The 69,837-nt window shown below is 35.6% G+C and overlaps 8 protein-coding genes across 30 annotated transcripts in view; 4 read left to right on the top strand and 4 right to left on the bottom strand.

The window, feature by feature from the left end:
* The window catches only part of LOC123898704 (translation initiation factor IF-2, chloroplastic), a 7,068-nt gene extending 1,564 nt beyond the window's left edge, over nt 1–5,504 (bottom strand). Inside the window, exons 1-11 of the mRNA XM_045949719.1 lie at nt 3,527–5,504; nt 3,398–3,430; nt 3,193–3,306; nt 2,685–2,834; nt 2,330–2,428; nt 2,169–2,231; nt 1,721–1,876; nt 1,574–1,639; nt 1,131–1,367; nt 321–596; nt 1–165 (exon numbers count right to left, since the gene is read on the bottom strand). The exon at nt 1–165 is cut by the window's left edge and continues 24 nt beyond it. Coding sequence (XP_045805675.1) covers nt 1–165; nt 321–596; nt 1,131–1,367; nt 1,574–1,639; nt 1,721–1,876; nt 2,169–2,231; nt 2,330–2,428; nt 2,685–2,834; nt 3,193–3,306; nt 3,398–3,430; nt 3,527–5,077 — 2,910 coding nt within the window. The 5' untranslated portion in view covers nt 5,078–5,504. The remainder of the gene's footprint in view (nt 166–320; nt 597–1,130; nt 1,368–1,573; nt 1,640–1,720; nt 1,877–2,168; nt 2,232–2,329; nt 2,429–2,684; nt 2,835–3,192; nt 3,307–3,397; nt 3,431–3,526) is intronic.
* A 4,696-nt stretch (nt 5,505–10,200) lies between these two features.
* Nucleotides 10,201–20,411, top strand: LOC123899940. 2 transcript variants are annotated; one of them, XM_045951210.1, is made up of 7 exons: nt 10,201–10,369; nt 10,487–10,679; nt 11,548–11,668; nt 13,302–13,636; nt 13,752–15,477; nt 16,875–17,125; nt 20,027–20,411. In XM_045951210.1, exons 1-7 carry the CDS (start codon nt 10,284–10,286, stop codon nt 20,096–20,098), a joined length of 2,784 nt encoding a protein of 927 aa, XP_045807166.1. In that variant the 5' UTR covers nt 10,201–10,283; the 3' UTR covers nt 20,099–20,411. The 2 variants fall into 2 exon arrangements, with proteins under 2 accessions (XP_045807166.1, XP_045807165.1); XM_045951209.1 differs by having other exon boundaries at nt 10,216–10,369; nt 13,299–13,636.
* A 1,416-nt stretch (nt 20,412–21,827) lies between these two features.
* On the top strand, nt 21,828–27,256 carry LOC123898693 (GDP-mannose transporter GONST3-like). 2 transcript variants are annotated; one of them, XM_045949707.1, is made up of 4 exons: nt 23,569–23,946; nt 24,338–24,423; nt 25,445–25,557; nt 25,688–27,256. In XM_045949707.1, exons 3-4 carry the CDS (start codon nt 25,504–25,506, stop codon nt 26,795–26,797), a joined length of 1,164 nt encoding a protein of 387 aa, XP_045805663.1. In that variant the 5' UTR covers nt 23,569–23,946; nt 24,338–24,423; nt 25,445–25,503; the 3' UTR covers nt 26,798–27,256. The 2 variants fall into 2 exon arrangements, with proteins under 2 accessions (XP_045805662.1, XP_045805663.1); XM_045949706.1 differs by lacking the exon at nt 24,338–24,423 and having other exon boundaries at nt 21,828–23,946.
* A 2,096-nt stretch (nt 27,257–29,352) lies between these two features.
* Nucleotides 29,353–33,403, bottom strand: LOC123898753. 5 transcript variants are annotated; one of them, XR_006805414.1, is made up of 8 exons: nt 33,246–33,403; nt 31,860–31,972; nt 31,668–31,730; nt 31,256–31,303; nt 31,121–31,174; nt 30,315–30,369; nt 30,114–30,211; nt 29,353–29,689 (listed from the first exon to the last, which is right to left on the bottom strand). XR_006805414.1 is itself a non-coding variant. In XM_045949768.1 (7 exons), exons 2-7 carry the CDS (start codon nt 31,947–31,949, stop codon nt 30,171–30,173), a joined length of 354 nt encoding a protein of 117 aa, XP_045805724.1. In that variant the 5' UTR covers nt 31,950–31,972; nt 33,246–33,403; the 3' UTR covers nt 30,002–30,170. The 5 variants fall into 5 exon arrangements, 3 of the variants coding, with proteins under 3 accessions (XP_045805724.1, XP_045805725.1, XP_045805723.1); XR_006805413.1 differs by having other exon boundaries at nt 29,363–29,689; nt 30,114–30,214; XM_045949768.1 differs by lacking the exon at nt 29,353–29,689 and having other exon boundaries at nt 30,002–30,214.
* A 2,922-nt stretch (nt 33,404–36,325) lies between these two features.
* On the bottom strand, nt 36,326–37,708 carry LOC123896408 (protein EDS1B-like; the record flags this gene model as incomplete). Its single annotated transcript, XM_045946798.1, has 2 exons — nt 36,326–37,211; nt 37,670–37,708. Coding segments are annotated over 2 exons (774 nt in total), but the record flags the coding sequence as incomplete, so codon positions are not given.
* A 17-nt stretch (nt 37,709–37,725) lies between these two features.
* Nucleotides 37,726–39,319, top strand: LOC123898989 (protein EDS1L-like). Its single transcript, XM_045950044.1, has 2 exons — nt 37,726–37,975; nt 38,434–39,319. Exons 1-2 carry the CDS (start codon nt 37,727–37,729, stop codon nt 39,166–39,168), a joined length of 984 nt encoding a protein of 327 aa, XP_045806000.1. The 5' UTR covers nt 37,726; the 3' UTR covers nt 39,169–39,319.
* A 5,400-nt stretch (nt 39,320–44,719) lies between these two features.
* LOC123897411 (putative transferase At4g12130, mitochondrial) lies at nt 44,720–50,114 on the top strand. Of its 17 annotated transcripts, none has more exons than XM_045948024.1 (9): nt 44,720–45,019; nt 45,112–45,190; nt 45,637–45,763; nt 46,238–46,348; nt 46,427–47,252; nt 48,667–48,920; nt 49,011–49,109; nt 49,199–49,357; nt 49,460–50,114. In XM_045948024.1, the coding sequence occupies exons 5-9, from the start codon at nt 46,792–46,794 to the stop codon at nt 49,699–49,701; spliced, it is 1,215 nt and encodes a 404-aa protein (XP_045803980.1). In that variant the 5' UTR covers nt 44,720–45,019; nt 45,112–45,190; nt 45,637–45,763; nt 46,238–46,348; nt 46,427–46,791; the 3' UTR covers nt 49,702–50,114. The 17 variants fall into 17 exon arrangements, with proteins under 17 accessions (XP_045803980.1, XP_045803973.1, XP_045803984.1 ...); XM_045948017.1 differs by having other exon boundaries at nt 49,457–50,114; XM_045948033.1 differs by having other exon boundaries at nt 44,735–45,019; nt 48,667–48,839.
* Nucleotides 50,115–51,721: 1,607 nt separating this feature from the next.
* Nucleotides 51,722–57,678, bottom strand: LOC123897441. Its single transcript, XM_045948088.1, has 9 exons — nt 56,393–57,678; nt 55,759–55,888; nt 54,367–54,860; nt 53,898–53,978; nt 53,662–53,766; nt 53,278–53,391; nt 53,099–53,182; nt 52,944–53,015; nt 51,722–52,395 (listed from the first exon to the last, which is right to left on the bottom strand). The coding sequence occupies exons 1-9, from the start codon at nt 56,717–56,719 to the stop codon at nt 52,123–52,125; spliced, it is 1,680 nt and encodes a 559-aa protein (XP_045804044.1). The 5' UTR covers nt 56,720–57,678; the 3' UTR covers nt 51,722–52,122.
* Between the last annotated feature and the right edge of the window lie 12,159 nt (nt 57,679–69,837).

Here is a 69,837-nt window from a genome sequence, read left to right as displayed (position 1 = left end):
TTTCAAAGAATCAAGAATACCAACATGAACTACTTTTCCCTTCCGAACGACTCGAATACCACAGCCTTTTGTAACCTTTCCCTCTGTAACCATACATCCAGCAACACGACTACTACGACTGCTGAATACGGCCCGTATTTCTGCTGCACCAATTGGTACTTGTTCCTGCCAAAATATAGCATTAAGAAGTCCAGCATAACCATGAGTAACTTATATAAGTTCATAGATAATACAAAAGTATTCATCAAGTGCACCTACACAAGTCTAAATATGCATAATCTATGCTAATAAGTTACGAATTAAAAGATGTGTTGGTTTACCTCAACAGAATCTAGGAGCCCTTCCATTGCTTGTCGTACATCATCAATTAATTCATAAATAACTCTATATAATCTTATCTCAACGGCTTTATTATCTGCATAGCTTTTCACAGAGCCTGGTGCTTTGACATTAAATCCAAAAATGATCGCTTTGCTTGCATACGCAAGGTCAACGTCACTTGTGCTTATATCACCTGTTGTTTCCATCAAAAACTTCAGTGTGACGTTATCTTGTGGTAGCACCTGCAGGGCTTGTTTGACGGCTTCAATGGATCCCTAGTCATGACCAAGAATAATGAAATTTAATACCAGGTGAAGTAATAACTACAGTGATGATTTATGAAACATATTGAAGTAGTAGATATTTAGCAAAATATAGAATACAAATATACAATACAGAAAATGCCAACTCATAGTTACCTAGTTTTGTGGTACTATTTGCTATAAATGTGGTAGGAAATACTACCAATATTTATTTTGGAAAAACTAAAAAAAGTACTTTTTTCATTTGATTAATAATGTAATGATTATGTGTATCATTTTGTTTTTTTTACTTAATTATGTGTATCATTTATTTAGTTTATTATTTATATACTCATTTACTAACTATTTTTTCCTTCCATATAACTTGATAAGTTTAAAAGGGTCTTTTCCCTATGCTAAATTCATTATGATCTTATCTCGGCGATCAAATATATATCAAATCACCACCACAATATCACCGGCAAAGTCATCAATAAGTTAAACCAGGTATTTAATATCAACAAAATGATGTACAAATTAAAGTAACGCTAGTAGCAGCAAACATACCTGAAGATCAACCTTCAAAATAATATTCAATTGGTGCAAGTCTAATCCGGAAAGCTTTCCTGACGAAACTGCAGAAGCTAGTGAAGAAAGGGTGACCTTGCCATCTCCTGCCTTTGCTGAAATACGCTCATCTCGCAATGACATAACACGGGACTCTGCCTTTTCACGTGCAGTATCAAGGGAATCAACAACCTCAAATACATCACCAGCAACTGGAACATTATTCAATCCAATAACCTGCATTAATGCAAAGAACAATAAGAAAATTTTGTATGAGGACAACTTTTAGCATCTATTCATAACCTCAAAACGTGCAGCGCTTCTAAATGACAGAAGATGGTAACTATGAAAATTCAAAGTCTATAGATGTTTTACTTTTCACCATTGCAAAATGCTCAGGGAAACAAAGAAGTAGTAATGTTTTATGCTGGAAATTTACAAACCTGTACAGGTATCGAAGGTGTAGCTTCATCAACACGCTTTCCACCATCATCGAATAAAGCTCGCACCTGAAGGAAGTAATAAAAAGATGTTAATCAAAAGCTAAGATCATTAAATTTTGAACTTTAAGTTTATGTATATACACCAACCTTTCCAAAAGATCCTCCACAAACTACTACATCACCCCTTTTAAGTGATCCATTCTGCACAATAAATGTAGCAAATGGTCCTTTTGATTTATCCAAGCCTGCCTCAATGACTGTTCCCTTTGCACTTCTATCAGGATTAGCTTTCAGTTCTTGCATCTAAACAATAAATTATTAGGTCATAATCCATAAAAGTGGAATTTAAACCAAGGTCAGAATCCGTAGCAGGAAGATAAAGAAATCCAAAAAGTGGAATTTAAACCAAGTACTGCCAAATAATCAATAATATTCTCTCATCACCACAGAAGAACCGAAAATTAATGGTGTTTGTCTGCTATATGTTAATTTGATGATGATTTATTTCTAGCTATCCATCACATGTTTTCATCAATATACTACTATAACATAAGAACATTAGAAATTTTATAATCAGATGAAGCAAATAAATTACCTCGGCAACAAGCATAACTGTTTCCAAAAGATCATCTACATTCTGCCCTTGAAGAGCACTTATCTGTTGATGAGAGAGAAAGAAAGAGAAATATAACTTCCTATAAGTTACAGAAGCATAAACAAAATATGACCATGAACAAGAAAATGAGAAATATAAACCTGAACCATCGGGACGTCACCACCCCAGTCTTCTGGCATCAGACCAATTGAAGAAAGCTCTTGCATAACACGATCTGGATTTGCTCCATCTTTATCTATCTATTTCAAATAAATAAATAATTGTGTCAACAATTCCTCATTCCATCACTAAGTAAATCATTAACAGTGTTGTGAAATAGAGGCTACAGTGGCAGCATAATGGAATTTAAGTAAATGACTATTGTTGTTTAGTACAATGTGTTGTCAAATAGTCACTATTGTGGCCTTATAGCATAACGGAAGTCAAACAACCATTATTTGATAACACTGAATCATAAGCATTGAAAATTGATGTTGGAGACATATGTTGGCCTACCTTGTTTATAGCAATTATAAGGGGTACTCCTGCTGCTTTGGCATGAGCTATAGCTTCACTTGTTTGTGGACGAATACCATCATCAGCAGCCACAACAATAATAGCAATGTCTGTTACGCTTGCTCCACGGGCTCTCATTGCCCCAAATGCCTTGCAGGAACATATATATGTTAGATATGGAAAATTATTATTAATAAAGTGACAATAATTATCATTTTACAACCGTCCCCGAGGGGATTTGAACTCCATTCCTTGAGGTTCAAGGTCAAACTCTTACCACTACCTCATAGACAATATGAGATATTGGAAAGAAAAATGCAAAGTTGGGTTACGGTTATGTGGTTAATAGTTTAGCTAAAAACTATACACTAGCATAAATAAGAAATTCATCACCCTCATGGATTAAGGTCTCAATAGGGTTCGGCAGAGTGAAATGTACAAGCAGTTTTGCATATTTATAAGGAAATAAGTTAGAAATGAGTTTTTTTTTTATCAAAACCAAGCATACCTCGTGCCCAGGAGTGTCGAGAAAAACACACGGCAACGTTTTTCCATCAACAGGTACTTGCACTTTATAAGCCCCAATTCCTTGTGTGATCCCACCAGCTTCAGAAGCAGCTACCTGTTAACAATTGGTGCATCGGGTGTAAATTGAATGCGAGTGCCATATGAGCTTAGATGAAGCCTAAAATATAACATAATTCACCATATACCTTGGTCTTCCTTATATGATCCAACAGAGTTGTCTGGCAAATGATAACACCAACAAATATCAGAAAATGGAAGAATGTAAAAGAAAAATATACAGAAACAAAGGAAGAATACATAGTGATATCACTTACTTTGCCGTGATCTACATGGCCCATGATAGTAATAACAGGAGGTCTGTCTTTGAGTTTGTCGAGGTCATCTTCCTCGAGAATTTCCCGTCTATTCACTAATCCTTCAACTTTGAAAGGATCGGCATCGATGACTTCCACATCATATTCTTTACAAATCATCTTTACCATATCCTTGTCTAGAGTTTGCACCCCATCTGGTTTAATTCCTTTGGAGTACAGAGAACCGAGGATTTCACCTTCAGTGGTCGCCAAATTGTATGCCAACTCCTCCACCAGCATACCTTTGTCACTGACCTCTAGAATTTCAACTTTTACAGGAGCAGCTTCCCTGGCAGCTTGAAGTCGTACCGCCTTACGACTTGCTTTACTCCATTTCCTTCCTTTTCTTGTAGCACCGCCACTATCATCGTCATTCACCGCCACTCGTCTTCTTGGTCCTGCTCCTGACGAAGCACCTTTCTTCCGGTAATCATCTCTAAACCTTCCTTGGGGAGGGGCCTTCCCTGGTTTCGGAGGAGCCATCCCTGGTTTCGGAGGAGCCATAACAGATCCAGCAATCACAGGGTCAACTTCCGGTTTCTTTGTAGCAAACTTATCAATCAAGATAGGTCCCTTCCTTTCTTTAGACGTAACAGGTGTTTCAATTTCCCCTTTTACAACTTCTCCTTTATCATCCTTCAAGATAACAGACTTTTTAACAGGTGTTTCACCTTGCCCTCTATCATCCTTCAAGATAACAGGCTTTTTAACCAATGGCGGGGGTGGTGGGCGCGGCGGCGCTATAGAAGGCCTAGACAGTAATGTCGGTTGAGGTCTCGAAGGAGGTTGGGGATTACTAGACTGAGGTGTTACCTTCTCCTCTCCCACTATCTGTGATTCCCTCACTTCACTTCTCTTGAAACTAGGCTTAGGTACTTCCTTTATAACTCTCTGCACACTTGCAACCGAGTCCCCTTTACGCCATATACTCTTCAATGTCTTAGACTTATGTTTTTGTAACGAATTTACCGGATTATCATCCTTAGGTTTAACATTTATCTCCGCTTTAACATCCGTCTCGGGTCTTTCCGGTATACTTACCGAACCGTTACTTCTTTCACCATCCAACTTAGAATTTTCAAGCTTTTCAGCCTTCTCCAAAACCTCTCCAAGTGATTCAATCACCTTAGTCCTCTCATCCACATCATTACTAGAGGACTTTAAAACAGGCTTAGGAGAAGGTTTAAGAACAAAACCACCACCACCACCAACACTACCACCACTATCACCACCTTTATTATCACCATCAATGTTAGTAGAATCAAGAGAAACTGAATTTCCTTGGTTAGCAACAAAATCAGTTGTAGTAACTGAATATCTACAAACAGATAAAGAAACACAATGCCATCTTTTTTTCCCTTTATTATTACAATTCCCTCTAGAAACAGAAATTCTTCTAACAACAGAATGTGACCTTATACAAGAACTACTCACACCATTGAAACTACCTAAACTCACTGGTGCAGCAAGATAACTCATTGTTCCTTGCAAATTTCCAACTAAAATCAGCATATTTAGACCAACCCCACAACACAAAAACAATAAAAACACTATCTTTCTAGTTAACTTCAACAATTCCTCATTGCACAAGGTATCTAAGTTAAGAATTGAACCTACCCAGAAACCAAATTGTGATGAAAATGAAAAAACAATGGTACCTTTGGTTTAAAGACAGGAACTTTATGTTTGAGATTGAAGTAGGACATGCATAAGAGTTTCTGGGTATTGAAATTCAATGAAGATAAAGGTTAGTTTTTTTGTTTTTTGTTGTGATGATAGAGTGTAGAAGAGATGAAAAAGAAGAAGAGAAGAAGAAGAAAGAGTGGAAGAAGTGATTTTGTGGATATGAAAAATGGTTGAGATAACCTTATGGCATTTTTCGATTGAATTGTGTGGATGGTTATGTGCCTGTCAAATTTTTGTGTTTCTTTCCGATAATGCTTTTTTTCTATTTTTTGTGGTTTTTCATGTTTTTTTTTTTTGTCTGTTCTTTCTTTTTCCTATCATTTTTGGTATTTTTTTTTGTTACCAAAAATATTTTTGTTCTTAATTCTTCGATTTTCGATTTTATGATAAGTAAAGTTTATTAACCACTTGAATACAATGTATTAGCTTCTTTTTTTTTCCTCAACATTGTTTTTGTTATAAGAAAAATTTATTTTATTTTTTATGGTTATAGATAAGAAGTTTTTATTTTATTTAACCGTCATTTTTTTGTGAGGTGTATAAAATGATTTTTTTTAATTGAATTTTTTTATGCAAAATTTAGATGGTAGTATAACTATTTATTTAAGTTATTCTAGTCCCTTGGTATTTGATAAATTTTTGTTGAGAGATTACTTTTTATAATGAGGAAAATAAATTGTTCATTGACAAAGTAAATACCACCAAACGTATACACACGGCAAGTTTTTGAGTTTAAATTTGGTAAAATAATTCAACCTAATAATATTGATACTATCATTTGAGTCGTACATTATAAATACTGAAAAGTCTATTTTTGTATTATAGGAAAACAAAAATAGAATATATGTGAGTAAATTTATTATTATTATTATTATTATAAATTATAATGGTTAGTCAAAAAAAATTATAATGGTTTGGGTAAGAACACGTTAGCAATTCATGGCCTTAATTATACCAAATATATTTAGAGGTGTGAATATTCCAATTTTATTTTTGAGGTCAACATTTCAATATTGTTGTGACTTATTGAGTAGATTTTTTTTTTTATAAGTTGATATTAAGTAGATTAATGAAAGAAAAATGCAACCAAATGATGTAATTAACAAATCTGAACATATTGCGAAATCTCATAATATCAGGAAAAGTTCTTTTAATTTAAGGTAAATGGTTATTTAACCTTAGCGAAATTAGATTTACTCCCTGCGTAATTTTTTTTTTCTAAATCCATCCTTGTAATAGGGTGCATGCCACTAAAAGTTCTTTTACTTTAAGGTAAATGGTTGTTTCCACGTGTGTATGCCAAGTCATCAAAAATGCACAGTCAGATGTTTAGTTGTCCACTTAAGGGATAAAATGAGATAATCTTCATATTGCAAAGATGGATTTAGAAAAAACAGATGGAGCCTCTAGAGGTTCCCCAGGTATATCTTCTTGTGGTGGCATCTTTAGAGACCATCTTGGTACTTTTTTAGGTGCATTTTCAGCTAACATTGGTGTTGCAACCTCTCTTTATGCTGAAATTTGCGCTGCAATTTATGCTATTGAATTTGCTTCTGCTAAAGGATGGACCCATCTTTGGCTTGAATGTGACACTATGCTCTTAGTTCAAGCTTTTACTAATGTGAATGTGGTCCCTTGGAAGCTGAAGGTTGAATGGAAAAATTGTCTTCATATCGTTAGAAATTTTCGTTTTAGATTTTCTCATATTTATAGAGAAGGAAATATTTGTGCAGACAGATTAGCTAATGCGGGATTTTTTGTTGATGGGTTAGTCTGGTGGGACCAATTACCAAGTTGCTCTAGAGAAAGTTTCTTTAGAGATAGAGTTGGTTTGTCTAATTATCGCTTTAGTTAATCTTGTTTTGGTGGGTTTGGTTTATGCCCCCCACCCTTTCTTTTGTTTTTCATTTTAATAATACTTTTGGTGAGATGGTAGAGGAGTGGTAGTGAATTGAGGTGCCAACATAGTTGGGATGTCGATGACTTACTATGATGACATATTCTCCATTTTTTTGCTTAAAAAAAAATTTAGAAAAAACAATTTACGCAGAGGTAAATAAAATTTCGCTAACTTTGCAGGGGTAAACAGTCATTTACCCTTCAATTTATATAAAGAATCGACTTAAGTGATTAATAAGTTTCTTTTAATTAAGACGGACCGTTCGGAAAAAAAAATTAAGTTTAATTTTTTAGATGAACAATTTTTAGTTGGATTTAATTTTTCTTGTTGTTGAACTCTAAATTGTCATAGAGTCCCTTCGCCGTGCATTTTCGATGACGTGGCATGCACACGTGAAAAAATTTAATTTATATTTATTTTTAATTCCACGTCAGCTAATTTTAATGTTTTTCAAAAAATAATAATTGTTTACTGTAAAAAAATAATAAAGTCTTAAAATATATTATTAGCTGACGTGGAATTAAAATTTGTTTAGCTATGAGTCTGATTTATATTTCAATTTGTTGAGCTATGAATTTCGGTTGGGAATTTTGGAAGGAAAAATGTTCTTGATGCAATGAATTTGGATCTTGGAGGACTTGTTGTGCTTGTTGTGGATGCGACAAGATTAGATTCTTCTGCAACACGATTCGAAAGTATTTTTGTTGTTGCTTTGGTCGTGATGACTTTGATGGCGTCCAAAACGGAGTTTCAATTCCTCGCGGTGCTTAGAGGATGTCTTGTTGCACTTGTTGTGGATGGATTAAAGCATATTTTTGTTGTTGTTGTGGTCCTTTTGATGTTGAAAACCCTGATCCTAATCGAGACAACCACAAAACTAACGGAACTGCTCGAGAAGCGATAAACGATACTAGAGATTCTGAAATCACACTTGATCGGGACGCGACCGTATATGCTCCGACTGGAGGCAGTTTTTATCAGATGATGTTTGGATTCTGTTTCCATCGACTCTGAGTTTATGTTACTAGGTATGAGTCTGATTTAGATTTCAATTAGTTTAGCTATGAATCTGCTTTAGATTTCAATTTATTTAGCTTGTGATAATGGTTTTTTGTTTAACTTTACAAAAGATGCAGATATTGATTCCATTTATGGTAATTTCAAGTTAATAGTTATGGGAAGTATCTTTCCCCTTCAAACAAATGGTTTCGCTTGTCATACAAGAATCTAAGTTATCTAAATGCCTCCCTCCGTTCTGATTGCCCCTATTTATCGAACTAATCTCCTCTAACTAACTGACTAATTGTTCTAGTTATCCTTAACTACTTTTCACTTATCTTGTTTGTCTCCTAACATTGCCTCAGTGTGCAAAATGGAAGTCTGTATATTGGTTGGAAGGGAGCATAAGTTATGCTTTCCATTAGAATTAGATCGCTTTGTCAGAACTCAGAAGTGAAAGTACGAATATTGTTCGAGCAACTAGCTTAGTTTCTATATCTTTTTGTGATATTCTTGTCTTTGAATTTACTGCTTTGTTTTTGCATTACGTCCTTCAATATCAGAGATGGAATTTGTATGACAACATATGACAATATACATGTCTTAAAAAAAATGATAATACATGGACATGTGGAGTAAGTTAATTAATGATGTTGTCGACTGTGGTTGTCATATTACCACTTCTCAATAAATACATATGGGAGACCCTCATATTCCGTCATGTAATTGTACTCTTGAGAGATGTCAACCCAAATCTCATAATGATATCTCACAAATATTTAAAGTGGGAATATGTTGGGCCGGACAAGGATTTGTTTAAACAGGTTTGACATGTTGGCGAACAAATTAAAGGTCCAAGTTCTACCATTTTTAGTTGTGATTGATGGACATTCCATTCATCTTGTGGTCATGGTTGACCACCTTTCGACTGTCTTAAAGATGTTCTGCAAAGTAATAAAAGTGATTATAATCATACTTTAATTATATGCACTCAATGTTATGGAAAACAAAATAGGAGAGACATATATTTCGACCTTTAATAAATAGTGCTGACAACTAATCTTCTTGAGGAGGTAGATATTGGTGTAAACTATTTTGGTAGCCACACCTCTCTAGTGGGGGTGGTACTATTACTTGCGATGCTAATACCTTTGATGTCATGAAAGGTTGAGCCCAAACTTGGCTTGACGACTGGTCAATGTCAGCGGACAAATGTCGTGGACTTTCGATGTACATATACATATAGACAAAGAATGACTGGATTTGACACAAGAGAAGAAATGAAAAACATAACAACTAATAGGTCAACCACGTGATTAGTAGAATAAGATGAATTCGATGACTAAAACGTCCGTGATCAACCCACAATGACAACTTACATGAAACACTCATCCACTGTTGAAGTCGTAGTAAAATGTTGCGAGAAACTTGATTGTTAAAATCAAGTTACTCAACTTTTCATAGCACAAATTACTCAAGTCTTTAACATAAATCAACTTAGTTAATTCAAAATGAATTTAAGAATTAAAACACACATAATTCACCACTACAATCACAACCTACCCTAACCTTCTACAATTACACCCAACCATCACTCTAACCACCGTCGATCACCACGTCACCACCAATCACCTCTAAATCAATATCAACCATCACTTCAAACTAACCAACTTTCTTCGATTTTGTCCAACCATCACTCTAACCACCATCGATCACCACTTCAACCACCGTGAATCACCTATAACTATCTAATCTTCTCCAATTTCATCCAACCATCACTCTAACCACCGCTGATCACCACTTCAACCACTATCAATCACCACTAATCACTATCAACCATCACTCCAAACCATCTAACATTCTCTAATTATCCCAAACCACCACTCTAACCACCATCAATCAACACTTCAATTACAACCGATCATTCGCCACTTGTCAAAACTCAACTCAACAGAGAACCAACATTCAAAATTAATAAAACTCAAAATTCATAACATAAAAAAAAATAAAAAAATATATATACCTTTTTATTTTAATTTTAATAAAAATTAAATAAAAATTAAAAAGGTAGATCCGCAACACAACACTATAGCATAGAAGTAGAAGAAGAAGCTTTCGAAATTAAAGCTCTGAATGAAAGAAATGAAGGAAGATGGTGGAGTAACATCCGCGAATCCCAAACCACATTCCGCTTCATCTCCTCCAACCGCTGCCGCTAGGTACCTCTCTCTCTCTCTCGCTAGGGTTTATCTCTCTACCTTTTTTCACAATTCAATTTCGAATTCATCAATTTCTCATTTCTCTCTAATTAATTTCCCCAATTTTTATTCTCTCAGTTCTGCCGGAGCTTCGTCGCCGGCGTGCGATGCCGCCGGAGAAGGTAGCCGACGAGATAAATCCAGCGCGGATTCGTATATGGTAATCGGTTCGGCACTGCGAGGTGTTTCAAATCCTTCATGTAGACCCTGGGAGCGATGTGATTTGCTTCGTCGTCTTTCTACTTTCAAGCTCGCCGGAAAATTGCCTAAGGTTTGCTTCGTTTTGGTTCCTCATTTTTGTGTTATGTGCATGTAATGAACAAATTAAGATTGTGCTCTAAGAAATTAGGTTAAGTCAATTGTAGTTTGGAAAGCTCGATACTCCAAAATTAACAAGTATTGAGTCAGATACCGTATCTGATACAGCCGATACATATTGGGTGCTTGGGATACGACTAGGATGGGATATGTTAAAAATAGGATAAACCATCAATTTGGTCCTAAACTATCAATCTCTCTTCAATTTAGTCTCTGAACTAGTAAAATATACTAAATAGTCCCTATGAAGCACGGACACCTCTATGATTAGGCATGTTGTGGTGTCCGACACTTGTACGACACATGTCATATAGTTCAGACAGGTGCCCAATAAAAATAAGCTTTTCTTTTTCCCCGACATTCCTTGGATCGGTATCCAACACCTATAAGATACTCGTACAACACATGTTAGACAAGTGCCCCAAATTTTTTTTTTTTTTTTCTTTGCTTCTACTCTCCTTAGACACATATTAGACATATTTACATGGATTAAAGATGTGTCGAAACAATAATGTTGATTAATGAGGATTAAAGAGATTACATTTTGATTACAATATTTTTAGCTTTTCGATAGTAGATGGATAAATAAAGGTCAAATATTATCGTATATTGTTTTAAAACTTTTTTTAATGAAATAACTTGCTAAATATTATCCTATGTTTTTTATATTAGCAGCGTCGCCGTGTTTGTGTCGTATCTTAAATTTTAAAATTTTCTTCTATCTCCGTATCTGTATATGTATCGTATCAAGTATCTGGGCTTCATAGATTGTAGTGAAATTGGGGGAAATTGTATTGAGATTTGTTTGGTCGATTTTGCAGGTTGCTGGTCCTTTGGCTTGTGCTAAAAGAGGGTGGGTGAATGTTGATGTTGCTAAGATTGAGTGTGAGTTATGTGGTGCTAAGTTAGATTTTGCGTTTCCCTCAGATTCCTCTGCTGAAGGTGAGGATATTATTATTGTAATGTTTTTTTTTTACTTGTGTGATTTGCTGGTTCTGCTAGGTTTCGAATTTTGATCAACTCTGTCAAATATATGTGATATAACTTTTTATACTTGTTTCATGTTTGGGCTGTGGGAAAGGGTGCTTTCCTTAACTACGTGCAGTTTATATTGTTTTTAGTTTTTAGCTCAAATCAATGTAGTCCTACCTTATCCAAAACTTATCCCTTCTTGGGGATTCAAATTTGACACTTATCTAAAATGCTTAATTTACGTAAGCGCATGGATAAGCTAAATTAATAAACCTGCTGGATTTGGGATTTGCCTTGGGAGGTATTGGGAGGGAGTTGAAATGGAAGAATATTGCTTTGTATAGGAGGAATTAAGGGTTAACTATTGATTCAAAACCTGCCCGGGTGCGGGTACGGTACCGGTATCCGATACCGGTACCGGTACAGGGTACGTCATTTTTATAAAAACTAAGGTACGGGTACGTCCCTATAATTTTTTTAAAAAATATAATTATATATATCAAATAATATAGTTATATTGTTAAAACAAATAATTAAACATAAAAAATATCACAACACACTTTAAATGTAATTTAAATTGTTCGAAACATCAAAATATGAAATTAAAACCAATTAGCTCAAAAAGAGTCAATTATTTCCCTCTTCATCATCACTAAAAAGAGTGACCTCTAGTTAGGTTCACCGCGAGAAAGACTAGCAATTTCAAGAATATCAACTATATATTAAATAAATCTCATTCATCTCTACGAATATCCCACATTTTTGTTGCACTTTCATTATAAGTATTAATATTTCTCTTTCTTGAGAGAAGACGAAGATTGGTATGAATAAAAACTAGATCTTCATCTCTCTTTGAATTTAGTCTATTCCTTTTCAACGAATGAGTGAATAATTCCGGCGGCTACTTTGTTATTGTTTTTTAGCAATAATTGCTACTTTATATTATAAACAAATAAAAAACGTAAATCTTCCTATAAAAAAACTAATAATAAAAGAAAAAGGAGAAAAAAAATCATGTTTTTTTGAATTGGTGTACCACGCGAGTACGACAGGTGTACCACGCGTGTACCCGTTGCAAAAAACAAAAACAAAAAAATTAGGTACGGCGTCGGTGCGTACCGGGGGAGTACCATACGCGTACCGGTACCCGGTACGTATCCGGTACCGGTACTCGGTCTAAAATGGAGTACCCATGCAACATATATAACTAAGAGACCGGGAAAGGGATAGAGGAAGAGGAAAAACCAAACATATCACAGTACTTTTGATCAATCTGATTCTAGCGCATTGCTTTTCTAGTTTTCTACAACTTTTACTAGGAAGCCTGTTTAACATTAGAATGACAACTGGACTGAATTTATTAGATGTTTTTGGTTTAACAGATTGTTGCTACATTATACTTTTCATGATGGGTATTGTAAATCTATTGATCCAGTTAGTATTCAATAAAAAATATTTTATCATCCTTTGCTCTTTTCTGTGAACCATTTCTTTTCTTATGTTTTGGTTCTAGATCACTATTCCTCTTATCTTGACTTTTATATCACTTGATTTGTTGCTGCTGTCTGTGCCTTGATTGTTTTTTCTCATCTATTTGGAGAAGCTGATGCTTCCAGTGAAGAGCTTTCTAAACAGCTTGATAGAGGACACAAAATCAACTGTCCTTGGAGAGGTAATAGCTGTCCAGAAAGCTTGGTGCAGTTCCCTCCTACGTCACCTTCAGCTCTTATTGGAGGATTTAAGGACCGCAGTGATGGACTCTTGCAGTTCTACTCTCTTCCCATTGTATCAACGTCTGCAGTTGAGCAGATGCGGGTTACACATGGCCCTCAAATTGATAGTTTTCTTGCTCAATTGCAAATTCAGACCGCTGGAGAATTGGGGTACAGAGCAGAAACCAGTTTTGCTGCAGAACAGGCTCCTCATTCATACTCATATGTAAGGTTTTCTCAGATGCATTATTTATCTTAATTATTTATTTAAGTGCAGTTTATTCTAATTTTATTTTTGTTGTTATTATCTCCATCCTTACATTGACGTACCACTTCAATAGGCTCAAAGACTTATAAGTCTCTGTGGATGGGAGCCACGGTGGCTTCCTAATGTGCTTGACCGTGAAGAACAGTCGGCTGAATCTGCTAAAAATGATTACAACTCTGATCCAGCCAAAGAATCTGCACCAGATCCGGCTTCAAGTAAGAAGGAGTTTTCAACTTCGTCCAGGAAAGATACTGGGGATAATGATGTACTGTGTTCAGAATTTAATTGTGAATCTAGGTCACCTTTGTTAGATTGTAGCTTATGTGGAGCCACAGTCAGAGTATGGGATTTCTTGACTGCCCCCCGTCCAGTTCACTTGGCTCCCTGTGGGGTTGATACCCCTCAAACGAGCAAGAAAATAGCGTCAACACGAGGAATAAGTGCAGCTAGTGGTATCAATGAATGGGCTGCTGCTGATGGTGCTGAGAAAGAGAGGACCGGAGACCATGATGAGGCGACAACATCCGATAGAAGGAAATTAGCACCCTATAAAGGTTTGGATTTAAATCTTAAAATGGCTAGTGGGCCATGCCGTTCACTAACAAATGTGGCTTCGACCAGTAATTTAAGAAACAAAAGGCCTTCTGGAAGTGATGTTGGTGATCTGGAAGCTTCTTATGAATCACAAGGCCCCAATGTACGCAAGCGCAGGTTGGATGATTGTGCAACCAGAGCTGACAGGCCACCTCTAAGCATGCAACAGGCTGATAGTGCTGAAAGAACTGTAGTTAACCATGATAATAATGAAATCAGTGGTAGTCAGCAGTTTTCAGCTGGCCCGTCAAAGCGTGCCCGTGATACTAATCATTTGGAAACACCTCAGTTTTCATTACGAAATCCTTCTGGTGCTGTACCCAGCTATTCAATGGATATTCAAACAGAAGCAGAGGAAAAGGCAGTTAACCAGTTGAACACAGAAAAGGATCATGTTATCAGCATGCCATCTACTAGAGACTCTGCTCATGAATCTTCTGTAATTGCAATGAATATGGCTTATCACAGTTCAGATGATGAATCAATGGAAAGTGTTGAAAACTCTCCCGCAGATGTTAATGATGTCAATTTCCCTTCTGTTGATTTGAATGAAACATCAGAGATGAATAGCAGCTATCAAGCACAACAGAGTGCTTGTCTACCACCTTTAGAAAGAACAGGAGGGGAAACAGGTCGTAGCAGTTCAAATGCTTGTGGGGAAGTTTTGAACACAGAGATTTTGACTGTGAATGCTAGGGATGGTCCTAGTTTTGGTATTAGTGGCGGAAGTGTTGGCATGGGTGCAAGTCACGAGGCTGAAATCCATGGGACTGATGTCTCAGTTCATCGAGGTGATATTTTGGGTGATGCTGAGCCAATTGCTGAAGTGATTGAAAATCAGGGCCAAGTTAGTGAATTTGCACCATATCATGGACATATTGGTGATTTTGTGCCAGCGGAAATTAGTCGAGAAGATCCTCAAGGGGATAGTCAGGCTGTGGTAACTCAGTCTACAGCAAGGGCTGATAGTGACTCAAAAACTATAGCTTCAACCAAGGTTGAGTCTGTTGAAAGTGGTGAAAAGACCAGTTGTAGCATAGAGATGCTAGGTCTTGAAAATGGTGCTCATCCATCACTTTCTTGCAATGCTGTTGTATGTTCTGCCTATGAAGTGTCCAAGGAAGAAGTTACTCAGACTGGGAAGGCATCTTATATTGAAGATAGTGCACATCATGAATCAGGCAATTTAGATGCCGATGCTTTGGGTACGCCTGCTGATATATATATATATATATATATATATATATATATATTTCATACAGTTCTTTCTTTCTGAATTAACTTTTGACATGCTCTTCCAGTCTTCCCCCCTCATCCTATCACTCACCCTGATACGTGACTAGTATAAGCTGTTTTGACTTATGAATAATTTCTTCGTAAATGCCAATCTCTATCCTAACAATATGATTATATGTAGTGCTCAGTTATACAAAGTAATTTAGTGATTGAAATATGTAAATGCCAATGACAAACATGTTTAGTAATATCAGAAGGTGTTATGAAGATGGCTTGATTATTATGGGAGTAGAGGGAACAGTTTATTGATAGAGGGAAGAGAAATATAGCTTCTTGTTTGAATGGTTAGTGAGGAAGGGGAAAACATGTATCCATTCCTTGTTTGGGAATCAAATCATTTGTCAGCATTTCCTGTCCCCCTCGTCTTCACAATTTAATGCTTACAATTCAATTGAAATAAAACCATGTAGAGAGAGAAGATTATGCCAAACGAATTGAGTTTTTGGTTTTTGTCAATTGTCAAAACTAAATTAGGAGCAGGGACATGGAATGGAAAAATAAAAGATGCAAGTCTTGCAAAATCTTTTTGTCATTATGAAAATATTTCTTAGGTTTTGTAAAAAACAATTATACTATTTTGAAAGAAATGAGTTAAAATTAATTTACTATTATTCTGCTTTGGTTTAAATACTTTGTTTTTGGGTAAATTGTTTAGAGAAAGTGAAAGTAGCACATTAGAAAGCAAAGAAAACAATAAGGGTAATGTTGCAGATTGTTATTCCCAAAATTGCAATTAGTGGTAAAATATTTAAATTTTATGAATATCCTTCTCCTTTACCTGTCCTTGCCTCCAATTTGAAGTGTGAGTATTCCTGTCTCTCCCTCTCCCCCTTTTAGAGCATCTCTTTTTTGCCATCCAAACACTCCCATTTGATCACACATATAGTAACGATGTTTACCTAACTGTTATTATGAGTATATTATGCGTATAGATATTGATTGTATATGTGTAATCATAGTTCAATGGTCCAATAGTTGTCACGTTCTTATGTTATTATATATATGAATATGAATTATGAAACTTATACCAGATAATGTTTTCAACTTTATGACTTAAACCAGTATCATGGTGGCTACATCAATCAGTCACATAAAAATCTCTAATCTTATGCTGAATGCAATAACTGCTGATGAATTTTACCCAAAATCTTCTGCCCATTATGTAGAAATTTTCATTCGTGATAAATGTTTCATATTATGCTAATTAATTTATTTAGTTTAAGAAAATGTGTGCACCATTGTCTGCTACCTTATTCTCACATCTGTTTATCGTGCATTAACTATTGGGCTTGGTTCTACTGATCAGGGACTCCTTACAGAGACAACATTAGTGGACGCGTTGAATTTGATCCAATCAAATTACATAATGACTACTGTCCTTGGGTGAATGGAGATGTTGCAGCTGCTGGCTGTGATAGTCCTTGTTCCACTTCAGATGTGAGTACTGCAGCTCGTTGTGGCTGGCAGCTGACTTTAGAAGCCCTGGATTCTTTCCACTCACTTGGGCATCTTCCAGTGCAAACTCTGGAATCTGAGTCGGCAGCATCCATGTGCAAGGTTTGTTCTGGTTTTCCCAGTCATGTTTTATCTCTGATAAAAGTTGACACTTTATTTTCATGTTGACATTTTTCAGCGTTCCTCGTTTTCAAAAAAATTTCTTTGAACTGTGATAAAAATGGATTAAAAAGCCATAGACTATTCTATTTTTAAAGCTAAGGAGTTAGCACTGACAACATATGTAAGAACTCACAACAGATGTAATAAGGAACGACAAAATGTGTAACAAGTTATTGTATTAAAAGTTAGGAATTAGCACAGACAACCTATGAAGTCCTGATATGATACGGATATGGTTATACGGGAAAATTTGAAAATTCATGATGCAATACGGCCAAGATACTTTAATAAAAAATTAAATTTAAAATAAAATATATAAAGGCACAATATATGAACATAATTGAAAATGATAATAAGGAAAAGGTTACTGAAAATGATCAAAATAAGTGAACATATCTTTTCCACACCAATTAAGAATATAGCTGATGGAACTCTAGATCTCAAATAATGAAAATAAGATTGAAATGGAGAAATATGTAATTGTATTGATTGAAACAGATGAACAATTACACAGTTTATGAAAATGGAGAATGAAAATAACAAAGGTAACAAACTAGTAGAGAGATTCTACTAGCCCCAAAGCACTAAGTGCCCCAAATCACTAAAAGTGATCCCATTAATTCTAACTGAAATTCTAGCTAGCTTATTCCTTGTGTTCACTATTCTTTATATAGTAGAATAAGTCCTCATGCATTTCACGCTCTCACGCCACCTCATCATTCCTTTCTCACTTCCTTTCCACACCTTAGTCTTGGGCCAAAGTCAAGGCCCACTTTCACATTCAAGTCTCTATCAATTCCCACCCCTTCAAACAACCTTGTCCTCAAGGTTGAATTTTGCATCCATCCAACTTTGCCTCTATCAAATACAAAGATGAACAGTCCATAAAAAATAAGCAAACCATTCCAGCAATAGTCACACATTGTAGCTGCCATAGGAAAATAGAGACCTGGGTTCCATTGACGGATCGGCACCTCTTGACTTGCCACATTTCTTGGACTCACTTCAACACTTATAATCATACCACCATTCATGGTATGTCCTATTAGAGCATGCATCTCCACACATGGAAACTCTTGATGGATTATTCTGGTGACAACACTAAAACAGGTATCATATATTGCATTCACCCCTTTTTTGAATGACATAGTTTCCAAGTCTAGTGACCCACCCCACTTCATTGCTGCATTGATAAATGGTTTTTGGCACCAGGTAATGGATGACAACCGCAGACCTTGTACTTGTTACTAATTGATCCTGCTCTTTTATTTCCATTACAAGCCTATGAATACACCTAACATAACATACTGCAATTGTTATATTTCCAAACACGTGGTGTCTTGATGGCTTTATCACAGCACAATCAGTAGGAAAATTGAATTCTATTAAGTATTGTTGCTTCACCAAAAATGACGAATGCCAAGACATCATGTTGAAAGGAAGTACAAAGTTTCTTTCACTTACATACCCCCATATAACTGTATTCCTCAAAGCAAGGTCATATGGTTCTACAACAATATGGATACAAGCCCCATGAGAAATGAAGACAATTCTCCAACAAAATTCATAAGCAGCCTTTGACAAAAAAACATTGAATTTTCCCGGATCCCATGCTATTCTCAAAACAGATGAATATAAAAACATCATTTTCACTTTGGCTAAGGCATAATAAGGATCATAATTCTTTCACACCTGGAACCCATAATTTCTCTTCATCACAATTAACCATTTCAAAGCACAAATAAATTCCCTTTGCAGCCCTTGTTGTGCAAACTCATCAATCCATGAGTTCGAAATTGTTGATTTTGGTGGCATCTTTTCCCTTTCCATCCATTGACGCGCATCAGAAGTTTGGGTTCCACAAAATTGTCTAATATTCACTACTTAATTGTTAACACTAATTGTGTCAATCTCTTCTCCCCCATTCCTATCATCAAAGAACAATGCAGCTTCCGACTTTGGGTTCACTTTCACTTTTTATTCTAAAAAATATAATAAAAAAAACCTCGAATCCTGGTTTTTGATAAAAAAATAAATAAAAAAGTCCTGGTTTTTGGAGTTTGCAGTATCCCGTGACGTATTTGTGTCATTCAGCTGTATCTTGTGCAGTATCTGTGTCATTTAGCTGTATCTTGTTACGTATATGTTCCATTCAGCTATATCCCAAACACACAGCCATTTTTTTTAATAAAAAGTAAAGTTTAATTGCCAGATACTTCCGTGGTATGTATCGGGCCGTATTGGACTTGTATCGGTGTTGGATACATGTCAGACATTGATACTTTGGCCGTTTTAGAGTATTTGAGGCTTCAGAGAAGACAACAAATGTAAGAAGTGAGGAACAGCAAAAACATGTAAGGAAGGATGCAACACTTTGAAAATATAAACGAGTTCATACATTTTTCAGTTGTTAAATACTCCCTCCGGTCTCTCACATATAAGAAAAAATAACTAACTTCACACCCCTTAAAAAAAGTAGCGTGTCATTTAATTTTCTCAAAGTAATGAAAAGAGTAATTGTATTTTTCAAATTTCCTCTCGGATTAAATTTCCTCTAAGATTAAAAGGTTTATTGGAAAATAAAATATAAATTAATGATAGGGTAATTTAGAAATAATAGCATTAAATATGATAGAAGTAGTTGAAAGGGTACTTAGGAGTATTAGTTGTTTGTTGGCTTGAAATTTGTTTTTTTTCTCTATTATTTAAGGCATATGCAGTTTCTTCTGTTATCTAGTAGTAGAAAGGGCTATCAATGTCATCTTAAAGAAAACCTATTAGACTTGCACATGTATTGCTGTTGGATGTGAATATTCTTGCTTCTTAACATGTATCTTGCAGGGTGACTGGTTGGCTTCCAGCCAGAAATTGTTAGCGCGCAGCTCCTATGTAAGAAACCGAGGAAGAAAATAAGACCTTCAGAAAGTTGTCACAAGTTTCATTTCAGTCAAACTGTTCTCCAGAATGAGTAATATTCCCAGATCCCAATTGAGGTTATGTTTTTTTAATTGAATCTCTGTCCAATTTTAAAAGTTATTTTTCTTGCCGTAATATTTTTTATGATTCTATTGGATTTTCGTGTTGTATTTACAGTTTAATAAAAGTATCATTGGATCAAAAATCTTATTGACATGTACAAATTGTTATCGGATGATAGAAAATGACAGTGAGTGATTAAGTAACTTCATTATTGCAACCTCAATATATAAGTCTTGCCTGAAAAGGATATATTGTGTTTTATTTTGAAGCCTGATGTCTTTAATTCCAAATAGAAGAAATCGTCAATTAAGACTATTCATGTCAGAAATACGAGATTTATAATTGTTCTCGCATCATATAATATAGTTCATGGAGTTTTGCATGATCCTGTGATCTTGGTTACCAATCCTCAGTTTGGATATTGGGTATCAATGTATATTTACTTGATGTATTTGTTTCTATATTAGGTATCGATGTATATTCACTTGAATTTGCAAATTGTTGCCTCCGTAAATTCACAGATAAGGATAATTGGGACGTGAGAAAGATATTCAGGATTTGATTTTTTTTCCCATGTATTATATATTATGGATATGTTTACACTATCGACTATAGGTATGATATAAGAGATTGGTAAAATTTCCAAATTATGAAGTCCATAAGCATGAAATATAGCAAGAAAGTATATTATATTCGACACGAAAACAAACTTATATCAATGAATATCACACTTTAATAGTGTCAAATCTCATCATTTTATTGTAAAGAATAATGCTAGGAACACACTCTTTAATAAACACACTCCAACACACTCTCTTTTATTGGTTGAAATTCACATGGGTCCCATAAAAAAATGTGGACCCATATAACTTTTATGAGACCCATATAAATTTTAACCAATAGAAGAGAGTGTGTTAGAGTGTGTTTGTTAAAGAGTGTGTTACTAGCACTCCTCTTATTGTAAATCATGTTGTAGAGAACCTCTAAATTCGGTATATATATTAGGAGAAAGAGTAACAACTTCAAAAATGTCAGCTCATTAAAGAGGATTTCATTTGTCCATCAGAGCTAACACTTTTGAGTCTCACCCTTATGAGAGTTTCTTTGCGCACCCCGAAGCTTCTCAAACATTCCATGAGCTTATAATTTTATGAGTGTGTAAAATAGCTAAAATTGAAAGGAAAAAAAAAAGTTCCACACACAAGGGTTGATAGATCCCTAGGCTCAATCGAGGGTTGTTTTTTTGATTCACTTAAAATAGTTTATAAACAACACTCATTCTCTCTTCTATCCATCTAAATACTTTTAACTAAATACAAAATTGTGATAGTTTATACACAAGATCCAAATTAAACAAATACTTCCGAAAAAATAGTGTGACAGACTTGAGATTACAAGATGTTTTGAATATATGTGCAAAGTAAAATAAAAGATCCAAAGTTGAATATGTTTGATGAATGGGCGGGAAGTTGATGACTAATGGTGAATGCAAATTCAGCAACCCTAAAATATTGTAAGCATTTTATTGAAAATAAGATTTTGACGTGTATTTTAACATAGGACAAAACTTAGAAACAGTACCATAGATACTGTTGGTACTTTTCTTCAATTATAACAAAACACGTATACTATTTTTTCACATCAGCTACTAAGAAAGTAACACGCGCGTGAACATTGTGCAAACTTTCCCAAACCCAAATTGAACATTCTGCGCTGTGTTCTCAAACACAAATTCAAGGTCACTGTGATTAGTTCAGCAACTTTACAATTGATATCAAAATTAACTTCAATATACCTGATTCTAGATTATTGTTTCATTCAAAATCCCTGCTCCTCGTGTCTATCTAGTAACTCGTAAGTACTCGTTGCTTTTATTAGCCTTCTTTTTGAGATCCAACTGACGTTTTCATTGCAAATTCTTTATTCATGATCTATTTTATTTAATCAAATTAAATTAAACATACTATGAATTTTCATTTGTGGGGTTTTAATTTGGTTTCCTTTTTATCAATTGGGATTTGGGAGTGTTCTGGTTCATAGTTGGAACTGTTAGTTATCGGTAACGAAGGATATACGTGTTCTATTATTATTGGAGAACAGTACCAACAGGATGTATGGTACTGTTTTTAAGACTTTGTTCTATTATAAGGTCCACTTTGTCTTTAGATGGGAATAATTTATCTTTTTGTTTATTATAAGACTTTGTTTTTACCAAAAAAAATGTGAATTTTTATAATAAATAATTTTTTTGACACAATATAATAAACAATTATAAGGTCCAGTTTTTCTAAAAATATAGTTTCTCATATTTCATTAGTTAGTCTTTTCCACATCATATTTCATGTAATATTCTATTTGTCAAAAAAAAAATGTCATGTAATATTCTGATATATCAATTAAAATTAATATATAAAACAAATAATGGAATTGACTCCAATTAAAAGTTTATTTAACACTTTTGTTTTTGTCCTTTTCCATGGGTGATGGAGATCATATTGATGGAAAATTGATCTGAAGTTTGTTCCATGGACAGAGGAAGAAAGAAGGAATGGAGTGAGGGAAGTATTAATGGGACAGGGTGATCCAGCCGATAATTTAGTGTTGCCTAATGCCTATGTGGTCCACGAGTTTAATACATGTTAAATTTCACCGATTAATGCAAACATAGTTTAGTTGGATTAATATAAATATATTTTTTCCGTCCCAAAATAAGTAAGAAATTTTGAATATATGCATTATTCACATATTTGATCATATTTTTTTACTAATAAATAAATAAAAATTAGCATATAAGATGTTAGATTCATCTCAATGAGTATTTTTAAAGGATTTAATTGATATGCACCGACGGTGTAAAATAATTTTACACTATCAACCAATACCAACTATGTTTTCCGCCACATCACCCAACTTCACCCCACTTTCCTGATATGACATGACAAAATAATGGTTGTTTATTGGACGATGGTGTAAAACTATTTTACACCGTCGGTGCATATCAATTAAACTGATTTTTAAAATATCATATTTTTATGATATTTACTAGTATTATACAATTAAAAATATTAATCGTCAAAATTTTGCATTGGTATGCATGACGCAATCAATTGACTCGCTCTTTGTAGTACGGAGGAAGTAGTATATTTTTTAGGAAAATGCTAAGCAATGCCCCGGGCACTGTTTAAGGATGTAAATGTAGTACTCCATCCGTCCCATTTTATAAGACCCTATTTGACTAAATACACTATTCATATGTCTTGTTTTAACTGTATTTTTCTACAAGTATATAAGTGTAAATATTATCATATAAGATCTTGTTTAATTTATTTCGACGAATATTTTTAAAATATCAAATTTCTATAATTTTTATTATTGCACAATTAAATATATTCGTAATCAAAATTTGTTGTGCGTGTAGTGATCAAATAGTTATCATATTTTGGGACGGATGAAGTAATATGATATTGAAGTTTGACGTTTGTGCAAGTAATTCCTCAAAATTATAAAAATATTATTTTCAATTTAGAATTTTCCTTTTTTAATTTACTTAACCATTATTCGGGCACCGGTTATGATGACCCTATTTTTTATCACATGTGATGAAAAAAACTATAATAATTGAATGAATTGATTTGTCAAAAAAATTTAATTGAATGAATTGAGCACGGGATCCGAGACTGACACAACACGCAAAAAGCAGACACAGATAGAAACAGAGGTGAACACCGACCCACCCGACGTTCGGTGCTCCGCTCATCACCGTTGTGGCCCCCATCCCTCCGGTCAGTTCTTACTTCATTCTTCTTCGTCTCTTTTCCTTCAACTTCATCTTCATATTTCTTTTTAATTTCTTCTAAATTTTCAATTTTTTTGGGTTTTGCTAAATACCCATATGCCAATTTAGCGATTAAGATTCATTTTTTTAGTTGTTTTTGGATTGAGCTTAAAAAAATATCTGTTTTTTTCAATGCTTAGATATGTGTGAGTGTGTGTGTATGCATAGAATTCTTAACTTGGTTGATTTGATTAGTGTGGTAGTGATTTTGCATATCAATTTTGCTACTTTATTCTATAGTAAATGTAATGAATCTTATGTTTTTTTACTTTTTTTGCTTGTGCCCAATTAGTTATTGTAACTTGGAAAAAAATTTAATCATGTTCTTCTTTTGTCAGTGATTATCAATCAATATTTGTACTATTTACTACTCGCTCCGGTCTTTAATATCAGAAACAAACTACTACTCCCTACGTTCTAAAATGTAAGTCGTTTTGAACATATTACACAAATTAAGAAATGTGATTAATATTGTATGAAAAAAATAAATTATGAGTTAGTTTACAAAATTGTCCTTCATTAATGGTATGGGAAAAATAAATTGAAGAATTGAAAGAAGAAAGATAAATAAATAGTTAAGGGTATAATAGGAAAAAAAGCATTAAATACTTCATTGGTAATGTAAAGTGACTTATAATTTGGTACAATTATTTTTTTCAAAGTGACTTACATTTTGGAACGAAGGGAGTACTTTTTAGGTTCATCGGAAAACTAATATATCTGGTCTATGTTTAGACCGGATACATTAGTTTTCCACAGAACCTAAAAAGTAGTTTGTTTATGTAGAATATAGCTTGACAGAAAAAACCAGTTCTTATAGTTTCCACCATAAACCGAACATTGTTGTAGTAGATCACTTGTAAGATAGACAATGTTTCTTTGAGGTAGCATTGTTCATTGGAAAGTCATTTACTTTTGGTTAGGATAGTTGTCTGCATTTTCCGCTCCAATACTTGACACGGGAAACCAAAGTTTGGTAAAATGAAATGATAGGAAAATTATTAGCAAGTACGTTTAAACTTCCATTCGACAAAATTTCATATTCAGAGGTACTTTTGCTTGAAGATAGAATTATCTGAAAGAATGTTATTTTCATATTCGCAATGTTATTTTCTGAAAGAATTATCTCCAATTGATCTCCATGTAAGCAGTACAATATTTTTGTCGAATCAATAAAATTTTCAGCTGAAGTTTCTGTTGTACAGTATCTCTTTTACCCTGCGAACCAAAACTCTGATCAGATTTTGAAGGGCATTAATTGATTTACAGAATTTCTGCTGAAGTGTTGTCTGTCTTTCAGTGCTAGACTTTGATGTTTTCTTCACTTTGAATTCTAAAGAGCTTTCTAAATTCTAATTATTGCTAGAGTCTATTATTTATTCACGTACATTGTAGTTTGTGTAGTTAGAATTTTCTGCTAACATGGGATGTTGTTGCATCTGCAGTATTTTAAATTCTAAAGGACCACATGTCAAACATATAGGATAACAAAGAACTTCGACAGATGGACGTGGATGCATCTGAGGGGTCAGTTAACAGCCCATCGTCCCAGCAGCAGGTTGTGTTCAATCTCGCCCTCTTGCATACTTAAATTTGACTTCGAATAAGATATTATGTTTATAATAGATCTGATTTTATTTATTTTTTGTATAGATTTTATATTGATATTAACATTGAATAATTTTCAGAAAGGGGTTACTGTGAATGTGAAGAATTTGAATATGAATGCGGTGAATGAGAATGGTATTGTTGGAAATTGGTACACTTCAGTTGTTCATCAAATTTCAATTTATGGTGTTGCTGCTGGTTACTGTTTATCTGCATCATTACTGTCAATTATCAACAAATGGGCTGTCATGAAATTCCCTTATCCGGGTGCGCTTACCGCCTTGCAGTACTTTACTAGTGCCGCCGGAGTTTTACTCTGTGGAAGGCTCAAGGTTGTCGAACACGACAAGCTTGATTTGATCACAATGTGGCGGTTTTTACCGGCTGCTATTATTTTTTATCTGTCACTATTTACCAATAGTGAGTTGCTGTTACATGCCAATGTGGATACTTTCATTGTGTTCCGATCGGCTGTTCCAATTTTTGTTGCTGTAGGGGAGTCGGTGTTTTTGCATCGGCCATGGCCGTCTTTGAAGACGTGGGCTTCATTGGGTACTATATTCGCTGGTAGTGTGCTTTATGTTGCAACTGATTATCAGTTTACATTTGCGGCTTATATGTGGGCGGTGGCGTATTTGGTTAGTATGACGATAGATTTTGTTTACATTAAGCATGTGGTTACGACGATTGAATTGAATACTTGGGGTCTCGTGTTGTATAATAATATTGAGGCTCTTCTGTTGTTTCCGGTGGAATTGTTGATAATGGGTGAGTTGAAGAAGATAAAGCATGAGATCACGGATGAGTCTGATTGGTATTCTTTTCCCGTGGTTTTGCCTGTGGCGTTGTCGTGCTTGTTTGGTCTTGCGATTTCTTTCTTTGGATTTTCGTGTCGCAGGGCTATTTCTGCAACTGGGTTTACTGTTCTTGGTATAGTGAACAAGTTGTTGACAGTTATGATTAATTTGGTGATATGGGATAAGCACTCGACGTGGGTGGGTACAGTGGGACTTTTGATTTGTATGCTAGGTGGGGTTATGTATCAGCAATCAACAAGTAAACCGAAAGATGTAAAACAGGTCACTGTAGAAGAAACGGAGGAGGAACAGCTGAAATTGCTTGAAATGCAAGCCAGTTCCGAGACCGACATTAGTGATATTGAAGTTAATAAATCAAGGGAAGGAAATTGAAATTATGTTCATGTACAAGATTTCCATACTCCTTTAAAGTGTATTTTTCACTGGTATCCGATTTAAAATATGTTATCATTTTTTCAGAACCTTCAATCCATTATTTGATTACCGATGATATCTCAGTGAATATCAAGCTCATCGGATTTCAGTATGTAGCATTTTGTTTACATTATAGTGGCTGTTATGGATCTCAGTGAATATCAAGCTCATCGATGTTTATTAGTTAAAATTCCTTCTTCTCTACAATGCCAAGATTTTCCCTTCGTAGAGATGTAGTGAGTTCTCTACCGAATTTCATTGTAGAGTATCTCATTGTCATCGATCAACCATTCTCTTTTCTTAGGATTCTTTTCAACCCTCTATCGATCTTTACAACAATAGCTAACTTTTCCTAACTTTTTTCCGTGTATATACCATGTTTTATTTGAAATTTCATTTAACTTTATTTATTTTGTACTTTGAGTTGTATATACTAGTCCCACACCCGTGCGATGCACGGGTATTATACGGTATTTTATATTATAATAATGTTGAATTCATTTCTTTCAATTACATGCCCAATAACATTTAAAACAATTAAAATAGAGACATATTATTTAGATTAAAATATCAATCAATATATGAGATTTAAATTAAAACGAAAGCTAATAATCATTAGCAACTATTTTTTCTTCTTCAGTTGAATTCAAAATATCTTGGAATGGCATAAAGTCAAAATGGTTCAATGGAATGTGTGGAGCATCGATCTTGGTAAATGTAGTAGTGTGCGATGCACGGACATTATGCGTTGTTTTATAATTAAGCGTCAAAACATTATTTGTATATAAATATAGTAAATTAATAATCGAAACAATAGATGTTATCAAAATAATATTAGCAATAAAACTTAATTAAAAATATTAACAATATGAATTATATTTGTAATTACATTTCAAACAATTTATTTGTAGTGTTTCGTAAATATCATGCAAAGTCCCACTACAGAAATATCACAAATTAGACAATAAGAATGCTAAGAAAAAAATAAATATTGAATATTAAAAGGAAAGAAATGAAGAAATAAGGATGAGAAAGAGGGTTGGGTAGAAGGGTTATACAATGACTATGATAAAGTGTTAAAATTAAAATAGAATAAAGAGCATCAAAATCTATATATACTTGCAAAATCAACAATATAGTCTCACTCGTTAAATACAAAGAAAAAGAAAGATACAATAAAATCATAAGATTTTAGAAACATATCATTCTTCTACAACACTAATAACCCTTCCAAATAGAAATTTCACATGCCCATATATGTATGAAGAGGAATATAAGACATATATATTATAAAATAATTAATTCACAAAACCATTTTTATTATAGTGGGAATGTCAATCAAAAGGTTTGGCACTAAAAAAACATTAAAAGATGTGATTGTTTCACTTATTATTTAACTCTTGATTTATCCACAAAAAGAAATGATCTAAAGGCTATGATTGATTGATACAATTAGGGTTAGGATTAGTGGTAGGAGAACTATCTAGGATTTATATATATATATATAATGTATAATACAATATTAGTTCTACTAGTAAACTGAGAGGTTGAATACTTGAATTGCACAGATGTTGCCTTAAGGAAGATATTATTTGTCTTCTTAAAATGTTTGGTATTACGACAGACAATGTGGTGATCACGAATCATGGAATTGTTTATTTTAAACTACTCTAAATTCTATGGATTGTGTCGATCACATTGCCTGCGTGATTCTCTAAAATTTAGGAAGATAAATAGTGTGTATGCGACAACCCGGGGAAATTAGGTTTGTGGCTGCGAGTTGTGACAAAGATTACAGATTGAGGTGAATCCAAGGAAACAAGAATAGTTTGTTGATGGTAAGAAAGACTGGATCCAACAGTGCATAGACTGATCAAATTTTTCTGTGTTAAATCCTTGTTTGTTTTGTGTTCTTAGTTCTTACTATGCTCTAGTAAGCTAAACCCTTCTTTCTTATTCTTCTTTTCAATCAATATATGTTAAGAAAAATTGATATATTTCATTTTAAAAAGCTGTAATTTTCTTTAGGATTAAATTATAGCAGTCCGTTTATTATGTTTCTCCAACCCAGGCAGGCATTTTAGGTCATATTTTGGATCAGGAAAATAGCTTTCTAGATCATGCTTGGTTGGTGCGTTGTACTCTCTCCGGTCTTATATTGTAAAAATAAATATGTACTCTTCAACCTTGTATTGTACTTAACCTCAACCTTGTATTGTACTTAAGTCTAATAAATTTTTGCAGTTTTGAAAAAAAAAAATTGTTGTGTTCGCTCATATCGACTATAGATGACATGAGAGAATGCCTTACTCAGAATATGGTACCAACAAAGGGTTAATCTCAAACATTTTATTAAACACTGTATAATCTTAAAATAACACCAAAAAAACCAACAAAGAAACATAACAGCAAAACCATAAAACTCCAAGAACATTAAATCTCAAATCGGTCATTCATGGAACACCAAAACACGGATGTTGAGGTGGCTTTGAAGTTGATTATGCTAGTGAGGTTGCAACCGTGAGGTTGCAACCATAGGGGCGAGATTAAGAGGTGGTGAATGAGGCGTGATATGATAAACAGGAGAGAGGCTTGTAACAGGGAGGATTGAAAGTTGATAGACTGTTAGTGATTTGCTAGCATAATAGGAAGCCGAAAAGAAAGAACTCGTCTCTAGTGTCAAATGGCATAGCCTCAACAATAGAAACAAAGCACAACATATACAACAATAATGAGACGCAACATAAACAGCGAAGAAACACATCATAATGGACAGAAACAAGGATCGCACTGTACGCCATTTTTCACAAAACAACGTTGATCTCAAACCTTTACAGAACCTAGGCCAGGCTGCAAGAAAGAAACCGCGTAAGGATTCTGATTTTGTTTAAGTGATTTGTTGTATCGTATACATTCAATCCATCAAGAATCAAAGCGAAAACAACATGACATTTTTGTAATTAAAGGTGAATACAAAAATTATGATCCAAAACCAAGCAGATCAACAGCATTTGTGTTTTAATCTTGTCCAATAGTTGCATACTCTATTTTTACATCATGGCCACTTTCAATCATTAATTTCGTATTGCATTGTTTCTTTTCAAAACTATGAAACAAATAGACATGAAGGGGAGGGGGAAAAAGAGTAAAACACAAAAATCATAATCACAGGAAGTGTCTACAGCATAGCTGCAGGTCAAATAATTCGTCTTCTGCTAATATGAATACATAATAATGAACTTCTTTTATTGTTGAAAACAAAAAAAAGTTATACCTACTGAGGTATACCAGAACAATAATCAGCACATCGTCGAAAGACTTATTGTTGCTTTTACTCATTGGAAGGTGCATCCTCAGATGGAACACTTCCACCTTCTATAAAAAGATGAATTTAGTTAGTTTATTGTGAAGATGCTGAGAGAGAGTAGTAATGAGAAGGGGGAGAATCTAATTTAACCATCAAAATAAAGCATACCTTCACCCGAAGGAGCATAAGGAGATTTCCGGTAACGTGTTTGTTGCTGTGTTGGCTGTAAAACAGAAAAACCAAGCAGATCTTTGTCAAGCACATTATATTAATAATGAAGGTATGAGTATGATTATATTAAATGCGCATAAGAAGGAAAATGTAAGATATAGCTTTCTTTTTAAGTTCCTCTTTCTAGTCTTTAAGAAATGCAAAACCTTTTTTCGCTGCTTTTGAAACATAATAATCAACTCATCATAAAAAATTTACTTTTAATTAAAGTACTTTTTCTAAGTAACCTTTAAACAAACAAGCCCTTAATTCTACGAATGTAGGATGGAATGATTAAAGATTTGAAGCTTTCACTTTGCAGAAACTGCGAGGAAGGGAAAGGCAGGAGGCTATGAAAAGCGGTTAACAAAGCCGATATATAACCAAGTGCTAGTACCAGTTCCATGACCAAATGGCTTAATCAAAATTTTAATTCACCCGTGTGCATAACCATTATCCTACTTAAATTTGTAATAAATACTTGATCCGTGGAAGCTTTCACCAACCAGTTTATCAAGCAGACGCACAAATTATTTTGCTAAGCACTGCTATAATTACGAACTTTTTGTATAAGCTTTTTCCCACCGTTAATCTAACACTAGCTATGAGATACTAACTATTCAAAAAAAAAAAAAAAAAGTTGAAGACCATCAGCCATCAGGTTAACAAGCAATTCACCGAGAACAATTATTATCGAGCCATAGAAAAGAAAGCAACACAACCATATCTAAATCAGATGTTGGAATATTGGTTTAATTAAATACCTGTAGTTTAGGCCGAAGAGCCTCAAGTGGTCCCTTGGGCTTCTGACCGCCTTGCTGTTTCACACGACGAAACAGAAGAGTGTGAGATAGTTCAATGTAAGCAACTATTACAAAGGTGTGTTTTTCTAGAAGTACCTTTCCCAATGCCCAATCAGCGGAATCAAAGTAAGCACGCTCATGGTCCTGGCACAAAAGTTAAATGTCAAATTAAATGAGAAACAATTGAAAACTTTTATCCAATCTTTTAAAACCAGGAACCGACCAGTTCGCCAGTTGGTTTCAACCCGATTGTACCATAGTAAGGTTGAGCTAGATTGTACCGCAGTTGGTTCAACTAGTTTTTTTTTTTTTTTTACTTATGGTTTTATTTATCTGTCTTTAACCGCACATATTAAAACATGACCTAGAGGTCTCACTGGTTCGATCTCCAATCTGGTTTTAAAACAGTGATTCTATCACCTAATATCCATGGACATTGCATTGCTTATCTTGATTTCATAAACACCATTAGAAACAAACGCACAAACAGAAATCTGCATGCATGTACCTTAGAAATAAGTGGTGGTTTTTTTGGCACAATTCCTCCATATTTTTTCTTCAGAGTTGCCTCCTACACGGTTTATAAACACATGAGTTACAGAATAAAGAAACTCATTCGGCAGTAACAACTCCACAGTAAACATAATATCTCATTCAAAGTCAAATTTAAGCATGTAAGAAAGCAAGATCTGAACACAACCTGCTGCTGGGACGATGGCATATTAACTGACCCCTCAGATGCATCCACGTCCATCTGTCCAAGTTCTTTGTTATCCTCTATGTTTGACATGAGGTCCTTTAGAGCGTAAAATACTGCAGATGCAACAACAGTTCATGTTAGCAGAAAATTCTCAACTACACAAACTACAGCATCGGTGAATAAGTAATAGACTCTAGCAATAATTAGATCGGTGAATAAGTAATAGACTCTAGCAATAATTAGATCGGTGAATAAGTAATAGACTCTAGCAATAATTAGAATTTAGAAATCTCTTTGGAATTCAAAATGAAGAAAACATCAAAATCTAGAAATGAAAGAGAGACAACAGAAACTTCAACAGAAATTCTGTAAATCAATTAATGCCCTTCAACATCTGATCAGAATTTTGGTTTGCAGGGCAAAAGAAATGCAGCAAAAACTTCGGCTGAAAATTTTATTGATACGACAAAATGCTTACATCAGATCAGAATTGGATATAATGAATAAGAAATAAGATAAATCTAGCTATTGGAACAGAAAATGAACATAACTATCTTAATCAAAAGTAAAGGACTTTCCAATGAACAATGCTACTTCAAAGAAACTTTATCTAGCTTACAAGTGATCTGCTACGACAAAGTTCAGTTTTACGGTGGAAACTATAAGAACTGGTTTTTCTGTCAAGCTAGTAAAACTTTACGTACAAACCTCGGTTTGACTAGAGGTGATAAAAAGTTGCTTTTGAATTAGATTTAAAATCTTATGCTAAATTTTTTCTGTTAAGCTATACTAGTACTCTAGTAAAAATACAAATGATTGATCAATGATTATTGATTATTCTGAGGCAAAACTTATTTTACATCCACAGTTTGACTAAAGGTGATAAAAAGCAGCTTTTGCATTAAATTGATAAATTTAAGCTAAGCTTTACATAAATCACTTTACTTTAAGCTCAATTTCAACCAAATCAATGTTACAAAAGCACTTTTGACAAAAGAAGAACATGATTTTGTGTTCTTCCAAGTTCAAATAACTAATTGGGCACAAGCAAAAAAAGTCAAAAACATAAGATTCATTACATTTATAGAATAAAGTAGCAAAATTGATATGCAAAATCACTACCACACTAATCAAATCAACCAAGTTAAGAATTCTATGCATTGAAAAAAGCAGATATTTTTTGAAGCTCAATCCAAAAAAAACTAAAAAAATTAATCTTAATCGCTAAATTGACTAATGGGTATTTAGCAAAATCCAAAAAAAAAAATTGAAAATTTAGAAGAAATAAAAAGAGAATAGCAGAAATTGGATATAATTAGGTGGAAATGGAATAAAAGAAATATGAAAATCAAGTTGAAGAAGAAGAAGAATGAAGTAAGAACTGACCGGAGGGAGTGGGGGCCACAACCGTGAAGAGCGGAGCACCGAACGTCGGCGGGTCGGTCGGTGTTCACCTCTCAATCTATCTGTTTCTATCTGTCTCTGCTATTTGCGTGTTGTCTCGGTCTCAGATCCCATGCTTTTTTTACATTCAATTAATTATTATTTTTATTTGTTTTATTTATTGTCAAAAAAAATATTTTTTTTATTTTGTTTCATTTGGTATTTATTTATCTTATCTGTATAAAAGTTGTTGTGCCCATATTTGTCAAAAAAAAATAAAGCACATACAAAAATTTTAAATTATTTTTTGAAGCAAGCACATACAAAATTTTAAATTTTAATTTTGTTGATATTATAAAACGACAAATACGCAATACATAAATTTTAGCTCAACTAACAACAATGTCGAATTTGCCGGTGTCGAATGTCATGATTGAGATTTGAACCTTGATTACTTAACTTTATGTGTGTGAGTTTTCAATGACTTTGTTATTTCGTTTATCAACCAAAAAAATGACAATTACACAAATAATAAAATTATTAAAAACAGATAAATATTGACCGTCGTTTTAGCCATGGGAGAAGTTATTATACATAAGTGTAATCCTTATGCATGGTACATAAGTCAATAACATCCATTAGATTGAGCATTCACATGTAATAATCCTAGCCAATCTCAACTCACACACTCACACCTAATCTCACACCCCCCCAAATTTCTCACGTACCCCCCAAATTACTCACGCACCCCCAAATTTCTCGTGCACCCCCAAAATTTCTCATGCACCCCCAATTTCTCGCGCACCCCCCAAATTTCTAGCGCACCCCCCAAAATTTTTCACGCACCCCCAGATGACTTGTGCGCCCAATTTTTTTTTAACCCCCCATATTTCAAGCCTAAACCATTTTGCTGTGGGAATGGTTTCAAAAATATACACTCCAAAACCATTAAGTGCATAAGATGGTTTTGAAGTATAACCTATAATTAAAATCATAATTGTTTTTTTTTGGTACAATTATAATCATTATTTAAAACCAGTTAAATGGTTTCAGATAGTTATACACTAAAACCATTTGTATTGTAAAATGGTTTTATGTGTGTTTTTATGGTTTCAAAAATTCTGGAAACCATTATGCTGGTTAAATGGTTTCAGATAGTTATACACTGAAACCATTTGTATTGTAAAATGGTTTTATGTGTGTTTTTATGGTTTTAAAAATTCTGGAAACCATTATGTTGGTTAAATGGTTTCAGATAGTTATACACTGAAACCATTTGTATTGTAAAATGGTTTTATGTGTGTTTATATGGTTTTAAAAATTCTGGAAACCATTATGTTGGTTAAATGGTTTCAAATCACAATTATTGTTTGTATTCTAATTATAGGGTTGTACTCTAAAACCATCTTATACACTTAATGGTTTTGGAGTGCATATCTCTGAAACCATTCCCACAACAAAATGGTTTAGGCTAGAAATGTGGAGGGGACCAAAAAAATAAAATTGGGGGGCAAAAGTCATATTGGGGGTGCATGAGAAATTTGGGGGTGCACAAGTAATTTGGGGAGTGCATGAGAAATTTGGGGTGTGCTAGTAATTTGGGGGGTGCACAAGTAATTTGGGGGGTGCACTAAGTAACTTATGCATGGTGCATAAAGATAGCTTATGTATAATAACCAATCCCACTTGTGTATGTCGTGCGGTGCCGAATAACTCAGAATTGGATTATCGGACAGGGATTGTGTGATTTTTGGGCGGGAAAGGCAGCTGCCTTTGGCCCAATCAAGTCTGTCCGATCGATTGAACGCTCGTGATCATGCCACGTGTAAGAGAAAAATATGTATGCTTTTTACTCGCCGCCGTCGTTTGTCGTTGTTCCGATCACCACTGTTACCACTGTCTTCCTATTTCAATTCTTCTTTAATTCTAGACCAGATCTGAGAATCACAATTCTTGAAGGCTAAACATGACAGGAACATCAAAACAGAAAATAAAACAAAACCAGTAACAGCAGCAAAACTCAACAAACAAACCTATGCATTTCAACTGAGCATTAAGGGAAATAGCAATCAAGTTCTACCATTGTAAAAGATGACGGCGAAGGGGACAATAGCCGTGGTGAACTGAATACTAGCGCCGAGAGGACAACGGCAGCACAAGGCGGCGGAACGGTGAGAAGTTAGAATGGGTCGAACAAAAGAAAGAATACAGATTGTCCGAGTTTAATCAGGGAAAGTCTCCCCCTGCCTTAAAATTTTATAGACCGTCTGATCAATCCTAAGGTGTGCCATGTTTTAATTTTCCAAAGGTTTCTGCGTTTTTTGTTTCTGCGCTTTCATTTTAATTTACAAAAAAGGAACAACACAACACAAGTGGTAGAATTTGGTACTACATTGTATTCACTCAAAGTCGATGCCTTTTCCGCACCAAAATCACTGAATCCCGATCCTGTCATGTCTTTTACTCCTAACAAAGACAAAAGAGTGGCTATGGTTTCAATATAATTGCAATGGCATAACTTTGTCACTTGTCAAAAGTAACCAACAACACTTACTCTGTTTTTATATGAAACTTAGATACTAGTATTGTATAGAATTTACTGAGACAGTATAAAAAAGAAACAGATTTAATATCTTTGTGTTGTGTTGTAAACCGGCTATCCTGTGCATGCAATTGGAGTGACTGATATTTCGATTCTTGTGGGATTTAAATGAGCCGTAGACTCTTTTTAAGAGTTTTAAGGCTGCTGCATGGCCAAGCCAGGGATCGAACTCACGGCCTTAGTTAAGCTAGAAGAGGCCTGTAGTATTTCATCTAAGCGTTATTAGGTAAACAGATTTTAATATGAAACTTAGATAGTATAGTTACCAAAAACACACAGAGATAGTATAGATACAGATAAATTTACTCTATTTTTTCCTCACAAACTTTCAGAAGGATTTGCAAATTTGTTAAAGGAAAAGAAGACTTGAATAGTAAAATAAAATTTGAGCCAAATGAAAAGAAATTATAGTTGTGTATATATATATATATATATATATATATGCATGTCTATAACACCGTTTGTTCTTTGGACCAAAATATAGAAAAGAAAATCATCCTTATTACAAAACCAAACAAAGTGCAAGATTCAAGTTGACTACCTTACACCTAAATCCAAGTAATATGTTTATTACAAAACAAGACAAATATGTGACTCTGCTAAAGAAATAGGTCCACTGCAATGATATAGTATCACACTTCAACAAGATTCTTAATGCATGATTCTTGCCTTTGCTGTATTGGCAGTTTTTTCCACCACTTAACAAATGTAGAATCCTCCAAAAACACATCCTTACCAATTTCATCATCCTCATTCCACTTTTTCATCTGTTTCTCCAACTCCAAAACTTTTTCTTTAACATCTTCAAAATTTTCCTTATCATCTTTAGAAGACTTATAACAAAGATCCTCCACCTCAGCCCAAAAACAAGATTCCGAATAAACATTTTCTCTTCCCCTCCTCTCAGGCTTAGCATGTTCCAACCATCTCTGTGTATACCTATACCTTTTTGGCCTTCCTCCTTTATCCATATAAGCACGTCCATTGCTGTTCCTCGAATGTCGATAGTAATTAGCAATGTCCAAAGGCTCAACTAGTCTTCTAAACGTTGTTCCTATATCAATCCATTCTTCATTCACTTCAAATTCATCTGGCAGTTCATCATTTAATAGCTTTTCGATTATCTCATCCCATACTCCTGCAAGTTCTAGCCACCACACATTTGCATGGAAATCTTGGGCGTCTAGTTGATCCTTAAACGCATCATAGTAACCCTTTTTCTGATGCCCCCGTGTTTCTCTGTAACTCGCCAGTGCATTCATCTTTTCTTCCATAAACTTTTTCTTCCCTTCTATACTTTTCTCGTTGATCCTTTTTCGTTCCTCTAATGCTGCAGCTGCTTGAATGCATAGTCTTGCTCTTGTACTCTAAAATTATTTACAACAATTCATTATCACATAAATATCATATCATATACTCTCCATATTCTTTGCTGCTACTAATGTTAATTACTAGAGTTTTATCATTTGGCCTCATAAGTATAGTATAGTAGATTAATTCCATTTTTAAAAATTTTTAGGTCCAACCAATACATAATAATGTTATGCAGATAACATGGTATAATAACATATTTGTCTATGTCCGCTTTCTCATGTATTATGTATGGTAGGAGAAAAATTAGTTTAATGGTTATTACAGATAGTATAAACTAATCTTATGCATCCGTTCGATTATATCTGATTATGTACTAATATGCTATCAGAGACTGGTTAACCATTTATGAGTAATTAATATAAAAGGAATCACAAATATGATTGAATGCATGCTTAAGTTTTTTTAATCTTTAAACTTGAGAAAAATAGGGAAGGATAAAAATGTTACACACCAGTCCAAGATCATTTAAGGCTATGTTAATGGTTGCTTTCCTTCATTTCCAATTGTCATGAAAAACCCTGATGCAATTCTGCAGGTCATGTTTTTCTCTGCTCAATTAAGCTCTGAAGAAGAAACTGCTCAAGTTTCCTTTGAAAGTCTGCGACAACATTTAACTTATGGCATTGAACTGCAAAAAAACTTAGGATTACAGAATTTTGTGTTATTGGACCAACTAGAGAAGATTCCTTTGTCTGAGCATACTACTCCCGGCAGCGACATTGCAACCATTAACATAGCCTTAAATGATCTTGGACTGGTGTGTAACATTTTTATCCTTCCCTATTTTTCTCAAGTTTAAAGATTAAAAAAACTTAAGCATGCATTCAATCATATTTGTGATTCCTTTTATATTAATTACTCATAAATGGTTAACCAGTCTCTGATAGCATATTAGTACATAATCAGATATAATCGAACGGATGCATAAGATTAGTTTATACTATCTGTAATAACCATTAAACTAATTTTTCTCCTACCATACATAATACATGAGAAAGCGGACATAGACAAATATGTTATTATACCATGTTATCTGCATAACATTATTATGTATTGGTTGGACCTAAAAATTTTTAAAAATGGAATTAATCTACTATACTATACTTATGAGGCCAAATGATAAAACTCTAGTAATTAACATTAGTAGCAGCAAAGAATATGGAGAGTATATGATATGATATTTATGTGATAATGAATTGTTGTAAATAATTTTAGAGTACAAGAGCAAGACTATGCATTCAAGCAGCTGCAGCATTAGAGGAACGAAAAAGGATCAACGAGAAAAGTATAGAAGGGAAGAAAAAGTTTATGGAAGAAAAGATGAATGCACTGGCGAGTTACAGAGAAACACGGGGGCATCAGAAAAAGGGTTACTATGATGCGTTTAAGGATCAACTAGACGCCCAAGATTTCCATGCAAATGTGTGGAGGCTAGAACTTGCAGGAGTATGGGATGAGATAATCGAAAAGCTATTAAATGATGAACTGCCAGATGAATTTGAAGTGAATGAAGAATGGATTGATATAGGAACAACGTTTAGAAGACTAGTTGAGCCTTTGGACATTGCTAATTACTATCGACATTCGAGGAACAGCAATGGACGTGCTTATATGGATAAAGGAGGAAGGCCAAAAAGGTATAGGTATACACAGAGATGGTTGGAACATGCTAAGCCTGAGAGGAGGGGAAGAGAAAATGTTTATTCGGAATCTTGTTTTTGGGCTGAGGTGGAGGATCTTTGTTATAAGTCTTCTAAAGATGATAAGGAAAATTTTGAAGATGTTAAAGAAAAAGTTTTGGAGTTGGAGAAACAGATGAAAAAGTGGAATGAGGATGATGAAATTGGTAAGGATGTGTTTTTGGAGGATTCTACATTTGTTAAGTGGTGGAAAAAACTGCCAATACAGCAAAGGCAAGAATCATGCATTAAGAATCTTGTTGAAGTGTGATACTATATCATTGCAGTGGACCTATTTCTTTAGCAGAGTCACATATTTGTCTTGTTTTGTAATAAACATATTACTTGGATTTAGGTGTAAGGTAGTCAACTTGAATCTTGCACTTTGTTTGGTTTTGTAATAAGGATGATTTTCTTTTCTATATTTTGGTCCAAAGAACAAACGGTGTTATAGACATGCATATATATATATATATATATATATATATATATATATATATATATATATATATATATATATATATATATATATATATATATATATATATATATATATATATATATATATATATATATATATATATACACAACTATAATTTCTTTTCATTTGGCTCAAATTTTATTTTACTATTCAAGTCTTCTTTTCCTTTAACAAATTTGCAAATCCTTCTGAAAGTTTGTGAGGAAAAAATAGAGTAAATTTATCTGTATCTATACTATCTCTGTGTGTTTTTGGTAACTATACTATCTAAGTTTCATATTAAAATCTGTTTACCTAATAACGCTTAGATGAAATACTACAGGTCTCTTCTAGCTTAACTAAGGCCGTGAGTTCGATCCCTGGCTTGGCCATGCAGCAGCCTTAAAACTCTTAAAAAGAGTCTACGGCTCATTTAAATCCCACAAGAATCGAAATATCAGTCACTCCAATTGCATGCACAGGATAGCCGGTTTACAACACAACACAAAGATATTAAATCTGTTTCTTTTTTATACTGTCTCAGTAAATTCTATACAATACTAGTATCTAAGTTTCATATAAAAACAGAGTAAGTGTTGTTGGTTACTTTTGACAAGTGACAAAGTTATGCCATTGCAATTATATTGAAACCATAGCCACTCTTTTGTCTTTGTTAGGAGTAAAAGACATGACAGGATCGGGATTCAGTGATTTTGGTGCGGAAAAGGCATCGACTTTGAGTGAATACAATGTAGTACCAAATTCTACCACTTGTGTTGTGTTGTTCCTTTTTTGTAAATTAAAATGAAAGCGCAGAAACAAAAAACGCAGAAACCTTTGGAAAATTAAAACATGGCACACCTTAGGATTGATCAGACGGTCTATAAAATTTTAAGGCAGGGGGAGACTTTCCCTGATTAAACTCGGACAATCTGTATTCTTTCTTTTGTTCGACCCATTCTAACTTCTCACCGTTCCGCCGCCTTGTGCTGCCGTTGTCCTCTCGGCGCTAGTATTCAGTTCACCACGGCTATTGTCCCCTTCGCCGTCATCTTTTACAATGGTAGAACTTGATTGCTATTTCCCTTAATGCTCAGTTGAAATGCATAGGTTTGTTTGTTGAGTTTTGCTGCTGTTACTGGTTTTGTTTTATTTTCTGTTTTGATGTTCCTGTCATGTTTAGCCTTCAAGAATTGTGATTCTCAGATCTGGTCTAGAATTAAAGAAGAATTGAAATAGGAAGACAGTGGTAACAGTGGTGATCGGAACAACGACAAACGACGACGGCGAGTAAAAAGCATACATATTTTTCTCTTACACGTGGCATGATCACGAGCGTTCAATCGATCGGACAGACTTGATTGGGCCAAAGGCAGCTGCCTTTCCCGCCCAAAAATCACACAATCCCTGTCCGATAATCCAATTCTGAGTTATTCGGCACCGCACGACATACACAAGTGGGATTGGTTATTATACATAAGCTATCTTTATGCACCATGCATAAGTTACTTAGTGCACCCCCCAAATTACTTGTGCACCCCCCAAATTACTAGCACACCCCAAATTTCTCATGCACTCCCCAAATTACTTGTGCACCCCCAAATTTCTCATGCACCCCCAATATGACTTTTGCCCCCCAATTTTATTTTTTTGGTCCCCTCCACATTTCTAGCCTAAACCATTTTGTTGTGGGAATGGTTTCAGAGATATGCACTCCAAAACCATTAAGTGTATAAGATGGTTTTAGAGTACAACCCTATAATTAGAATACAAACAATAATTGTGATTTGAAACCATTTAACCAACATAATGGTTTCCAGAATTTTTAAAACCATATAAACACACATAAAACCATTTTACAATACAAATGGTTTCAGTGTATAACTATCTGAAACCATTTAACCAACATAATGGTTTCCAGAATTTTTAAAACCATAAAAACACACATAAAACCATTTTACAATACAAATGGTTTCAGTGTATAACTATCTGAAACCATTTAACCAGCATAATGGTTTCCAGAATTTTTGAAACCATAAAAACACACATAAAACCATTTTACAATACAAATGGTTTTAGTGTATAACTATCTGAAATCATTTAACTGGTTTTAAATAATGATTATAATTGTACCAAAAAAAAACAATTATGATTTTAATTATAGGTTATACTTCAAAACCATCTTATGCACTTAATGGTTTTGGAGTGTATATTTTTGAAACCATTCCCACAGCAAAATGGTTTAGGCTTGAAATATGGGGGGTTAAAAAAAAATTGGGCGCACAAGTCATCTGGGGGTGCGTGAAAAATTTTGGGGGGTGCGCTAGAAATTTGGGGGTGCGCGAGAAATTGGGGGTGCATGAGAAATTTTGGGGGTGCACGAGAAATTTGGGGGTGCGCGAGTAATTTGGGGGGTACGTGAGAAATTTGGGGGGTGTGAGATTAGGTGTGAGTGTGTGAGTTGAGATTGGCTAGGATTATTACATATGGATGCTCAATCTAATGGATGTTATTGACTTATGTACCATGCATAAGGATTACACTTATGTACCATGCATAAGGATTACACTTATGTATAATAACTTCTCCCTCCAAATAGTTTAGACCGATCCTGCCCCACTCTATAAAAATGGGGGAAAATGCACGAGTCAAAGCTTCCTATATTATAAAATCCGAAATTTTAGCTATGGCTAAAGGGTGTGGTTATGGTGCATAAGCCCAAACTTATGCACCATGCATAAACTTGCTTCCTACACACACCATATTTGCTTCCTACACCAAAAGTCAACCAAAGGTCAGCCCAAGCCCAAAATTAGGCAATCCATTACTCGCGCGCCCCCCATATTCTACCTCATTACTTGCGCCCCCTCTTTTGCTTAGCGCACCCCCAGTTTTTTTTTCCTTTTTCTCCTAGATTTCTTGTGAGCCCCCCAATTTTTTTTTCCTCCCCTAGATTTCTAGCGCGCCCCCAATTTTTTTCCCTCCTCCAAACTTCTAGCGCACCCCCCCAAATTTCTAGCGCGCCCCCCGTTTCCAATTAAATAATAACTTTTGTTCCTTTGAAGTATATATTATAAAAATCCATTTTTAATTAATTTTCGTCATACACCCCCTCGAAGCCCAACATAATAACGAATGGTTCATGTATATATAAAGCATACTTGTCAAACATACAATTTAATTTTAAGTTTTATCAATCATAATCACAATATAAATAAAATTTCATACATTAATTACATATATATATGATGTTTTACTTAATAACAATGGTTTCAGTGTATAACATCTTAGCACTAATGCCCATATGAAATCATTTAACTAAAATAATGGTTTCAGTGTATAACGCTATGAAACCATTTAACTAGACTAATGGTTTCAGAGTATAACATCTTGAAACCAAATAACAAGACTAATGGTTTCAGTGTATAACGCTATGAAATCATTTAACTAGAATAATGGTTTCAGTGTATAACAGTATGAAACCATTTAACTAGACAAATGGTTTCAGTGTATAACATCTTGAAACCAATTAATGGTTTTGACGATTAGTACATTTAATGTGAAACCATTCCACAGAAAAAATGATTTCAGAGCGTCATACTGTAAAACCATTAGATGTACTTAATGGTTTTGGCATCTGGAACTCAAATCACTGTTCATTTTCTTCTTCGAAAAATAGGGAAAATCAAATCGAAAGGGAAAATTGAAATCGAAAGGGAAAATCAAATCAAAATCAGAATTGATTTTTTTAACGAAGATGAATCAGATCACGTTCGAAATCAGAGTTGATTTTTCGCGAAGATGAATCGAATCAAATCGAAATCGAAATAGATTTGATTTTTTGATTTCGATTTTCCAGATCGCGTTCGAAATTGGAAAAAGAAGAAGAAGATCGCGTTTCACTGTTTCGTTTTCGTTTTTCGCGAAGAAGAAGATGAACAGTGATCAAGAAGAAGAAGAAGATGAACAGCGCGATGATGATGATGATGATGATGATGATGATGATGATGAACAGTGCGATGAATAGTGTTATGAACAGTGTGATGATGAAGATGAATCTGATGGCTGGGATTAACTTATGTACCATCCATAAAGATTTGGCTTATGGATAATAACTTTTGCCCATAAGTAATAGTACCTGTCACCCTAGCTTCAACTATAAACAATAGATTCAATTTAAAACTCATTGGTAATTTGGTGACATTTTAATAAAGGCGAATGTTACTAAGACATAAATGTGGTAGTGAAATTTGATTGCTACCTCCTATAGATATGCCTGTACTGTAGCATTGCAGATTTGCCTGAAACTTGTTGATATTCTTCTGGTGTAGTGAAGGAACCTGCCATTGATGCAGAGTTTGCAGAGCCAAAACAGAATGGAAGATGATAAAAGTCCCAAGAAGTTTCAGCACTAGATGCCATGTTTGATATGTGAAAAATACATCAAGAGAAAGAAACTCTCTTTCATATTCATATATAGAGTCAGAATGAATTATGAATTATTATAATGATACAACAAGATGCCTTTTTTGATGGAACTGATGGAACAAAACTATAACTATTCAGACGGTTAAGTTAATTACAACAAAAGTGATGCCTTGTAATTAACTGAGCTACTCCAATGATAGTATTATCATACACGATATTTCCATCATAGATGGTAGACAATGCAGTTGATTTTACATTTTGTTCTTAAAGTCACTAAGGATCAATGATATTTCCCTAACAACTATAAATATAGCAGCTTAAAATAAAAAAATCTACTGCTTTTTATTTTTTTGATAAAGTAACAAGTCTGTCTACTACATTGATATTAGGAACATAGATATCCAAACTTTCTAGCCTTTCATTATTCATCTGGTACAAATGGTCTCTCTGTGCCATTAAGTTTACACTGGTTATATTTTTCCAGCTTATACTACTCATCAAGCAAAATGAATTTGACGGCAGGGCTTTGTACAAATTTATAATAAAATACATAATGATTCTTTTCTAACGAAAACAAAATTGTTCTACATTAAGGTTTCTAAGAAGGAAATATGACTTTTGACAATACTATACAATACTACACTAGTAGAAAAATGACTTTTGGTTAAGAGATTCCACTACTGGTATGTGAATAACAGTAGTTAAAACCATTTGATCAAAGGATTTCACTACTGATATTTTAATACCGGTAGTGAAAAGTTCATAGACAAGGGATTTCACTACTGGTTTTCTTAAATCAGTAGTGAAAAGTAGACACGGTGGCAATGTTGTAATTACGTTAAAATTTGTTTTAATTGGATTTCACTACCGATTTGGATTTCACCCGTAGTGGAATCCCTATTAGTGTTCATTAATTAATTAATTTATTCATTCTCGCATTCTTCATTCTTCATATCGTACGTTCCCAATTTCTTCCTCCCTTGCGAGAACACACAGCGCCGTTCCCAATTTCTTCATCGTCCCAATTTCTTCATTCTCATTCTTCATCGTCCCAATTTCTTCCCTTGCGAGAACACATAGCGCCATCGTCCCTAATTTCTTCCCAATTTTCATTCCCAAATCGTCAAATCCCTAAAAATCCCAATTTCTTCAATCATTCTCCAAACCCTAGACGGCGACCCCTTTATCATTCTCCAAATTTGCTTCAATCTGCGGTGACAAGCTTCAATCTGCGGTAACAATCCCTTTTTCTCTCTATTCTTCATTTTTTTCATAACCTAAATTCAATTCATATTTTAAATTTTTATCTTCAATTTGGTTTATTAGGTTACCAGTGGAGTTGGGTTGCTTCTGCTCGATTTGTTTGGATAGAAAGAGTTGGGTTGGTGTTTATTAGTTCCTCAAGGTGTGTTTTTTCACACTTTTTGTCTTTTATTTTCACTGAAATACGAGAGACCTGTGGTTTACAACCAACATAGTATGTTTTGGGTATTCTTGTTCTTTCTGTTGGGGGTTTTGTATGATATTGTTGCTTGCTGGTCAAATTTTAATTTTTGAAATTCAAGAGTTTTCTTCAGGTTTAATGGTTCTTTGTTACTTTCTCAGAGTATATATTTGAAATCTTCTGTCTAATTCCAATGTGAATAATGCATTGCTTAAGTAGAAGAGTTACAATAATGTCTCTCCCTTAGATCAAGGGATAATTGAGTGAAAAGTAAAGAAATTGGTCGTAATAAACGGATTGACAGATTTAATGAGAGAGAAGAAAATGTCAAGGTAGGTTAAGTTTTTTAGTTTTTAGTTTTTTTTTTTTTTTGATCCAAGATTGTGTCTGACATGGATATGTTGCAGATGGATGTATTTAACACGTTCATTGAGCTCTTGCGTCAAACTGGAAATGTCACAAAAGGGAAGACTGATGCAAATGAAACGAGGCATTCATTAAATATAAGTTACTGATTTCACCTAGTGGGATAAGGTTGATGGTGGCATTGGTTATGTTTTTATTATTCATAGTCCACTTCTTTTTCTATGGAATATAATTTGTAATTTCTAAAGCACTTTTTTTGTACTCAATAGTTCAAGCTTTTGGTTCAATTGTTTCTCTGACGTGTCATATCCTAGTTAACTGTGTTGCCACAAACAACTACCAATCTTTTTTGAGTTAAGCCTTATGTGTTGATTTAGTCGTTTAATAACTGTTAATATATACAGCAGGCAGTTGTAAGTAGTCTTTCTCTGCATTTTTAGTTAAGTTGTCTTCATGCGAGAGTTTGTCTTACGAAATCCAGCCCTCGGTTTCCACAGCAAAAGCCCTTACAGTTGTTCTTTGACACACTTTATTGATTTATATTTGTTTGTTAAATTCTTCTGTGGAAGGAATGTTTGCCAATCCAATGTATGTGGAATATATATGGCTGCATTTCATAATTGTATTTGTTTCTATTTTTAGGCTCTTTCTGCTCCTGTGCTATCAGCTGTTGGTGACCGATATTACAAGGTCACAGCAGAGGCCTTGAGGGTGTGTGGAGAACTTGTTAGTGTTGTGCGGCCTAACATTCAGGTGTGTGTTAATTTTCTTTTCGCACTGTGAAATAATGTTAGATCTGTTTCTAACAATCTGATTGGTATTGTTGTGTAGGGGTCTGGTTTTGATTTCAGACCATATGTCCATCCCATATATAATGGCATTATGTCAGACCATATTGTTGCTGCATTTCTTTTGCCCTGCAAACCAAAATTCTGATCAGATGTTGAAGGGCATTAATTGATTTACAGAATTTCTGTTGAAGTTTCTGTTGTCTCTCTTTCATTTCTAGATTTTGATGTTTTCTTCATTTTGAATTCCAAAGAGATTTCTAAATTCTAATTATTGCTAGAGTCTATTACTTATTCACCGATCTAATTATTGCTAGAGTCTATTACTTATTCACCGATCTAATTATTGCTAGAGTCTATTACTTATTCATCTTCTATCTTCTCATCCCTCTCAAAATCCCAAAAACTATGAATCGTGTATTATCATCATCATTTTACAAACACTGTAACAGAGCAATTCACCAAACCATACCAAAGCACCGAAACGAAACCCAACTCCAAACCGCCGGTCCGGTAGCTTCTCTCATAAAATCCCGCTCCGTCATACGATTCCGAGGACCCGACACCGTCAAATTCCTTCAGGGACTATTAACCAACGATATACGCAAATTTGGTGAACCTATTGGCGATAAAACTGCCAATTTTCCTACACCCAATGTTCCCACTACTTCTGTTACTCCTATCTATGCTGCCTTGTTAACACCTCAAGGTAGATTCCTCTACGACCTCTTTCTCTATAAACCGCCAAACTCTGATACTAAACTTGATACTACCGGTACTGGACCTGCTTCTGATCCGAATCAACCCTTTGAATTGTTTGCTGATGTTGATGCTTCTGTTTTGGATGAATTGTTGGCAACGTTTACCAAGTGAGTTAGTGTCACTGCTTTTTTCATTCACTTCTGTTTATTTATTTCTTCTGTATCATTTCATCATGATTTTAGTGTTTATTTATTTGCATTTCTATTTGATTTGGGTAATTTTTAATTAGGTGGTGGATAGATAGATAGAGATCATTAGTATTATATACCCGAACTTATAATTCTTGCATTTACTTTCATTTAGCTTAAGCTAGTCTAGTAGCATTCATAAATCCTAGGTAACAATACTGATATTGTTATTTGGACAGCTTCATCCCGGTTCAAACCCGAGACCTCAGTGATATTTGCCACTTTGTCTACCGACAAAAAAATCAGTCTAGTTGTAGTAACTCGTGTTGAACAACATCACTCTTTAGAGAGTGCGTTGCATGTTAATTTACTAAGTTGTTATGTATCATTTCATGATCATTTTAATTTGCATTTCTATTTGATTTAGGTCATTTTTTATTAGGTGGTGGATAGATAGAGATCATTGGCATTATATACCTTAACTTAGAATACTTGCATTTGCCTTCGGGCCCGATTGGTTCGAGGTAGAGGGGAGGGGAGGTGACAAAAAAATATTTCTTTTTATTAAATCATTTTTTCAAAAAAAAAAACGTTTTTTATTCTTGAAAAAAAGAAACAAAATTTAAAAACAAATTTTTTAAAAATGTTCCCTCACAATTTAAAATGTTCTATGAATTTAAAATATTCTTTTTGCCAATTTAAAACGTTTTTTTAACCAATCAAATCTCTCTAATGATTGAGATTTTTTGTTTTTAATTTTTTTTTTCAAGAATAAAAACCTTTTTTAAAAAAAAAAAAGATTTAATAAAAATAAATATTTTTTTTGTCAAGATTACCCCCCTCACCTCCCCCTCCATCTACCTCGAACCAATCGAGCCCATTTACCTTAAGCTAGTCTAGTAGTGTAGCTAAACTGGCAATACCAATACCAACATTGTTAAGTTAGACACTCACGGTGTTAGTTTTGGTGGTATTTGTCACTTTGTCCACAGACCGTAAAAACCAGTCTAGTAGTAGTAACTTGTTGAATAACATCATTCTTTAGAGAGTGTGTTGCATGTTAATTTAGTAAGTAGATAAGTTCCAACCTAGAACCTTTTTTAATGTCCCTAACTCACCATCTGTTTGGATATATATCACATGTTATTTAAATTAAGGCGGTGATAACAAGATGCAGAGCAATAACACAATTTTCTTGTTAGGAATTAGTAATAGAAAATAGATTGGTAAATAGAGTTATTAGTAACAATGATAGATTAATAAGTAGATTGGTTGATATATTGTTGACTATTTCCTCAGCTTTGTAGGCAGCACCTTCCCTTACTCTTACTCTTTTTGTTTCTCTTATTTATGAGATTTGCTTGTGGAGACTTTAAAGTTATTAGTGCTGCAGGTACCGGTTGAGGTCGAAGGTTGAAATTGATAATGTTGCTAGCGAATTCTCATGTTGGCAGCGTTATGGTTCTGGCCCTTCTGACAATTCCTCGGATGTAGAAGAACCAGAAGCAGCGTCTGTTGGGTGGGGAGCTGGTGAGGATGGTGCTGCAATGTCGTCCTCTAGTGAGGGTAATCTTGGATGGCAATGGTTTAAGGATCCCAGATTGGCCTGTCTTGGTTTCAGAGGGATCTTTCCATCAAATATCATTCGTTAGTATCAGCCCCTTTGCTGGCTAATTAGATATTTTGGCTGTAATTTTTTATAAATAATTTGGTCTTACTAACTCGTTTGTGTTTCAGCACCTCTAATTGAGGCTGACAAAGAGACTGATGAACAGAATTACCTTATGTGGAGAATAGAGAAGGGAGTAGCAGAAGGATCAATTGAGATTCCAAAAGGTTCATAATTCCCTTACTTTTAACAAACTTATTCTAAGAAGAGTGAGTACTTCTGAGGATGAAAATCTTGATTTATTTATCGTGTTCAGGTGAAGCAATGCCACTTGAGTATAATCTAGTTGGCCTTAATGCAATCAGCTTTGACAAAGGTTGCTATGTCGGGCAGGAACTCATAGCACGTACACACCACAGAGGGGTGATTCGGAAGCGATTAGTTCCTCTAAGGTTTCAAGATAATGATGGGAAAGGTAATTAGTAGTAGTTGTCTTCTTTAGTATTATGATATCTATTGCCCAACTTTATATAATGATGAATGAACTCTGAGCCTTTCGTTTCTGCTATTCTAGAAGTCATAGACAAAGTCATTCCTGGCTCCGAAGTAGTAAACAGAGAATCTGGGAAAAAAGCTGGTTTAGTGACTACTGCTCTGGGATGTCGTGGGTTGGGGCTCTTGCGGCTGGAGGAAGCTTTAAAAGGTTCCACTGCTTTGTCCATTCAAGGACAAGAGGATGTGAAGGTTGTCGCTAGTAAACCAGATTGGTGGCCTTCTGATTGGCTTCAAGATCTTCAACAGCACACTGCTTTTGCATAGGATGCTCAATCTCATTCAAAAGACAAGTATCTTTTAACAAGTAAGTGGATAAGGAAACTGTGACGGCGACTGTAGTGGATTTTCTTGCTGAGTGAGTTATGGAAACGACAGTTAAGTCATATTTCCTTCTTAGAAACCTTAATGTAGAACAATTTTGTTTTCGTTAGAAAAGAATCATTATGTATTTTATTATAAATTTGTACAAAGCCCTGCCGTCAAATTCATTTTGCTTGATGAGTAGTATAAGCTGGAAAAATATAACCAGTGTAAACTTAATGGCACAGAGAGACCATTTGTACCAGATGAATAATGAAAGGCTAGAAAGTTTGGATATCTATGTTCCTAATATCAATGTAGTAGACAGACTTGTTACTTTATCAAAAAAATAAAAAGCAGTAGATTTTTTATTTTAAGCTGCTATATTTATAGTTGTTAGGGAAATATCATTGATCCTTAGTGACTTTAAGAACAAAATGTAAAATCAACTGCATTGTCTACCATCTATGATGGAAATATCGTGTATGATAATACTATCATTGGAGTAGCTCAGTTAATTACAAGGCATCACTTTTGTTATAATTAACTTAACCGTCTGAATAGTTATAGTTTTGTTCCATCAGTTCCATCAAAAGAGGCATCTTGTTGTATCATTATAATAATTCATAATTCATTCTGACTCTATATATGAATATGAAAGAGAGTTTCTTTCTCTTGATGTATTTTTCACATATCAAACATGGCATCTAGTGCTGAAACTTCTTGGGACTTTTATCATCTTCCATTCTGTTTTGGCTCTGCAAACTCTGCATCAATGGCAGGTTCCTTCACTACACCAGAAGAATATCAACAAGTTTCAGGCAAATCTGCAATGCTACAGTACAGGCATATCTATAGGAGGTAGCAATCAAATTTCACTACCACATTTATGTCTTAGTAACATTCGCCTTTATTAAAATGTCACCAAATTACCAATGAGTTTTAAATTGAATCTATTGTTTATAGTTGAAGCTAGGGTGACAGGTACTATTACTTATGGGCAAAAGTTATTATCCATAAGCCAAATCTTTATGGATGGTACATAAGTTAATCCCAGCCGGTCCTCCTCGTTTGCTCTATGTGTTGCCGGTCCTCCTCACACAATTGAATCTTTGTTTCCGGCGATAGAGACAGCGATGAAGCGGCCACTCTAAAATATGTAGTAATATAATCGTTAAGAGGATTGATTGAAGAAAGTTAAAAATTGAACAGCATCTCAAACCTTCATGAAAAAAATCGATTCCAATCCTCTACAACTTGAGCACTATTGAGAGATGGTGAACTCTAACTCAGATGCTCTGAGTGCATTATTTCTCTCTTTTTTTTTCTTTTTTTTTCTTTTTTTTTTCCAATTTCCAAAAAAATTGGAAGAGTGAAAATTCTAGATGGCATTTTGTGTTTTGAGAAAATTCCAGATACATAGGGATGAAGCAGCACCCAGAAAGAAGAAAAAAAATGTGGAATTTAAATTAGGAAAGATTATAATTACTCCCTCCGATTAGAATTACATGAGATTTTGAGTGAGTGAGAGTATTTTAATCTAGTGCGTCAATTAAATCTGATGATCATTATTATTAGTTCTCGTTTCTCATAATAATTATCAGTTTTCACCGTATATATATATATATATATATATATATATATATATATATATATATATATATATATATATATATACACACACTAGCCCAATTGGTAGTGGGAAAGAACGCCTTTTTTTTGTAACAGCCCCGAACCAATCTTAGGCGGTCTCGACACTGCCACCTCACGATCTTCTCCACCCCCTCTAGTAGACTCTGAGGTTCGAGTACATGTTCAATTCATTCCCACTCATTTATGTAATATGCAGAAACCAAAGTTCGAACCCTAATACACTCATTTATTCACCTTAAAAAATGAAAACTCATGATCAAATTTGAAGGCAAATGATTTTTTTTTTATTAGCATGTATATACAAAGAACCAAAAGTAGTACTTAGTAACCATTGAAAATAACACCTTTTAATTCTAATATAAGAACAAGGATACAATAGGCCATAGATCAATGTCAACCAACTCATGTTTCAGTTCTGAAAACCTTAAGGAGGCCATATGAGCAATGTGAGAATCTCCTAGAAACCAAGGTTTTTTGCACTATCAATATAACTTAGTGTATAAATATATTTATGGATATGAAATATGGTACAGAAAATTGGCAACCTTTGGCTCTTATAATTCACCACAATGCTCTCTCATGACTCATCTATCTTGTTCTTAGTGTTGCTAAGCCATTTCTTCTAGTTTTGATCTCAGCAATCCATTTCGGTTTTCTTCTACAAAATGATCAACTCCATCCAATCCCTTAGGGATAGGCGCAATGAACTATGATTTTTCCCTATTGAGCTTTTCAGCATGAAGTTCTTCGCCATTGGTTTTTGCCTTTCTTTTGAGGCAATTTGAATGGACTCCAACTTTTCCTTCGTTTCGAGGTCTCACAAAAGAGACCAGATGCTAACGCCTGCTGAAGCCACAGGTTGAATGCCTCTTCATCTTCGTCCATCATCATTTCGGCATCCAAATCCCATGGGAATCTACTTGAGTTGCAGCGTTGGCTTTTCTCTAAGCCAACCATGTTTACATGGAAGCTCGGTCGATGAGTATTAGGCCTACAAGCCATTCCCTGCACGAAATAAAGCAAGTTGTCAGATACAGAAAGTGGAACACATTCACCTATATAACCAAACTGCTACATCAATGCAAGTACATGGAAGTTACTACCAATATATTATTTGTGCAAAAATAGAGGTACGTCTTAACAAGGATGAAACAATGGATAATATATATTCAATTAAGCCAACAAAAATAGAGGTAAGTCTTTGAACAACTTCATAGTCATGACGATGAAAGCTAATAACCAAACTGCAACATCAATGTAAGTCCAATCAGTTGGAACACTGACTGTGGAGTAGACTGAGCACCAAATCAGGTCTAGTGTTGTCAATAGCGGAAAATAGCAACTTGTTCAAATTCCAATACGCTACAGTGCTATAGTGTCGCTATAGCCACTATTTAACAATACTTTATACTAAATAGTGTATCACAGAACAATGGTGATTTGTTCGAATTCCACTACATTGTAGTAGTACTACTATAGCCGCTATTTGACAACACTGATCAGGTCAAGATGGATTATGTGTACCAAGAATATTGCTTGTAGAATACACTGACCTGACATATAGCCCATTCTGATACGTCAAATATTTTGCTCTCAGCACAAACAAAAGCACGGGGAATCTCCACCTACAAAGACAAGATTAAAGTTCAGAAACTCTATGCAAACAATGAAATGAAGTGGGGGAAATCATTTGCTATGAAGAATCTACCTTTTGAGGCCTGTCGAAAACCAAAGACCCCTTGTATTCGACCCAACCATCTCCATCCTTCGCTTGATGAAACTGACAGCAGTCCTGCTTCCAATGAAGATGTAAAACTCAGAATTACGATAAAGTGCACATGCAATTGAGACAATTCAATATCCAGATGTAAGGGAACGAAATCAGACCTGACACCATCTTGCTTTGGCCTTAGTCCTGTTGGTGCATACCCAAATATGTGAATTCCCACACTTTGTGCATTGAATACGTCTCGATTCTTCAGAACGATATTCAGTATTATCCTGAGGAGAAAACATGTACCATCACTATTTTTCTAATACAGATCATCAATCAGGAAAATGATTCAGAAACACAAACTCAAAGTCTCCTACAAATAATCGCATGGCCTTCACCATGGACCAGGTAAATATTTGAAAGAATCATATTTCTGAACAAACCAAGGAACTACCAAAACATTAAATACTAAAGTAATTTATAAGATTCTTCAGACTCATATACACAGAAATCATGTAGAATATGTCGGTCATTTACAAGAATATTGTCAGATTTACCTGATGTGAACTACTGTGGGATTTCTGGCAGACACTTTTAGCCATGGATTCTTCTTTTCTTAATTGTTCATCATAGTCTCGCTTTTTCACAGAATCAGAAAGAACCTAGAAAAAGTTTCATACATGTTAAAGAGAAAAAGTATTAATGATGCAAATTATAATATCAAATTAATATGCATTAAATGCCTATATATCAATTATAAGATAATCTCTACATCTTTTAGATAGAACTTTACCTCGTATGCACATTGAAGCTTCTTAAATGACTCACTTGCCAAAGAACTGCCCATGTTTTTATCAGGATGCACAAGCATAGCCTACATGATCAAATAAAATGATAACAGGCCGGTTATTGTCTTGATTTCTGTTATAATTGTAATTGATATGTTCTTAACTAATAATTACAAAAATATCATCTCATTTTGTTTACTGTTCAAGATTTTGAGAAGGAAATAGTAAAAATAGAAAACAAAGTGAAGTGAAAGACACAATGCCACTATTGTAATTATTAGTAACTCAAATGAAAATGACATCAGAAATAAACCAAACACCCTTTAATTCCGATAGTAAATACATTATAACATGTCAAAATTTGATTCTGCAACATTGTAATGCGGTACTAATAATACTTAAAGAAATGTGAAACAGCCTGAATAAATATATCGACAGCGATGAAGCAATACAAAATATTTTGATAACAAATACCTTTTTCCGGTATTCCTTTTTCAAAATTGCTGCATCGATCTTTTTGTTGCGAATAAATCCAAGGGCTTCATAATGATTAAGACTCTTCAATATCCTTTTCATTTCATCAATTGAATTTGTTTCCTCTTTAACAACTTTGTTAACCAAAACTTCTTTCTGCTTATCAACTACTGATGTGGTGACAGCAGGTGGTTTACTGGATGATTTGCATGAATGCAAATTCTCCGATTCAACTGGTGGGATAGGATATTCACACTCTTCAGAGAAGTCGTCTTCAACAACTGTTTCGGATTGCTTCTGCTCTTCAGAATGCGAACTTTCACTCACGTTATCAAACCATTGAAGCAGAAAATTCAGAATGTCGTTTGAAAGAAATGCAAGGTTTATGGCAAGGAAAAGACCTAGCCATCCCACTGTTATTTGAACAGAATACATAGCATATGCGGTTCCAATTAATACCACAAAGCGTGCATGATTTAGGGAGACAAAACAGCCTGCATTGGTGATTGAAAAACAAAATTTCAGGATTATAGGAAGAGAAAATGAGTAGAGAAAGAGACACAAGAACACTGTAATAAAATGCACCACAATGTGTAGTGACTATCATATTTATATTATATAAATTGGGTTAAGAGGGTAATGCATAAGAAAGAAATCATAATGGCATTATGTAGCACCAATACTTTGAATCAATGGCATTTCACCTTGTCTCCTTGTTCGACGCATGTGATTACATTCAATTACTTTCATTTTTTAAAATTATTACTGGTGTCAACACGTCAGTGTTGTGTCCGTGTTTGTGATTCATAGATAATAACACTTAACGAGGATGAAACAATGGATAAATATTTGATTAAGCCAGCAAAAATAGAGATGCGCCTTCGCCCTCATAGAACATCAACAGAACAAAGTTTCGTGACAATGAAAGCTAATAACCAACTTCAGAGTCATACAGACAGTACATAGAAGCCAAGCCTCTTGGTTGCAGGAAAATAGTCGAATTAGAAAATGTCAAAAACCATTACAATGGAAAAATATTGCCTTAAATATGAACATATTTACTGTATCAATGTTGTGAAATTCGAAATCCTACCTACGATAGGGAGGAAGAGAGAAAGATCGTAACTCAAGGATTGTAGCACAGATGATAATATCCTACCTAGATTACAAGTCAAAGCTAATCTAACCTAATTAGAACTATCTAACAGCACAAAAAATGAAAATGGGCCAAGGCCAAGCAAAATAAACCAACTAGTCTAAGCTTAAATACCAACAAAAATAAAGGGCAAAAATAACAAAATATAGCAAAATCACAATTCCAATTTGTTCCCAAAAGCTCCCAAACCCATAGATAATCAAGAACATGTTGGGTGCAAAATAAGGATACCATACCTCCAACTACGAGTAATAATCCTGCGATCCAGAAGTTAGCATACATCCACAAAATAAGGATGCCAAAGAGCCCTACGATAAAAATCCCAGGAGTATAACCCAAGTATTGGACAGCAACCCCAGCAGCAACCTGAAGCATTCAATTGAATTTGAAATCTTATAAGGTGGACTGAGTAGTAAGTGTTCAAAACCATACAAATAAAATAAAAATCTACCATAATATTTTGAACTCAAATTAGGATAATTACTAGACAAAACAAATTATAAAATGCCGAGATAAGTAAACCTCTAAATGGAAATAAGAATAATCCTCAGAGAGAAATTAAAATCATTGCAACTGAATTAGACGTAGAACTCAATGACATGACATTAATATCAAGATAACCACCTGAAGCCAACTTTACTAAAAATAATACTAATTGATACTCCCCCAAACTTTGAAGGTAAGAGTCTAATTTCCATAAAACTTTGCATTATTATTTAATGCTTGAAACTTATCTCTATCAAAAAATTCTTATAATGTATTTCCAATTCTAAAATACTAATCATAAATGGAGTAATGACATAAATACAGAGATCAAAAGCAACAACAGCAAGAATAAAGATTCAGACAGGTCAAAAAATGAATACATACCATGCTAACAAGCACATAAGCCACGCAATACATCGAAGTGAGACTAAGAAAGCAGCTCCACATTATAAGCAGAAGCATCACTGAACCAAACCTAATGAAAGACTGAAACCCCCTTATAGCAGAGTCCTTCCAAAACATCAATGATAACCTTAATAAGCTCCCCAATTTTGAGCAACCCCTACACACCATAGGCCAATGGCGTTCAATAAACATCGCAGTTCTATCTCTACAACAAACCACCACAGTTTGAGCACGCCAACAAGCATCTTTTCTCGACCTAACCCATTGCCAAACTTGATTAAACAACCCTATATCCTCCATCACCATTACCTCTTCAGATTCCACCCCCAAATACTTGATGAAAGTGAAACCTCACTCTTAAGACTAAAAACTAAAACATCATCAAAAGCTATTGATAACCATCACCATAAATCCAACAACCCTTATAACTAAACATTTGTGATTCCAAATCATCAATGCTACTACCCATAAAAATAAATCAACTTGATCTACCAAATATAACTAAATTAATAATACCAACTACTCCAACATCATAAATAAAAGAGATAAATTTCACAAGTTTCACAAGTAAAAATAACTCAGAATCCAAAAAGAAAATGGATCAAAAGAGACCATTGTGCAAGTCCATGATAACACTAAATACTATCACGTTCAAAAGTGAAGTAAATTGCTTCCAAAATAAGCTTCCAAGATAAAAAGCAACAACTGTTCACAAAAGCCTCAAAACCCAAATAAAACAAAGCAACATAGTAGATAAAAATCATTCCTTTTTTCACAAAACACAATGTGATTCTTCAACTTTTTCAACGACCCCACTTAAAACAAAAAAAATCTAGCACTATAATCCTTGACCCTTTAACGAGTTTAAGAGAAAGCACTGAAAAAAAGAACAAAAACCCATCAAAGGAATGAACTTGAAGGTGACCCAGTAACAATGAAAACCCTAAAATCTGAATGAAAAAGGCTATGAATTTGGGTGATGAAGATCAAGGTTGAAACTTTGAGAAGAATGAGGAAAAGGGTTTTCAAAAAAGGGGAAGAAAATGAAGAAGAATATTGGATTTGGATTGAAGGAAAAAACTTGGATTTTGTTTTACATTTTTAGTATATTTTATATTTTATATATTTTTTTCCTACGAGGGATTGCTTGTGAAAAAGTGTTGAAAAGTTTTTGTGAAGAGGAGTGAGAGAGTTTTGTTTTTGTTGCATTGCAGAAGAGGATGAGAGAGAGAGAGGGATTGATGTGGAGAGAGAATGAAACTGACATCATATTGTTTATTTTTAATTAATATTTATTTTAATTAATACAGTATTATTTTGTTTGCTTTGTTGATTAGGGCCGCAGAGAGTTGTGTAATAATGAGGCAATGGGGTCGATGATACGACTCCGTTTGACCCGGCTTTTTTTAAACTTATGTAATGTTTATGCAATATAAATTAAGTTTTATGTTATTTTATAAGTTTACACTGATGAAAATTATAATTTTATAAGTTATTTTATTATAAACTACCTTGACAAACTTATAATAATATATAAAAATTGCATAGGTTGTTTGCATAAACTCTAAATAAGAGAAAAAAAAGTCAGGTCAGACGATACCTAAATATAAAATAAAATATACTTTTTTTAGATATATTGAAAATCTAATATATTTAGTTTATAACGTATACTAAATATATCAGATTTTCAATGAATCTAAAAAACTACCATGATAAACTTATAATAATATATAAAAATTGCATAGGTTGTTTGCATAAGCTCTAAATAAGAGGAAAAAAAGTCAAGTCCGACGATACCTAAATATAACATAAAATATATTTTTTTAGATATATTGAAAATCTAATATATTTAGTTTATAACTGTTCTGGTAAAAACTTAAAGGGGTTTGTATTATTGATTAAATGATGCGGTTGCACTTTGTTCAATCCCAACAACCCTGTGAGTTTTATAGGTCAGAAATTCGGTCCTTTTTACAAATGAAAGTATGGAGCTATTTATAGAGCATCTAGTCTTCTTCTCCAAGCAAGGATTCCTAGAAATCCGGTCCACAGCGCCTTCTTTGGTAACACAGCGTGAAAGTAGGGATGAGAACCTTGGTCTCCAAGCTATGGCAGTTACGAGAAGTTTATTTCTTCCTTCTTAAGTTAGCGGTTGATGCGAGGAAGGAGAAGATATTTACAGTAACACAGAATCCACCCTTTTTGGCGTTGCCTTAGAGTTGCAGGTCACGCCCTAGCTTCTAATCGCCTATTGGGTATTTTAGGGTTTACTTGATTTGGGCCTATCATCCTTTTTACTCTAATTGGGCTTACTGGATATTTTCTTAAGCCCATTGCCCAGTCCACAGCCCCCCAAGCACGAAGTCCAAAGGAGTGAAGTGCTTGAGTATGATTCGAATTTTCCCTCTAAAACCTATGGCGCGGGAAGAATCTCATCACGTTCCTTCCCACTTTCTGGTGCACGTTCTCGTACTCCTGTACCATATCTATCAACCGTCTCTCCACTTACTGATGCCACGATGGGATATTTCCTCTATAAAATGGAGCATTCGATGATAGGATCAACTCATCACATTCTCACCTGCTCGCTTAAAAGTTTTCTTTCTGCAGTATGTCTCCTAAAAACCCTCCCTTTGAATGTGGTCAATCTCCTGCTTCCCCCGTTATTAAGCGACTCCGACGTATGTTGACCCTGAGTACGGAGGACTTAATGGACGATTTTGGTGAGTTCTCGGAATTCGTCAAAGAGCTGAATGATTATTGCTGGAGGTTGACCAAGGAGGAGAAGCGTTTTCTTGACAGTGTGTTGCGTCTGGAGAAAGAACTGAAGGATAATGCATCCTTTGTGATTGCTGTGGAAAACGTTAAGGAATGCCATACCGAAGTTACCGAAGCCGTCGACAGCCAGATAGAGATCACGAAAGAGACCATGGATGTGCAGGAGGAGATCCTGGGTATATGCTTTAACGAGGAGCGAAGGGTGGATGACCGTTTGGCGATGTTGAACAAAGAGATGAAGCCGCTCTTGAAGAGGAAGAGGGCTCTTCAGGGTGAGATTAGGGATGATGTCACTAAGTTGATTTCCAGACGTCATTCTCTGGTGGACCTTTTGGACAAGCAGGACGAGCTGAAAGAAGATTTGAAGCCTATTGAAGAAAACATGGTGAAGGCGAAGAGGGTGAAACGGGCATTGGAGGAAATGCACCGTATCGCCGTCGCCGATGCTGATGAATTGGGGAGTTCTACCATGCCATAAAGTCTTTACTTGCTTGCCCTTTTATGTCTTTTTTCCTATGTTTGTAATTTGCTTCCGTATTTTTGAACCTTCGTTATTTTCATTCTGCATCTTTGCTTCCGTTGTATTGCCTTTGCAAAAATTTGAATATTAAGCAATTTCCTTTCCTTATGTGTTGTTCTTCTGTTCCTTTTAGTATCGCCTCCCTTTGCAGTCTTCAATAACTAAAATGGGTCAAATTTTGACTCCTTGGAAACATAAAAGTGACATTTCTCGAGATAGTCAAAACTTGGTGGTTACGACCGTCCAAGCATTTATTACTACCGTTAATAACGATGTTAAGGCTAAAAATTGACTATAAATATCACCTGCTAAAACTCGAATTTCTATCAACTTGTTTTGAATCCTCACGATGGAAAAGAACAATGCCAAAATACCTGCTGCTGAGAAGTCTCAACCTCAGCGAAGGAAGAAAAGGGTAGAGGTATCTACCTCTAACTCCACTCGCTCCCGAAGGTCTAAAGAGGTCAGAGAAGTGGAGGTTATCATTCTTTCTTCAGATACCTCTGATTCTGATAGCACAGACAAGGATTATGCTTCGTTCTTGGAGACCTATATTCCTCCTGAGCTTCGTGCTTCTTCGTCAAGTGAAGAAGAGGGGTCCCGGGTCACCGTGGAGTCCAAGATGACTTTTCCTGAGCCTGCGCAGAAGGATTCGGAGTCTGATTGACAGGATTTAGGACTAGTTCTTTCTTTGTAACTCTGGTTTCCCATCGTTGTATTTTTATTTTTCGCCATTAATAAAGATTCCTTTTCCTGTTTAGAACTGAATGTGTTGTCCTTATGTTTCGCTTTTTTGCCTTGGCCTTGAATTCTTCCCTTTTGGGCGCTGCCCCTGTTATCTTTGTTCCGCCTTAAAAGGCGTTATTATTCCTGGCGAGACCGTTCCTTTAAAGGCGTTATTATTAATTACCTGACGATAAATCTTCTACAATTTATTCTCGAGATACGCGCTTTTGACAAGTATGTGATCCGACGACGCGTACGGTATTACTCGTTCGAACTTTACAACTTCAATTTAACTGCTGGGACTAAAGTCCTATAAGTAGGGCTCTCATTCCCTCCTTCTCCTTTACTTTTTCTGCCCAATTTTTCTACTCCTGTTACGCTCCAGTTGCGCTACCTTCTTCATCCTTTTATTAAATCTTCTCAACGGTCTCCGTTTTAAGACGACTTCAACTCCCTGCTTCGAGGTCTTCATCCGTTTCATAAGGAATTTCATTTCATACCTTTCTTCTTTTCGTTAATTAGGTCTGTCCTGAGTAGGAACCCTAATTTTTCTAATTAGGTTTAGAAAAATGGTTATCTTGAGGGAGTTAGATGAAAATGAGGGGAGAGTTCATATTTCTTCTCCTAGTTATCTCGAATGGGCGCAACAAGTTCGCGCCCACTATACTAGGGCTAACGGCGTTCTTAACAGCCGAGGGTTTTATTCGGAATTGTGGGGTTTTGATGTTGGGGGTAGTAGTAGTGATAGTGATAGCAGTAGTGATAGTGGTAATGACAGTGATTGCGTCATAATCTCCCCTTCCTCTTTCACAGGAAAGCGGAAGAATCCTTGTCGAGATCTGGTTGTTGCTGGTTATACTCCCGTCACCATGGAAGTTTCTTCAAAATATACCAGTATGGAAATGGTGAGGAGCTTTAGGAAAGCCGTCAAACTCTCTGATCCCTCGCATGAAGATTTTATTATTACCGAGCCTGTCAGAGAAGATGAGTTCGTGTTTTCCAAGAATGACACCCCGCCCGATTATTTTTACCTTTATACTGGCGTGATTCAACCTCTCAACATCTGGTTGCCTTTCACTTCCTTTGAGGCGGAAATGTTGAGGGTTCTTAACGTCGCCCCCACCCAACTCCATCCTAACAGTTGGGCCTTTGTAAAAGCCTTTGAGGTGATGTGCTTAGGTTTTGAATTGGCACCCTCAATTGGCGTTTTCTTCTCTTTTTACCAAATAAAAAACCTGAAGCCTCGATCTCTTGTTTCCCTTAGTAGTCAACCCAACCGTCGCCTCCTAAGTTTATATGCCTCCAATTTCAAAAACTTCAAAGACTCTTTCTTTCGGGTCCGTAGTGATGAGAAATTTCCTGATTTGATGTATGATGAGGTTGATGATCCTCTATTTCCTTTCTACTGGACCGATAACCCTAAGCTTATCAAGGGAGCCGTCTTTGAGGCCTTGAGTGATTTTGAACAAGATACTGTCAACTTTCTTGATTCCTACGCTCTCATGGATACCGCTGACATTCTTAGGTGTGAGGGTAATAGTGAAGCCCTGACAGAGTATTTACGTAAGTAATGAATTTGGTATTTTTCTACTTCTGTTTAGTGTTGATCTCGCCTTATTGCTAACTTGTGTTTCTTTGTCTCTTTTATTTTTGCAGAGAGAATGAGGACTATCTCTAATGAGGAGAGACTGGCATTCTTGGCTAAGGCTCGCCAGCAAAAAGCCAATCCTGCTGTCGCCGTGATTGACCCACTGAAACAGCTGCAAGTGGAGGAGGCTGTTACTAAAGAGGGGCGGAGCAAAAAGAAACATGATGGGCGGATCCGTATCGAGATCCCGAGGAAAGCAGATTCTGGAGCCGTGGGAACCGAGGGTGTTGAACCTCCTCCTCCCAAAAAACTAAAAATAGAGAAAACTACTCAAAAGGCTGGGGGTGCTGACAAGGGCAAAGGTGCGGCTTCCAGTTCTTCTCAGCCTCCTTCTCAAGACGCTGAAGCCGCTGCGCCCCTTTCCTGGAGCTCCTTCGATCCTCTGGAGTTTATTGAGAGAGGAGTAACCATGGTGGGTGACATGACTCGCTTCACCAACACTTCGACAAAAGACCTGAGGAAGAAAGCCTTAGAGTATGAAGTTAATGGTACTCTCCTTAATTATCTGTTGACAAACCGCCAGGAGCAAGAGGTTATAGAGGTGAGGCAAAAAGTGAAGATGGTTGATGATAATCTCGCTGATATTGAGAAGAGGTATTCTGAAACTAAGGCGAAGCTGGAGGATGACATCAAAAAGTTGAAGGAAGAACGGGAGGGCGAGGCAGAGAGGCTGAGGAAAGATTATGAAGAGAAAGTGGCGAAGATCAAAGAAAGCTACGCCGCCTCTGAGGCAAAGCTCAAGGAGAATGCTGCTGCCCAGGTTGAGAAGCTTTCCAAGCTTTCCAAGGAGAAGGATGAGGCGGTGCTCTCTGTTGGGACCTTGGCTGATGAGAAGACTAGGTTGGAAAATGACATCAACGAGCTTCAACTCTATGCAGCCACCCAGTACGATGAAGGTTTCGCCTTTGCTATCGAGCAGGTTAAGTTGCTCTTTCCTGATTTAGATGTTGGGCGCCTAGGCGAGGCCGATGCGATGAAGCAAATAGTTGATGGAAAGCTCGTCCCTTATGCTCCTCCTGAATGAACGCCTTCTTTTCCCTTTATTGTAATGAATTTTTTCTTGCCCTTCTGTGGCCTTTTGTACCTATTTTGTATGCCCTTTTGTGGCTTTGAACAATTTGCCCTTTATTGGGTCCTTTATTAATTTCTTTATTCGCCTGATTTCTTTTCTTCATAACTTCGCGGATTATTTTGATATAACGCCTCCTATTATTCTTGCCTTGGAAACTTTTACCCCTACACCTGTGATGTCTTTGACATTTTAACATAATTGTGAGTTGTTTGAGAATAAATTTATACCTGTTGCCTTTTTGGCGATTGTGGCTGGTATGGCGATATGTCGCCTTATTTTGAGTGCGTGCAAGCTTTTCCTTTTGATGATGTTGATAATCTTGTCTTTCTTCGCTGTATATTTTCTGTTTTTGGCGCCCCCTACGGGTGACGCCAGGGCCTCTCAACCCTGATTTAATTTCTGTTTTTGACGCCCCCTACGGGTGACGCCAGGGCCTTTCAACCTTGATTTAATTTCTGTTTTTGACGCCCCCTACGGGTGACGCCAGGGCCTTTCAACCTTGATTTAATTTCTGTTTTTGACGTCCCCTACGGGTGACGCCAGGGCCTTTCAACCTTGATTTAATTTCTGTTTTTGACGCCCCCTACGGGTGACGCCAGGGCCTTTCAACCTTGATTTAATTTCTGTTTTTGACGCCCCCTACGGGTGACGCCAGGGCCTTTCAACCTTGATTTAATTTCTGTTTTTGACGTCCCCTACGGGTGACGCCAGGGCCTTTCAACCTTGATTTAATTTCTGTTTTTGACGCCCCCTACGGGTGACGCCAGGGCCTTTCAACCTTGATTTAATTTCTGTTTTTGACGCCCCCTACGGGTGACGCCAGGGCCTTTCAACCTTGATTTAATTTCTGTTTTTGACGCCCCTTACGGGTGACGCCAGGGCCTTTCAACCTTGATTTAATTTCTGTTTTTGACGCCCCCTACGGGTGACGCCAGGGCCTTTCAACCTTGATTTAATTTCTGTTTTTGACGCCCCCTACGGGTGACGTCAGGGCCTTTCAACCTTGATTTAATTTCTGTTTTTGACGCCCCCTACGGGTGACGCCAGGGCCTTTCAACCTTGATTTAATTTCTGTTTTTGACGCCCCCTACGGGTGACGCCAGGGCCTTTCAACCTTGATTTAATTTCTGTTTTTGACGCCCCCTAAGGGTGACGCCAGGGCCTTTCAACCTTGATTTAATTTCTGTTTTTGACGCCCCCTACGGGTGACGCCAGGGCCTTTCAACCTTGATTTAATTTCTGTTTTTGACGCCCCCTACGGGTGACGCCAGGGCCTTTCAACCTTGATTTAATTTCTGTTTTTGACGCCCCCTACTTCCTGAACCAAAGCCGAACTTAAGGCTCTATCCGACACTGCAAGATAAAGGTAAAGGGTATTGCCTGGTAACGGGCGCGTCAAGATGGGTGGAGATGCTAAGAATTCCTTCAATTGCCTGAAGGCCTCTTCACATTCAGGCGTCCAGGAGAACCTTTCGCTTTTCCTGAGAGATGCAAAGAAGTGAAAACCTTTTTCACCTGCACATGATAGGAATCTGGACAACGCCGCTATTCTGCCTGTCAGTGTTTGGACCTCTTTCACGGATGTAGGGCTTCTCATGTCTATGATGGCTTGACATTTTTCCGGATTGGCCTCTATTCCTCTGTTAGTGAGTATGAAACCTAGGAATTTTCCTGCTTGCACCCCGAAAGAACATTTTGCTGGGTTTAGCCTCATGTTGTACTTTCTTACTGATCCCAGAATGTCCAAAAGATCTTCGTCGTGGCGATTTCCTTCGGGAGTTTTCACTACCATGTCATCAATGTATACCTCTAGGTTCTTTCCTATTTGCTCGGAGAAAACCCTGTCCATCAGCCTTTTGTATGTTGCTCCTGCGTTCTTCAATCCGAAAGGCATAACGTTGTAGAAATAATTGCAGGTATTCGACATAAAGGCTGTATGGCAGGCATCTGTGGGGTTCATCTTTATTTGATTATACCCTGAGTAGGCGTCCATGAAACTCAACATCTTGCATCCAGAAGCGCCATCAATCAACCTGTCTATGTTGGGCAAAGGATATGGGTCTTTGGGACATGCCTTATTTAGATCCGTGAAATCCACACACATCCTCCACTTTCCGTTGGCCTTTTTCACCATGACGACGTTTGCCAACCACGAGGGGTATTTTATTTCTTCAATGAATCCAGCCTCCTTTAGTTTCTCCACTTCTTCCGCTATTGCAGCTCGCCTTTCCTCCCCAACCTTTCTTTTTCTTTGGGAGACTGGTTTTGTGTTGGGTGATATTGATAGTTTATGTGTTATCACCCCTTCATCTATCCCTGGCATATCTGAGGGTTTCCATGCAAATAGATCAGCGTTGTCCTTCAAGATTTTGATGATTCTTCTTCTTTCCTCATTGGGCAACGCCGTTCCTAAACTGGTTGTTTGGTGTGGGTGATCGCCGATTTGAACTTGCTCCAGGTCTTCTATAGGGCTTACCCTTCTATCTTGAAATTCTTCCCTCGGATCCATGTCTGAATTTTCTATGATGTTTATGCCACCCGGAACTGTGACTTGCCTTCTTTCGGATGCTCCATTTGTATTGGATGCTCGATGCCGTATCTTTAAGCTGGACTCGTAACATTTTTTGGCGAGGATCTGATCGCCTCTAACTGTTCCTACTCCTCCGTTATCGAGAGGGTATTTAATTGCTAGGTACAGAGTGGACATGGCCGCCCCTAATGTGTTAAAAGCAGGTCTCCCTATGATAATGTTGTAGGAGGTGAAATGAGTTTTGACTACCAGATATCGCACTTTGATAGTTTTGGCATTGCTACCCTCTCCAAAGGTAGTGAGTAGTGAGGCGTAGCCCATTACATCTACTTGTTCTCCGGAAAAACCAACCAGAGCTCCTGCGTATGGTTGCAATTGCTCCTCCGCTAATTGCATGGCTTTGAAAGCTTCCCAGTACATAATGTCCGCCGAACTCCCTGAGTCGATCAATACTCTTTTTACATCGCAGTTCAGAATTTGGACTTGTATTACTAAGGGGTCATCATCATGAGGCGCTACCTCCAGTCTGTCCTTTGCAGTAAATGCCAAATCCGGAACGTCGAGTGGTTGGGGTTGTCTCACGAGGTATATCTCCGAGATGGCTCGGCGTACATATCTTTTCCTTGCTGAGCTTGACTCACCTCCTCCTGAGAATCCTCCTGCTATTGTATTCACTGAGATCCTTTCCTTTGGAGGCTCTCTACTTGGCCCTGGGGGATCCCGTGGCTCTTGTCTGGGGATTTTGGGCACGATGACCCGGCCTTGAGCTGCATCGTCTATGAACCTCCGGAGGTGTCCGCTTTTAATCAGTTCTTCGATTAAATCTCTTAGGCGGAAGCACTTTTCCGTAGAGTGACCTCTACACCTGTGGTAGGCGCACCAGGCGTTATCATTGAGCCCAAGGGAATATTGTTGGTTCTTTTTGGGGGGAGGTTTGCCAACCCACTGGCCAGAATTTCATTTAAAACGTAAACTTTTGAGGCATTTAATGGCGTAAAGTCTTCATTGGCGGGGTGATTTCTGAACTCTCTCATGGGCGGTTGACGGTAGGGTTTACCGTGGTGCCTTTGCCATGGGTCTCCTTGATGGTTTCCCGTTTTTGGTCGCGGGTGTTCTGGCGCTTTGGTAGCGCGCCCCATATACTCCCTCTCCTTGGCGTCTCTTTGCCTCTTCTCGGCGTTACTCTCCTCGCCCTTTATATAACACTCCGCTCGCTTGTTTATTTCCTGCATTGACGAGGCTGGTTTTTGGGCTAAGGATTCGTTGAAATGTCCTGCTTTTAGCCCATTGTGAAAGGCCGCCACGAACATCTCCTGGTTTGGATTTGAGACCTTAATGGTAGCTTCACTAAATCTGGCCAAAAAACTACGCAATGATTCGCCGTGGTTTTGGCGAATAGAAAAAAGGCTAGTTGATGTGACTTTCACGTGTTTCGATCCAGCGAATTGGTGAACGAATTTCTTGTGAAAATCCGCGTAGCTTTCTATTGAATTCCTTGGAAGGTTCATGTACCAACGCAAGGCTACATCCTTGAAGGTGCCGGCTAGTAGTTTACATTTCAGGTGTTCCGGAGCATTGATTATGGCGGTTTGTGTTCCAATTGCCATCAGATGCTCTCGAGGGTCAGTTTTTCCGTCAAAGGTAGGAAGGTGAGGAACCTTGATTGCTTCCGTGATTTGGGTATCCCATAAATGCTGTGCCAAAGGCTGTACATCCATGACGCTCTCTCCTTCCTCCTCCTCCGAAATCATTTTCGCTTTTTCTTTCTCATGTGTTCTTTTGGCTTCGATGGCCGCGATCTGGGTCTGTAAGCGCCGTATTTCTACCACGGCGGCTTGCAAGGTGTTAACGCTAGAACTGTCGTTATTTCCGTGCTCTCCAGCCATGTGGAAATGTTTGATTTTTCGTTTAGTTACTGTGATAGGCTAGGATCAAATGATTTTACCGCAGCCCCACGGTGGGCGCCAAAATGTTCTGGTAAAAACTTAAAGGGGTTTGTATTATTGATTAAATGATGCGGTTGCACTTTGTTCAATCCCAACAACCCTGGGAGTTTTATAGGTCAGAAATTCGGTCCTTTTTACAAATGAAAGTATGGAGCTATTTATAGAGCATCTAGTCTTCTTCTCCAAGCAAGGATTCCTAGAAATCCGGTCCACAGCGCCTTCTTTGGTAACACAGCGTGAAAGTAGGGATGAGAACCTTGGTCTCCAAGCTATGGCAGTTACGAGAAGTTTATTTCTTCCTTCTTAAGTTAGCGGTTGATGCGAGGAAGGAGAAGATATTTACAGTAACACAGAATCCACCCTTTTTGGCGTTGCCTTAGAGTTGCAGGTCACGCCCTAGCTTCTAATCGCCTATTGGGTATTTTAGGGTTTACTTGATTTGGGCATATCATCCTTTTTACTCTAATTGGGCTTACTGGATATTTTCTTAAGCCCATTGCCCAGTCCAATAACGTATACTAAATATATCAGATTTTCAATGAATCTAAAAAACTACCCGGACAAACTTATAATAATATATAAAAATTGCATAGGTTGTTTGTATAAGCTCTAAATAAGAGGAAAAAAAGTCAAGTCAGACGATACCTAAATATAACATAAAATATATTTTTCTTAGATATACTGAAAATCTAATATATTTAGTTTATAACGTATACTAAATATATCAGATTTTCAATAGATCTAAAAAATAAATTTGATCTCATCTTTAGAATTAGGGGGAGTATTATTTTTCAATTTATTTAGTTTTTTATATTAGAACTTCTCTTAATATTAAACACGCATTCCTTTCCATTAAATAAAGATAATTAAAATATTCGTTTATTTTATTTGTGGATATCCATTAAATTATCCGCTTCGTGCCCGTGGTAGATTTTATCCGTAGATATTCGTGGGTACGGATATTTGTGCTATCTCTAATTACATTATTAAATACTAGCGGGCCAGGCAGACGCGGAACGCGCCTGCCTGTGTCTAACTTATGTACCCAAAAAAAAGATACGCCTTATGTTATGGTGAGTTTGTTAATAAAAGATTTTTGTTGCTACTAAAAAAAAGCAAGGGTAATGTTGGTATTATGAAAATTCGACCCCAAAACTCATCTATTCTTTTTATATATTATAGTATAGAATAGATATAGATATAGATGAAAAAACCATAAAAAAAAAGAGAGAAAGTTAAGGGCAATTATGGAATGATTAAAAAACCATAAAGGAAGTTAAAGGCAAAATGGACCAAAAAAAATCCAGCCCAAACTCCCTTATCCCCTTTATATATTGTTATAGATATATACAATATCTTTTATATTATAAGCTTGTATACACAAGCAAACTCTAAACCCTAATTTGTTTTTCCTGTTTTCCCTCCATTTTATCTTGCAATTTTTATTAAAAAATAATACAATTTTGTCTTGACTAGGATTTGAACCCGCAACCCTTCAATGCAAGACAATATTTCCAACCATTATGGCAAGTATACCAATTGTGATTAAAATTATGTGCAATAATTGATAAGCACCATCAATTTTAAAAGTATATCATATCAAAATTATTGTTGACTATATTATTCATCACGAAATATTTTTATGTCTTTCCTGATCAATGATTTTTTTTTCTACCAGATCATAAATTTAGAGAATAATTATCATGTGAGATTTGGAAAGTTATTATCACGTGTAATTTGGAAAGTTATTATCAAACTCAATTCTACTAAATCATTTTTTTTTGCAATACAACCAAACACAACCATAGTCATGTCACTAATCACATTCATTATTTTGTTTTTAATATTGCAGATTTAATATTAACCGATGATCAATTGATATAATATGCACTAACAGACCAATTGTGATTTAAATTATGTCCACAAAGTGTTAAGCTCCATCAACTTTCATAGGAAAGATTTCATACGACAATTAAGCACCATCAATTTTCATTGCACAATTTAAACAATTAAAAACGGATAATCTCTTATAATATAAAAGATATACAGATTTGTCATCGAACCTGCATCTCTTACTTACAATAAAACCTTTCAACCGCTAAAACATGTGCTTCAAATATGAAAGAATTTAGGAATCCTAATATGTTAACCCTGTTTTCAATAAATTTGAACGGCGGAATTAATCACAATTTTTATTTATTTAT

Source organism: Trifolium pratense, linkage group LG7 (assembly GCF_020283565.1).
Source record: "Trifolium pratense cultivar HEN17-A07 linkage group LG7, ARS_RC_1.1, whole genome shotgun sequence".
Classification (NCBI taxonomy): Eukaryota; Viridiplantae; Streptophyta; class Magnoliopsida; order Fabales; family Fabaceae; genus Trifolium; species Trifolium pratense.
Note: the sequence above shows the minus strand (reverse complement) of the source record. Positions and strands in the feature narration are given on the sequence as shown.

Bases quoted from the DNA above. Each gene is read 5' to 3' on its own strand.
- LOC123898753 (XM_045949767.1), bottom strand. From the start codon at position 31,949: ATGTCAAACATAGAGGATAACAAAGAACTTGGACAGATGGACGTGGAT. The intron at 30,370-31,120 runs GTATTTAATTAA...TCTGTTTTACAG, and splicing joins CTCTTCGGCCTAAACTACAG to CCAACACAGCAACAAACACG. The intron at 30,215-30,314 runs GTATGCTTTATT...ATCTTTTTATAG, and splicing joins TTATGCTCCTTCGGGTGAAG to AAGGTGGAAGTGTTCCATCT.
- LOC123897411 (XM_045948017.1), top strand. From the start codon at position 46,792: ATGAATCGTGTATTATCATCATCATTTTACAAACACTGTAACAGAGCA. The intron at 48,921-49,010 runs GTTAGTATCAGC...TTTGTGTTTCAG, and splicing joins CTTTCCATCAAATATCATTC to CACCTCTAATTGAGGCTGAC. The intron at 49,110-49,198 runs GTTCATAATTCC...TATCGTGTTCAG, and splicing joins ATCAATTGAGATTCCAAAAG to GTGAAGCAATGCCACTTGAG.
- LOC123899940 (XM_045951209.1), top strand. From the start codon at position 10,284: ATGAAAGAAATGAAGGAAGATGGTGGAGTAACATCCGCGAATCCCAAA. The intron at 10,680-11,547 runs GTTTGCTTCGTT...TCGATTTTGCAG, and splicing joins TCGCCGGAAAATTGCCTAAG to GTTGCTGGTCCTTTGGCTTG. The intron at 15,478-16,874 runs GTACGCCTGCTG...TCTACTGATCAG, and splicing joins TTTAGATGCCGATGCTTTGG to GGACTCCTTACAGAGACAAC.
- LOC123897441 (XM_045948088.1), bottom strand. From the start codon at position 56,719: ATGGTGATGGAGGATATAGGGTTGTTTAATCAAGTTTGGCAATGGGTT. The intron at 55,889-56,392 runs GTATGTATTCAT...TGAATGCTTCAG, and splicing joins CTTATGTGCTTGTTAGCATG to GTTGCTGCTGGGGTTGCTGT. The intron at 53,392-53,661 runs GTAAATCTGACA...TTTTCTCCTCAG, and splicing joins CCCACAGTAGTTCACATCAG to GATAATACTGAATATCGTTC.
- LOC123898989 (XM_045950044.1), top strand. From the start codon at position 37,727: ATGAAAAACCCTGATGCAATTCTGCAGGTCATGTTTTTCTCTGCTCAA. The intron at 37,976-38,433 runs GTGTGTAACATT...AAATAATTTTAG, and splicing joins CCTTAAATGATCTTGGACTG to AGTACAAGAGCAAGACTATG.
- LOC123898693 (XM_045949706.1), top strand. From the start codon at position 25,504: ATGGACGTGGATGCATCTGAGGGGTCAGTTAACAGCCCATCGTCCCAG. The intron at 25,558-25,687 runs GTTGTGTTCAAT...AATAATTTTCAG, and splicing joins GCCCATCGTCCCAGCAGCAG to AAAGGGGTTACTGTGAATGT.